The sequence below is a fragment of the Pinus tabuliformis genome, chromosome 3_2 (genome assembly GCF_031772625.1).
Source record: "Pinus tabuliformis cultivar Carrire ecotype Pingquan chromosome 3_2, CPIR1, whole genome shotgun sequence".
Classification (NCBI taxonomy): Eukaryota; Viridiplantae; Streptophyta; class Pinopsida; order Pinales; family Pinaceae; genus Pinus; species Pinus tabuliformis.
In genome coordinates, this window is record NC_142302.1 from 236,624,550 (window position 1) to 236,696,638 (window position 72,089).

Genomic DNA, 72,089 nt, shown 5'->3' on the forward strand with positions numbered 1-72,089 from the left:
CTTGCCCTCACTGCCACTAAACCATCACCATCCTAGCATTGTCATTTGGTTCAGTCTTCTAATCCACAGTCTTATGCTGAGGTTGCTGGGCATCCATCTTGGGAGTCCGCCATGGAGGAGGAGTATAACTCCCTCCTTGAGAACTAGACCTAGGATTTGGTCCCCCTTCCTTCAGGAAGGAAACTTGTCTGATGCAAATGGGTCTACAGGACCAAGAGTGCTGCAGATGGGCAAATCACCAGACAGAAAGCTAGGCTAGTAGCCAAAGGCTTCACCAGCAAGTGCATGGCATTGATTATGATGAGACCTTTGCTCCAGTAGCAAATATGGATTCCATACACCTTGCATTTGCCATTGCGGCTACCCAGGGGTGGGAAGTACATCAAATGGATGTGAAGAATGCTTTTCTTCATGGAGACCTATCTGAGGAGATCTACATGGAGTTGCCACATGGTTTCATTCAGCATTCATATTTGGTCTACAGACTGAAGAAATCTCTCTATGGCCTTAAGCAGGCGCCGAGAGCTTGGTATGCAAAGATCGATTCTTTTCTCTTATCACAAAACTTTGAAAGATGTAAGTTTGATCCTAATGTTTACATGCTTAGGACACATGATTCTCTTCTTATCTTAGTTTTGTATGTGGATGATCTCCTGATCACCAGCATCTCGGCTTCAGCCATTGCTGCAGTCAAGAGGGCCTTGCATGATAGGTTCTTGATGATGGACATGGGTCCATTACACTTCTTTATTGGTCTTGAGATCAGCTAGGATGCCACAGGCATCAAACTCTCTTAGGCTAAGTATGCACGGGATCTCCTCGAGAGATTTCACATGACTGACTGCAAGCAAGCACCGACTCCTTTTCTGTCTGGGGTCTGCCTTGAGGATGGAGGTGACACTCCATTAGTTGACAGCACTCTCTACCAACAACTAGTTGGGAGCTTATTGTACCTCACCCACTCCAGACCAGATCTCTCATATGCAGTAGGGGCAGTTTCCAGATACATGCAGGAGCCGCATGAGCTACACTGGAATGCTGACAAGCACATCCTCTGATATGTGCAGGGCACCATCACCTTCGGGATTCACTATGCAGCAGGCACTGCATTGAATCTCCTTGGCTTCACTGATTCTGATTGGGCAGGCGACAATATTGATTGCAAGTCCACCTCCAGATATTCACTCAGTCTAGGGTCTAGCCCTATCTGTTGTTCGAGCAAGAAGCAGGTTGCTATTGCTCTCTCTTCAGCCGAGGCCAAGTATAGAGGAGTAGTCAACATCACCATTCAAGCTCTGTGGCTACAACACTTCCTCACTGAGTTGGGAATCCAGTTCCACTAGCCCATTGTCATCTGGTTGACAACCAGAGCACTCTCAAATTTTGCAGGGATCCAGTACAGTGGCAACAAACGAAGCACATAGAGATCCATATGCACTACATCAAAGACTTAGTACATGATCGGGTCATTGATTTGCAATTCTGTCCTTCAACAGAACAAATTGTAGACATCTTCACCAAGACATTCATTGAGCAGAAGTTTCTCTCTCTGTGCGATCGTCTTGGAGTGAAGGACACAGTTGCTTAACAACTGTCTTTTCTTCCTCTTTTCTTTTGATTACATTATATTTTGAGGGGGGGTTTTTCCCATGAGGTTTTCCCTCTTTCCTCAATTTTAGTACAAGTTGCACTGTATTTTGAGTGACCTTTGGCCTTAGTTTCCAGGGCCCATTTTTTATTTTTCCCCATAGTGGTGTTCAGGGGGGGGGGTGTTAGAAGTACTACACACCTACATGCGGACACTTAGTTAGAGCATGGGACTACTTGCAAGATTCCTTCTACATGATTTACTCCCTGATTTTCTCCTTCTTTAACTCCACAACCTGTTAGTTCTTCTGCATGATTTACTCCCTGATTTGCTCCTTCTTTAACTCCACAATTGGTTAGTTCTTCTGCATGATTTACTCCCTGATTTTCTCCTTCTTTCACTCTGCAACTGGCTAGTTCTCTCCGGAACTTGTTGTAGGTGTTGAGTCTTCTCATTGATCACCACTATGGTGTATTACCTTGGGATCTTCACCCAGTAATGCTATATCATGAGCATTGTAACCTATTTTCTAATGAATCATTCTTTTGTTCTTTCGATTTTCTTTTAGTGTTTTTGCTCCGCAAAGCTGTGTGTTTAACCTTTACTAGCTAGATTCATTTGTGCAGGTTTTCTAACACATTTACACAAAACACACTGTGATCTTCCTTGCGATCGGTTTGATCTGCGTGGTGAAACAAATTTCGAGAAAACGGTTGCCCCCAGACCATCTCGATGGCCTATCCGCTACTTCGCCCAGTCATTTGCACCAAAGATTCTTTGGATTCGAGCTCTGCAACCAGGATGGCACAGGCAGGTTTTAGGTGGTTCTGGCAATAGACATTGTCGCTGAGGTGAGACTAAGTTTGAGGCCAATGCCAATCAACGCGAATGCATAAAATGATTTATGGTTTTTATATGTTCATGGTAATATCATATGTTATGCTCTCAACACATAATTTAAACTAGTTACTATACGTTACTTTCATTTTTCTCTTCATAGAATCTAGTGTAGCTACAAGGGTTTTGTTCGAATGCTACACATTGAAATTGGGACGTATATACCCTCTATCCGCTAATAATGGACCCATATACGTGGAATGTTACTCTAGTAAATTTATTTTTGACGCTACCATTGGTTCTCATGTAATTTTCGGATTGTCATTCACACAAATATTACAAACTTCGGTAGGTTACAGAATTTTTTTTGACAATTGCCCGTTCTTTAGACGAATTTGCTAGTGAGGGTTTTAACATTGGTCTTCCTGAGAACAAGGTAAACCACCTGACATTCCACAACCGAGCTCTTCTCAAACCTTAGAGTTTTATGAGGCTTCTCGAAAGAATTGTTGCTGAGCCTTTTTCTGTTCGCATGCAGTTGGAGCATAACGTACTGTTAAATGGTAAGATTGTCAAGCGAAGAACCGAGACCTATATCCTACCTAGCATGCCCAGGTGCCAAAGTTCGATTTGTGGTTCTTCTCTGTAGCTATAAATACAAACGCAACTTTTCTGTCTCTCGACTGGGGAGGAACAACTATCTAGTAAATTCAAGTTGCAATTTTAATTTTGATTTTATTTAGATATAGATTAATGATACAAAAGGCAACTATGATGACTTGCCATCATTAAATTTCCATCAGTACAACTGCTCTTTCCATACCTAGAAATATATATAATATTACAAGAGTAGTAAATGCGTTCAATGGTTATTTTGAGATCCTCTTTGCTGTTGCAAAATTTGATAGCTAGCAGAAAGCAAACAACCAGCTCGCTAGTCATCATATTGTTCATGAATTAATATTATTTTATTTAGCTTATTTGATGTCATCTCCTACTTGTATTGTTTCAAAATCTATCAAATATTTTCTATTGCAACTTGAAAGACCATCTTTAAAGATTAAACAATCTATGTTGAAAATGTTATAGAATCTGTAAATTTGACATAATGTAAGTATTTTCTCTTTATCTACTACGTTTGAAAAACATTTTGTTTACTAATTTTTGTCTTCAATAATATTTTATAAATCACATACATTGCTAGTTTAATATAAATGAAAGACAAGGCTACCGTATCCCCACCTCCACACTGCATGGAGACAATGCCATTGCTATATAACATACATATAATTTGAACAACGGCCCCCAACAAGCGCCACACCCACGGTCAAATAACCAATCCACGTCATCTTGCGGACCCCAGGAGATTAACAAGTCAACGGGGCCAACACCAAATTGACCCTTATACCTTCGACTTCATGGCTCCAATTGGCTAGTCGGGGGTCGAGGCTCTTAAATATGCTACACTGAACTATCTACATCCACGACCTGATTACACGGACTAAGGTCACGGCTGATTACCCAACTTCACTCCGCCAGTTTAGCTCGGGGTCGAATACTTGTCTTTCATTTTCATCAACTGAGCCCGACTATGCCGACTGAGATGGGGGCCGACTACCCACACATGCAAATACTCCACGACCTCCGTCGAAACAAATGAATCCCTGTGGACATGGTGACATGTTTCACCAATCATCTCGACGTAATGAAAAGGCGACCGGTGGAACAACCTGCCACGCCAAAATTGAAAAACACATTTTCCAAACGCCACATATAAAATATTTTAAATGCGATCCTTCCAACTTAATGTACTTTCGATCAATATTCGACCTTAAGCAAACATTTTATATCACCACGCCACTGACATACGACCAGGTGACACCTAATTAATGCACATATAAAACTCCGTCTCCGTATGAAACATGCATATACCAATCCTCAACGCCAACCTAGTATTATGCATCCGACGAGGGGAAATGTAAACATTGCATTATCAATAAAATTCAATATAACATTGGGTTTATGAACATTTAAAATTCAATGCGTAAACAACACAAACCCCCCTCGGTTCCGACTCGCTGAGGCAACGCTACTTCATTCATGCAATAAATAAATGTACGCTGATATGTCCATTGGCCGCGTAATGCCTTTCAAATGCGTCCTTCCGTAAACATATTAAGCTTTGTGCTTTGGAAAAGGTTCCATTGGTGCAGCCGTTCACTCGTCAACAATTTATAATCCACGCCCTTGTGGAGTGACATTCCAACCCTTGACCTTCGGACTTATATCATATCATAAAAACTTTTGTCAAACGCGTATAACATTGTATACACCCAACTTATGCATATATAACTTTTGAACATACCCATAATCTAAATTCTTCCAATATCTATAACATTTCGTAGGTTATTTCGACCCCAATTCAACCTCCATTTGGGCTTAACGCCTCCGGCCGGAAACACAAAATTGTATAATATATATATATATTAAACAAAAATAAATCTCTAAGTCTCTATTTTAATGGAGGCAATGCCTGCACTAAAAACTTTAGTCCTCCGATACTAAAACTAACTAATCTACACAAATTGACCTTACAAATAGTTCATATTAACCATCAGTGAGCCTTCTAGCACTTGAAAACCAATTTGTAGTGAATTTACACCTTTCACATAATTTGGAACTTTTATCAAATGGTTGATAAGCAACTTGTAATTCTTAAATATGTCCCTATTTTGGGTCATTCAAGCCCCAAAACCATCTAATTATGACGTGCCATTCTACATAACACTACTAGATATAGATTTTGGCAATTGTTCTCAAATTAATAGAGATTTCTTTTAATTCCACCTTTGACACTTTCGCTAAACACATGGTGGAACCTGTAACCTTGCAAAACTTTTCCATAACCTGCTCTAATTTTGGCCCAATTCAGACCCAATGTTGAAACTAGGCTCTGATACCAATATGCAGTGTCCTCGTTCCTCGCATGCGCAACACCACTACAGCCAATCTGCCAATATTATTTTAAAGTCATTAATCTACTGTGGAAGCATATGTATTGAACCTTGCCATAAATTTTAACCTGACAATTAAAATCACTATGAAATGTTATACTACTAGCAAAATCGAGCAATACTATAGCCCTATGTACCATGTTATAATGAATATTTTATTCACGCACTAAATCACGATTATATTCTTATCAATGAACATGTACAATAGAAACATCATATATAAAATCTCAAACCCCCAACTAGGGTTAACAGTAAGAAATCACATAATTTTAATGCATGACATGCCATCTTTGCAAATACTCATTTTTAGGTTCATTAACAACAACTCGTAAATGTGCATAAATCACACATAAGATATATCATTGCATAGAGAACACGTATCTAAACATATTTGCTAAAAAGAATCGATTCATTGCACTCTCCACATTCCTCCCAACCATAGACTGAGTGGTTCATAAGCTCAAACATAAGTCACCCCTAAGCTTGGACAACAACTCCATAGGCAACAATTGACCATTAGAAACTAAACCCTCGCTATAACACCAACCCCTAATAGCCTGAGTCTCCCACCACAAGTTAATGTTCCCTTAACCAACACCCAAATGGCATAGCACGAGTCCCTCAATGGTGCCCACCTTTTAGGGCAACTTATGGTTGGTTGGAACATTCTCAACTTGCAACATCAAGAGCTTGACTATTGTCTAGTGTCCAAGTGACAAAAGTTGAACCAAAATCCCCACAGTCGATACTAGTGCCCCAACTAGGACCCATTGAATATCTCCAAACCAGTGTTGCGGGGGGGCACCTCCCCCCTCGATCCCGCTTCCAATGAGCGCTTTGGGCGAGAGCGACTCGGGAGTGGGTTGGGAGCGCGCTCCCGAAATCGCTCCCTAAATTTTTTTTCGCTCCTTGCCTTTTCGGGAGCATTTTGCCTTTTTTGCAATTTTTTTTGTAGTAATGTTCGAAATGCAATTTTTTGAAAGAAACAAATAATTTTTGAGTGGGGCAGCTTAATGATCAAGTCTATGTCCCTAGTATTGATACGCTACTCATGGTAATATTAAATTCTTAAAGTAAAAGTGACATTCTCCTTAATCTTCATTTTCATCCTTTTACTTAAATTTTTAACATTACTATGAAATTACTTAGGATGTTTGAGAATGGTTTTGGCCTCATTCGATTTCATATGGAGAAATTAGAATTTTAGATTTCATTCAAAGTCCAGCAAACTTATTAGTTTTTCAGGATTTCAGGATTGGGGGATTGCAATGTTTCCATTGAATTTTGTCATGTATTAGGGTATGGAACTCGTATTTAATCAAGAGCACCAATCCCTCTATGTACCTTGATGTTAGTGACATTAGTTGTCAAACTCCTCTATCATGACCCTCCTAAAAATGTACGCATCACTCAAACAAAATCTTGACTTGACATGCTATGCTTTTTCTATCTTATGTTAATGCTTAGAGGGTGATATTAATGACAAAGATCCCTATACAGATACAGAGGTAATGACAAAGATACCTCTAGATATTAATTCTTAGAGAGTGATATTAATGACAAAGATCCTGATTTTCCAACAAGACTAAAAAATTAGACATTTCTCATGGTGGCAAGAGGCCCAAGCATAAGAAATAGATAATAGATTTACTTTTCTTTTTTAGTTTCTAATAGTTTTTATAACTATTGACTTTTTCATATTAATTATGATATATTTTTAAACAATATATGACAATTTAAGTTTGAGGTTGGCAATTATAACTCATTAGTAATGAATTATGAATATGATGCTTCATGAAAGTTGAAAGTTGTTTCATTTCATTTCATTTTATAACATTTCATTTCATGTTAGATATTATTTGTTGTAATGGTTACACTTAGCTTACAAGTACAACTTTGGTGATCAATGATGATAAATGTTATATATTGAATTTTGAAAGCTTGAAACTTTAAGATTGATGAATCATGAGACTCAATACGTTGTATGTTACTATGTTAGTAACTTCTGGATGTGGTTGATGAAGATTATAACTTCTAGATGATTGTTGTTATATGGTTCAATCTATGTTTTTTTTATGTCTTTTGTATCTAATTCATTATTCTACATGTTTTTGTTGACACATATGTATCAAAATAATATATATATATATATATATATATATAACGCTCCGCAATTCGCTCCCAAACCAGGAGCTTCTGAGAATGTCGCTCCCGCTCCCATTTTCGCTCCCACTCCCCGCTTTCGCTCCCACTCCCAAGTAACATTGCTCCAAACTGAGTTCCCCACCATAACTCTATGGCAACAACCCATACTCACGGCCAACAAACCCTTGGAGCCACTAGAGCTCACATAAAAATTTGATGCATCCATTTGGTATGGTTAACTTAATAACTGCACTTGGCCACTTCCAGAGTCAAACCCCACGACACATTGTCTATTAGTTGCCAGACTCCATTCCTTGAATTTGTTTATGAATGAATAATGAATTGATGAAAGCAAAACCACCATACTCTTCAAATGCATGACTCCAACTAGCCATGTGGCACTCACTGAAGCCACGTGGATATTAGGGTGCACTTTTCCACCAAACTGAATTGTTTCCCTTTTGTTGTTATCTCCCATATTCTTTACATGGAGTGGGCTCTACAACCAATCTTACTTTTTATTAATATCATAATATTTGTATAAAATAATTACAATCTGACTCTCTCGCCACTTAACCATTAGAGGCATATAAATTCGAGCACGCTGACCCCACAATGTAAACTCTAGCTCAACCTTGTAATAGTCCAAAGCATCCATCTCACCAATCTAAATATTATTGTACATTATTTTCATAAACGTTACGAACTTAAGATATTATACTCGACCCCAAAGTAACCATATAAATATACTTCCAAAAACACCTAGCCTCATGCATACATATACAACATAGAGTCAAACAAAAATATTGTACTTTCAAACAACTTTTCAACCCCAAACTCCATGGATTGCATTGTTTCTTGTTACGATACATATTATATATCCTCCATAGTTTCATATTGCAATACTATATGTATTGCCATCATCTTTTCTTCCTTATCACAACACTCTTGGGTTATTTGTTATGCTTTTATGTAAAATGTGCTCTCCAATGTGTGTTATATAAAACCTTTTCTAATTAGAATTTCATGAAAATGTGGAATGGGTATTTCCTATGTGAAAATCAGTGAATATTGTTAATCAAAGCAATACCAAAACAATTTTTTTTTTCATTTTAGCGAAAACCTAGAACCATGTTACTTTTCACTCCTAGAATCAAGGCTTTGGATGGAGTGCTCAATAAATAGTTATCTGGAATGACAAATTGTGTAACAAGCGTTGATAATATCCAGTCCAATTGCTCTGATGAGACGTGTTATTATTCTTGTTTCCCTCTCGCAAGGTATTCTTATCAGAAATGTTTTAGCCTCCACTTTGGTTATATCAAGCTACATGCCAAGAGAGCCAAATAGTTATATCAATTTCAAAAAATTTCGTGCCTGACAATACTCCCCACTGACATAGACATGGCGCTCCGTGGCTGGCTTTGTTTTCTCAAATTTTAATGACAAATTTGAATTGAATTTAATAGCATGAATTTTCGCTTATAATCATTCGATACTATGAATGGCATAAAGAATGCATAATAAAATTATCCACAAATTAACATGACATTTGCATTTGTGAACTACATGCTATCATTTGCATGTACTTCACTACTTGCAACACTCGAATATGTAGATCCCTTCATGAGATGATGAGTTGATTGTTTTGAGAATCCATTTTTAAGTATCTTGTTCGTAGAAATGCACACATTCAGTTTCAATGTCAGTATGTTTTTAACTTGCCAATATGTTATATAATCGATTAATTTGGTTGTTAATTGGATAGTCTTTTTAAGGCCATGAAATGGGTACGAAGGTTAACTTTGAACATTCCTGATCATAAATAGTACATCTTATTTTGTATTTTAATATTAGTGTTATATGGTTTAATTTTAAAAAAATGAAAATAATAATATAAAAAAAAAAAAAAATTAAAATAAATAAAATTAGTATTCCAATAAATTTACAAATTAGCATTTTAGCTCGGATCAAAATGAAAAACATAATGATTTTGATAATTTTGTAAATTATCAAAATGCCAAAGAAAGAGATAACTTTTTCTCTAAATTCCCTTTTGTTTGAAAAATAAATCTGTAAGCCAATTATGTTAACCCTGTGTTGTTTTATTCTCATGCATTGATTTGGAAAGGTATACTATCGTAAAATTTCCTTCAATAAGATTTTAAATTTAAAAGGATATATACAAAAATAAAAACTAAAAAAATGTATAGTTCAAATATGTTTAATTCATTTAAGAAAATGTTATCAACTTCATTTTATTGATATGTTAATTGAAGATGGTAAAAGAGTGAGATTTTATAGTTTTTATGATGAAAATTGTTTCTAACTCACTCATTTTTATTTTAGATGTTTATTGTTCACAAGGGATCAAACAAGTTGAGTATTTCAAGGGATGAAACAAAGGTTGAGTATTTTATGGTTGGAAAAAATGTAAGAGAAAAATCCCTTGAAACATTTAAATAATTCTCAATTCTAAATGTTGAAATGATTTAATATTATGCATTATATTAAATTTGCACTTTATTGCTTACATAACTTGTTCAATGGAAAAAGCATTGTGCAATCCACTTATTTCACCATTGTGTATGTCCACTTAGAAATTAAGATGAAATATTCTTGAGGACTGGGTCCTTATTACGAAGACCCAACCAACTAGTTATATAAAAACCATTGACATTTACTAACAATCCAAAACCATCTTGGAATTTTATGAATGGTAAAATAGATAAAAAAAAACCTCACTAACAAAGTCTATAAAAACATATTGAAAAATTTGAAATAAATTATTATATGAAAGCCATTAACATCTATTAGCAATTGAAAACCATCTTATATAAAGTTTTTGGAATTTTATGAATTGCAAAGTAGATAAAAAAACTCACTAACAAAATCTAAGAAAGCATATTGCAAAATTATATACATTATTGATCTGTCTGATAATAAAATGTTAAGTAGACAAAGACTAAGTTATTTTTCTAGCTTTATCTTAAAGTTTAAATACTTTGTATGAATAAAGACATTATTGCTATTCTATTATTTTTCTAGTGGTAAACCATTAAGAATAGTAAATTTCATATATATTTTTAATGGTAAAATAATATAATTATATATACATATATATAATTAAAAATATTAAAAATATATGTTAAATTTATATAAAGTTATTATATCATGTTTAAGTTAAATAACTTAATTAATTTTAAAAAGTCTATTTATAACTTGATGATTATGGTGGTGGTGGTGGTGATGATAATGATTAAGAATGTCTACAAAGATTTATATGGTCTAATGAACCCTGTGAAGGTAAATACTTTGAAACTTAAATAGAATGGGGGATAAAACAGACAAATTAAGAGAAAGTGTTTTTCATCTTCAACCTTCTAAGTATTGCAAAGGTGATAGACTCCTTCATCCCAAGGAATTTCGGGAATTGACCAACTTCTAATTTTACTATGAAACTCAAGAGAATTAGTTTTTATCTTAACAATGTTCATTTTCATTTTAACACTAGTCATGAACTCAAGAGAATTAGTTCTTATCTTAGCAATGCTAATTTTCATCTTAACAATAGTCAAGACATATAGATGTTTTTAGCAATTTTCATTTTCATTTTAACACTACTCATGAAATATAGATATTTTTAATTTTCGAGATTGGGGGTGTTTACCTCATAATTTTTTAGTTTCCTTTTTCTGCTACTTCTTTATAGCCCCACAATTTCTCTTCAAATTTAAAAGTAATAATAATTTTAACATTATCCTTATTCTCCAAGATAATTTCCCCTTTTATCCCCTAATAATTTAGCTAAAATTAAACATCCCTATACCATTTTCTTTTAAACCAAAAATAAATTAAAATAAATTAAAATTAAATTAAACATAATTTTTAAAAACCTCTCACTTTCCATATTGTATAACTTCTTCGTATATGAAATACTTAGTTATAACTTTAATTTTAATAACGAAAAGCTTGCTTCCATAAAGAAGATAGACTATTTTTTCTCTAATTTTAATATTTTAATTATAATAAAACGATTTAACATTGTACAAAATATTAAGAGGAAAAATCTGGTTTTGCAAGGTTATAAATGGGGTCAAAGTAAAATCTCATAATGTACATGGGTGGTTTTAATATATTTGTCATTGGATTTGTTTTCTGTAAATAATCCATCTAATCAATATCTTCAAAGGAGTCACCGAAGTAATAGGACAAATTTCTTTATCAAAGTACGTTGCAATAAGTCAAATAGCTTTATAATAATAATATAGACATTGATAGCATCCCTAAATTAAATGCACGCAACGGAAGTACTTGACGATATCTGTAATAGTAGTCGACAATACCTGTAATAATCATTCATAAGTTTTGTGAACCATGCTTCATTACCCCGTTCTGAGAGGGTTTCATCTAAGTTTAATATAGTGTCATTTCTTTAATGTTTTAGAATATATATATATATCTGTGTACGTAAAAGGAAAGGATATAAAAGAGCTCAAGATTCCTAGTCGTGTAGTTATTCACTGAGATAGTCCATGTTATAAGCTTCTTCCGGCTTGGCTGCATCACTGAAATTTATCTGCCATAACGGTTATAGTAAGATTGTTGGTGTTGTAGGTTGTCATAAAATAAAAATGAGAGGAGATGACATAATAGAATGTGGAAAAGGAAAAGTTGTTCGCGTACCAGAGTTGTAGAGCTGGGCGCTGCATTCCACTCTCCTGTAAATTTGGCTGAGTTGGCTGTAGACGAAACGGTTGCAACTGAAGAGGATTTCCGCGTGGTTCAGCAGTTTGACAGAATACTCCAAAGTCAATCATAGGCTCTGCCACTCCCTCCACTGCAGCTTGATGTTCAGCTAGCTGTGTCATTCACAATCATACTGTTATTATTGTTTAGAGATATTTAGGTTTATAAATTTTAAATATTTTTATTAGATGGATAGTATGTTTTAGAATATTTTGGAATTTGATAAATAAAGTCAATCTGATGAAAGTCTGTGTTCATCATTTTTTTTGAAATTCCATAAATCCGAGGGAAGTTAAAAACTACTCATGTCTAGGATTTGAAATAAAAATATCCCAAAATCTACCATCCATGGTTACAAAAACAAGCATGCATGTAAACTCTAAGAAAACATTCCTTCGTCTAAGTGCCATTGGCTTTACTAATAAATTGTAATATCTAGATGCATACTAGTCTGTAGAGATGCTCTACTAATAAATTGTAATATGTAGATACATACTAGTCTGCAGAGATGGTTGTTTTGCTCCTCGAGAAGACGCTCCTGATTATAGGTAGGTAGGTTAAGTGCTGATCCATATTTGTAATCTTAAATTTAAAGAGCTAATATAATATAAGAAGATACTACCTTTCTGCGTAGATTATCTAATTGTTGCATCACCAGATGGTTCTGTATACACAGAAAAACACACCATGTTGAATGATTCAGAATGACGAATTACTGAAGATGCATGGAATGGAATTTTTGTAATGAGAATTAATAATTACCTTTCGAGATCGAACACGATTTGCTGCGGCTTCCAATTGTTGTTCCAGGTGATGTAACTCCGCCATAGTCATGGAAGTTAGATCCTCACCCAGCATATGCCTGTAAAAGTCTCTGCACATTATTAGTAACTTACATACTCCAAATGTCAGAGTTCAACAGGCAAAAAACTTGATCATTTTTCCAATTATAACAGGAATTTGAAGGTTGTTATTTGTTCAATTACCTGATATTAGTCTGAAGCTTTTCATTTTCATTCTTCATTCTCGTTATCTCACAGTACAAATGCTGTTATGATTCACATAATAGTTTAATAGAAATCAATATTCCAGGTTTAACTTAACTTGCAAGTAATAATATTCATAAAATAACGAAAGTCCTGCAATGAGAGGAAAGCAAACCTGGTTGTCAATCTCGGACAGTCGGGCTCCAGAAACCTTTTGGTATCTCTCTATGATCTTTCTCATGCTGGAACCAACAAATGGAAAAGTCATTAATCTACATGGTACATTTTTTTCATGAATTGCGTCACACATTATCAATTGCATAGACACTGAGGTGGCATTGCATTGCTTTATAACTGAGGGAGATTTTGTGTTGAAGGCCTTTATGACTGCACAAGAAGAATTACCAACAACATAGCGTGTGTGCGAAGAATTTTGTACTGTACATGGCAATTCCATGTCGATGAAGCATCGCTATACAAAATTCGTTTTATAAATAAAATAATATATATATATATATATATGTTTGTTTTAGGAAAATTAATTAATTATATATGTATCAAAATTGAAAGATAATATTAAGATAGAGTATTTTTGAAGATTCAAAAATAATTTAATATCTCAATATTTATTAAAAAATAAATATATTATAAAATGAGATTTGAATATGAGAAAGGAAGCAAACAATTTTTTTTCTTAAACACTAAAGTTATATTTAATTGACAATTTTTTACTTCTGTTATTTCTATATATTCTGGATACATTTTACAATACTCAGAATCATAAAGAAAAACATTTGTCAATAAAATCTCCAGTTTCCAGACACTAACATGAGGCATCACAATGTATAAACAAAATCTGGCTACTGATAAACCTTAAATAACTTGGGTTTGCAAAGACAACTTCTTACAAAATGTTGTTAGATATTTATTAACAAATTTCGCCACACATATTACTATACCCTTATCCAAACCAATATTATTATACCCTTTAACCAAATGGAAATAATGTAATGATACTTTAAAAAAACAAAACAATTTATTGTTATACTCAGCCAACCAGAAGCACTTTAAAGTTATATTTTAAGATCAAAACATAAGTTGGAACCATATAAAAAAAAATCATTTTCTATTGTGATCATAGCTAAAATAACTAAAATAATAATTTTTGAAATTGTGTTTTGTTAATAGTATTTGAATTTAATTTTACTTTTATAATATAATTATATATTATCTTTAATTAAATTTTCTTTTAAACTTATTATTTATATATATTTTTCAAAAAGTCAATGAAATTTAGCTTGTGTTTGTCCTCATGTTGTAATAGATACCACTCTCATCATACAAAAATATGGTTAATGTGCTGAAAATCGTTTACCTTACTGTGTGCTCATGACATATTAACCTCTAAATCAACAATTTACATAAATCTGTATATTCTGGATTTTAAATCCGTATATTCTAGATTTTTATGTTTCCATTTAAATTTAAATTTATTTATATACATGTTAATTTGGAAATCGTACATTATCATGTTATTATTCATCTTTTAAATTTAAATTTATATATATGTTAATTTGGAAATTGTACATTATCATCTCACTATTCACGTAAAAGATGAATGACATAAATATAAAAAAGTTTTATTATTTTTTAATGGTGTCAAATCTAATACATCCAGCTTACGAATATATAATAAAATTTAGTTTTTATAAATTTAAATTTAGTAGGGAATAATAAATTTAATTCAGTAGTGGTATGAGATAGAAGGTGCTTGGTATTATTAGTGAGCATGTTTTTATGTGAATAGATTTAGAAGTGATAACTATAAATTTACACATTTTAAATTTAAATTTTAATAGAGTAACAAGTTTAATATTATAGTAGTAAATAGAAATGGCTTGTTACAAATAGTAGTAATGGTCTTCATGCCAATAGAAAGAAAGAATATTTTAAGAATTTGATAGTACCTAGTAAACAATGTCTATTTCAATGTAGCTGATGAGAAGACAAAATAAAGAATATAGAACAAGTTATATGAGATGTTTGAGAAATGAGACCGTTATTGTAGTTTCAGAAAGTGGAGCATCTCACTATGCAATTCAATGATTTTCTTTTATTGCACATGGGGCTATTGATTATGGTAGAGTACATTTGGAAACAATCACTTTTGAAATATAATTGGAATTAAAGATGTTTGAATCAAGATGAAGGATGGAAAGGATATCTTGCTGAAATGGGTTAGGCATATTCTATAACTATGTATGAGCTTGATATTTCTGGGACAATTAGATGATGAAGGTTGCTCCACAAGCTTTGGAAAATGTGGTTGAAGAATTAGTAAAGGGTCATTGGTTATGGCTAGAGGATTCAAGATATGAACATTTTACACATTGAGAGCAACAACAAAAATATTAGATATGGCTACTATTGCACAAAAATGAAACTCAACGGATTTATGGCATAAGTACTTAGTCACATGAGCAAAAAGGGCCTAAAAATCCTTGTTGGAAAAAATTACTTCGTTTAAAATCCAATGAACTTGAATTTTGTGAGCTTTGTATATATAGTAGGAAACAAACATTTTCATTTATGAGAGGTGTCCACGAAAGTAAAATAGATTTGTTAAAATTGATACAATTTGATGTGTTTGGGTCAATCAATGTTAAGTCTTAAGGAGGTTCCTCATATTTTATCACATTCGTAGACGATGCATCCAAGAAGGTTTGAGTCTAGCCCATGAAAAACAATCAAGTGTTTGAGGATAGATTGTGGTGAAGAGTATTACTCTAGTGCATTCAAGGATTATTATAATAGATTTGACATCAAACATGAAAAGACTATCCCTAGTACTACTCAACATAATGGTATTGTAGATATGATGAACAACACTATCACAAAGAAGGTGAGGAATATGTTGTCAAATTCTGAATTGGAAAAACACTTTTTGGCATAAGAAGTAAGTTTAGCTTGTTACCTCATCAATCGACCATGTACTACACCCTTGGATGGTGTCTCTGTTGAAGAACTTTGGATTAGTAAGAAGGTAAACTATTCTTACTTGTAAATTTCTAGATGTGAAGGATTTATGCATATTCCCAAACAACCAAAAACCAAGTTAAATGATAAGTCAATGAAATGTATTTTTCTGTGATATGTAGATAACGAGTTTGGTTATTGTATAGCGGATCTAGTTAAACACAAAAATTTTAGAAGCAAGGATATTGTATTTAATGAGTAAGAGATGCGTAAAATGTTTACAAGTGATATGAAGCTAAAAAAAATTGTTGATAGGTTTGTAAATCAATAGGAAAATATCTTAACATTGTGAGAAAGTGGGTAGTGAATTCAAGAACACGATGGAAAACAAGTGGAAAAATATAGAAAACATGACCTTTCAACAGTTTTTACAAGAGATCCAACTAGTCAACACACCACCACATTTGATTTGTAGGTATACTAGTACTTTTAAGCCCTCACAAAGGTATCCACTCTCAAATGACATTTTCTTAACCAATGAAGCTGAAACTCATTGTTTTCAGGAGGATTATAATGTGGAGAGTAGGAAAGAGTGGAAGAAAGCAATGGAGGAGGAATTGGACTCGTTGTTAGAAAACAAAAATTGGGAGTTAGTAAAGCTTCCAAAAGGAAGAAATTCTCTACAAAACAAATGGGTATATAGGATTAAAAAATGGGTATATAGGAAAGACACAAAGCAAGGTTGGTGGTGAAGGGATTTTCCTAAAGAGAAGGTATTGACTTTACTTAAATTTATTGATATGTTGTTAAGATGTTGGTCTTGTTGTTGCTTTATATTTAAGAATGTGAATAGTTAGATATAAAGACAACCTTTCTTCATGGATAATTAAAGGATGATATTTTTATGGAGCAACGAGAAGGATTCAAAGTAAAAGCTAAAAGGAATCTAATTTCTAGGTTGAAGAAGAGCCTTTATGGGCTTAAATAGGAACCCCACCAATGGTAAAAGAAATTTGATTGATTTGTTTTGGATCATGGTTTTACAATTGGCTAGAGGTTGATCATTGTGTCTAAATCAAGATGTATTACCAAGAAAAGTCTATCATCCTAGTGTTATATGTGGATGACCTGGAAATTGTTGGACATGATAAAAACATGATTAATAGGTTTAAAAGGATTTGGGAAGTCAATTTTCAATTAAGGATTTTGGTCCAACACAAAAAAAATTGGGAATGAAGATCACAATTGACGTAAAGAACAAAAAGTTGTGGTTGTCACAAGAAACATATCTTGAGAAGGTATTAAACAAGTTCAATATGAAGGATGGAAAACATTGGTACACCCCTAGCATCCCACTTCAAAACTCAATGCTATTTTATGCCCTTGCGATGACAAGAAGAAGGAGGAAATGTGTAAAATCCCATATGCTTTGGCCATTGACAATTTGATGCATGAATAAAATCCCATATGCTTTAGTAAGGGTACTAGTCATTATTGTATACATTTTGGTAGTAATAATAATGTTATGCTTGATGGTTATACAGATGCAAATATGGTTCTAGATGTGGACACTAGAAAGTCCACCACTAGTTATTTTCTCCAATCCCTAGCTGGGTAGGTTATGATCCCTCACCATATGAATAGTGAGTGACCCCTATGAAGAAGTAAGGGTACATAACAAAGCAATGTCGTGAATACAACTATTGTTAGGAGAGATGGGAAAAAAATGCCATGAATATAACTATTGTTAAGAGAGATGGGAATGTTGTGAATACAATGTTTCTTGGGAGAGATGAGGATAAAACAAGACAAATATGTTTTTCTTTATGATAGTGAGAGTGCCCTACATTTAGCAAAAAATTCAACATATTATTCTAAGACAAAGCACATTGATATGGGATATGATGGGATTTATAAGTGTTAGATGGTTGGTTGCTACAATTGAAAAAACACAAACCTTGTTTGGGCTGATGCAAATGTGATAAAAGACATCTTGGGAAATGATTAGTAACAAGGGGATAAAAAAATGGCAAAAATATTTACTCAAAGTTCTATTTAGTTCTATTTAGTCTCAAGAGGGAGATTGTTAAATGTAAAACTAAATCAAATTAAAATAAAATATATAATATCTAGACTTCATGCTTATGGTTGTTTAAGCACATGGTATTGATAATCCATGGGCCAAACAAGTCAAATGAACAAAGGTTGTTGGTCTTGATAATTTGTAAATGGTTGTTTGACTCAGTAGTATTTCTGAAATAAGTTAAGGTTGTTGGTCTTATAATTTGTAAATGGTGGTTTAACTTAAATTTTGGAAATATTTCAAAGAAAACAAAGCGATCAAACAATTAACCTCACTGCTCTCTTTAAAATTTCAAAATATATTCAGAATTTACCATCCAAATAAAAATGAGCCTGCTCGGTGAAATATCGGATGTGCTGGTCGGAGAGTCACCCCCTACGCACCAGGTGGTTGGTCTTTTGAAAGACATCCGACCAGACCCAGGTCAGATCTGATTTGTTTTTAGCGTATTGCATAATCTTTGACTTGGGCGCGGGGAGCTTTTGCCAACTTGAGATCCAACTACACACATATTGGTGTGTTTAAAGCATTGGCAGAATCGAGCTCAGCCTTTTTCAAGGTTCCGGAAGCTGCAATTAAATTAAATTAAACTCTATATACTATGTTCTTCTTATAAAAGGAATAATATTCAGCTCTTTAATACTAAAGATGGGTATATACTAGGTTCGTTCTTCTTATAAAAGGAATAATGTTAAGATCTCTAACAACCCAATGGTTGAAGAGAGCGATTTTCTTGCAACCTTTAATGATTTTATCATGATATACTATAAGTGCAGTTAGAAAATGCATATGCTCACGACCTTCAAAAATACAGTGGTAATGATGCTTATATTAGGTATGAACAGAAGGAGCATGTTGAGTTGGTGTCGTTAACAAGAGATATATATATGTTTATCTGCGAATGCTTTTGGATCGCTTCACCAATGTTACGTGAATGAAAGTTTGATCTTTTTATATACAAATCCTGAATGCACTTCCGGAGAAAGAGTATGGTCTTGACTCATAAGCTGTCGGGAAGAAATTAGACACGAGAAAAATGGCTTAGTATTCCTAATATATAAGAAGATTGGGTGTAGGGACTAAAAATAACATTTTTTTTTAATATTATACACAATTTTTTTTAAAAAAATCAAATTTTTTGAGATGTAAATTTTTTCTCATGCAAAATTATTAAATCTAATAATATTAATATCAGATTTAATTTATAATAAAACTATATAGATTAATATTTTTAAATATGTAATACAATTTAAACAATGAAAAATTACCAATATAGTTCTATCTTAATCACACATTTACCAATATAGTTATAAAATATTGGTAATTTTTCATTGTTTAAATTGTATTTTTGGATATTTTATCATTATTAATATTTTATAACAAAAATTGAATGAGTTACACATTTTCTTCTTATTAAAAAGTAATTACTTTATTTTACCTTTAATTACTTTTTCTTTTGCAGCTAAGGTTAAAATTAATACACACACACACATATATATATATAAACACACACACATATGTAGAGAAAGAGAAAGTTCATCCTGAAATATATTAGTTAATATGGATTTTCAAACAATTTATTTAAGTTCTATATTGAGGTATTTATAAGAGAAATAGATTTTTTTTAATTACTTTATCTTTATAAAGTTATATAAAATTATATTATTTAACATAGACATCAAAATATTTAATTTATTACTTGGAGAGTGAAAATGAAATATCAACAACTAAGTTAATTGTTGTGTTAATGAATTTTTAAATGTTTATTTATATGGTTATTTAATTTTTGTTTTTTTGTGTGGTTGATATTAGCTATTTTTTTTATTTTTTATTTTTTATTTTGAGAACATGACATACTTACACATGTCTCTTATATTAGATTGTAGAATAAGCAATAAAAGCATGTGATCCCCTTCCCTTTCTAATTTTTAAATTAGATTCTAATTAATGAGATTGATGTGTAATCAACCATACTTGATTTCTAATTGACAAAGTGAATAACGCCTTATAAGAAATATTTGTTTTACTAACAACCATAGTTGATTCCTAATTGGCCAAGTGAATAACGCCTTATAAGAAATAACTTTTTACTAGTCAGTTAAGGAGAGTCCAAAGCAAAGCAATCCTTCATGTATACTGAATTTCAGACTTTTCGTGTTGTGGGAGACATGAAAGAAGCCATCATTAGACGAATGCAGTTTAAAGAATAAGAGAACATCTAGTGAAACCTCCCGGACATAAATTAGAAGAAGAATATTTGTCGATGTAACAAATAAATAATACTAAAGCACGAAGATTGATTGAGAATCTTGTAGCATGTGAAGATAGAAATTGATACAACATTCGAGAAGAGTAGTAGATATTATTTGATTAAGTAGTTAAGCACTATAGTGGGTCATTAGAGCAAGGAAGTAATTCAAGAACGAGAAATCAAATGACACAAACAAACATAATTGATAAGATGAGCATGAAAAGACTAAACTGATTGAGCCCCTTAGTACGAGAGAATAGAACAATCTCTTGGGTTGTGATATAGAAAGATTAGTAGGTTGATTAATATTATAGTCTCTTAGTGATTCTATATAAAGAAACTTTGGAAGTGAAAAGTCAATGTTGGACTCATTTACATGTGGGAGGGACCAATTGGATTGGAGAGTGGATGCATCCACAATTCTTAAGTGGAGCGATAGTCTGTATAGGTAGTGGTAACTTGAGGTACTTGTGGACAGTAAAAAAGGATTGACAAGTTAGGATTACAATATGTAATCACTTAGAATCACAAGTCATTGTACACTCTGTATACATGTGTCTTCTTATCCAACTTGCATCTATTATTGTTGAGTTACATATGTATACCAATATGCATGGTTGATGCATAGTAATGATACTTCTACAAGAGTAGATACCTAAGATGTTGTTGCACACTTGCTGCATGAAAAAGGAATTTAGGTGGGGCGAGATGTTGAGAGTCCTCGTAGGTTTATCTAATAGTGATCGTACTTTAGCATAAGAGATCAAGTAAATCTATGTATAAGTGAATGTATAAAGTACTGCAAGTAATGATTAGTTGTATAGAGTGCAATTTATCCAACCATCTTTCCTATTTACAAATATTCTATTACATAGATACAATGTACCTACTTTCTCTCATTTTGTAATTGCCAAATATCCTCTAGTGACATTCCATGAATTTCTTGCTAACATAACCATACAGCCTTCACTTCCCAATTACCTTATTGAAATTATATTTCCTTTTAAATAATGAATTCACCTTACATATTTCAATAACCATTGGTTTCCATTATGTAATTTTATCCATAACTTACCCTTTCCAAAAATTTTACATGGTTCATCATCACCCAAATAAACCTATCCAAAATCACCTTGAACATAATATTAAAAATATTTCCTATGGGGCGTGGCATGAAATGAAGCCCTCGAGTCTATTACATAAGAAGAAACAATGTTATCCACTGAAATAATAAAAGAATCTTGTAACACACCACGTGCTACATTTTCTTCCTTATTATTCTCTTATTTTCCATCTCCATTTTATCTTTTAGAGACTAAAAGTCTTTCTTCTTATGTCCTTTCTCCCCACAATGCCAACATTTCAACCTTTCTTTGGATTTGGATCTACCCTTTTTATACTTTCCATGATTTAGTAGGATGTTTCTTCTCTCCCTTTCTCATCCCCTATTCTCCACAGTCAAAGCATTACCTGATACCTCCCCTATGTTTTCTATATCATTTCCTCACCAAGGATAATACCAACAACATAATTAAACTTTGAAGTGTTTGAAAAAGAGATAAAAAATACTTGTATCCATGACCAATCCATTTCAACATTTTGGTAATGAGTGAAAAATAAAAATATCCCTAACATCATCATTGAATTTTAATGCTGTAGAACTTAAGTGATTGGTGACCATGTTAAAATCACTTAAGTGATTAACAACATACCCACCTTCTAACATCTTCATATTAAAGAATCATTTCATAAGAAATATCTTGTTGGAAGCTCAAAGATTTTCATATAGTTGAACTAGTTCCTTAATCAAGCCCTCCATTGTATTTTCTTTCAAAATGTTGAAAGCCACTTATGTTATGATCCGAATCTTGGGGGGGGGCTTATAACCTAAGTTCAGATGCATAAGTCATAAACTCATTCTTTTATGTAAAAGGGAACTTAATCAATACATAACTGATGGGTTCAAAGCTAACCAAAGTTGAGCCCGTTAATAAGACATCTTATAAGAAGGGAATAGGAAGAGAGTGAAGGTTGGGAAGTAGAGGTCCCAAAATTGGCCTCATTGCATATAATGGTTCTTCTTAGTTGAATTCTTCTTCTTCTCCAATTATTGATCTCTCTCTTCATATGGTTATGATGTATTCATTTCTTGTGATTAGTTTCATGGTAGATACATATGTTTTCTCCCCTTCTCTCTCGCCATTCATGGCTCTAGGGTATTATCCCCCTAGATCTAGATCAATGGTATTAGAGTGGGTTACGACTCCATGGGAATGACGGTTTGAAGCATATTTTAGTTTCAAAATATTGTAGCAATATCCAACCTCCTTTTTGTACTTTTGGAGTCCATTTTTTTGGCCATACATTATAGGTATTATTGTTTTTCCATAAGCATTATAGAGTTTTCTAACCTCAAATATTCATTCACCATTACAGGAGCATACTTACATGGATTCACTACATCCATTGATATGCAAAAACGAAGGTTCCATGACATCTACAGCATCCCATGTTGTTCTACAAACCATTGACATCCTTTGTTGCCCTCTACACTTGGTATTATCTCATTCATTATTATTATAGATTTAAACAACCATGCCATAGCTTAGAAAAATTGTATGCAGTACACAAAAGCTTAGATGACCTCATTTCAACCATTTCTCAGTTTGTCGATGATGGTATGACCGCCATAGAAGCACAATAATGGATGAAAAACATGGCAACAATCGCCAACAAACTTCATGTATGTGTTGCGACTTCGATAGAGCATTTTAAGAGGTGAAACAAAATTCATTTGAAAGGATTTTCTATGAGCTCAACTTATTTTTTTATGGAATTTGATTTTGTTTCAACCACACATACATTGAGTTTTAGGAATTATTTTCTTAATCCAGATTTCATCATAGTGCAAGTATCTTATATAAATGGAAATATATCTTCAATAAGTCAAATGGGCCTTTGAAAAAATTTGATTTCATCACCTGTACCAAAAGTTATCAACAAAGTTGCAATAAGAGCTCCATTACTACAAAAATTCAAGAAAAACCATGGTTTTGGGTCATCCACAAACCCGAGGTTATGGGAAAACCACACAATACTCTTCCCTAATCTTGCCATTTCCAACTCGGTTATGGATCATCTACAAACCCATGGTTATGGGTGAATCATACGAAACCATATCTTCATTGGCACTTAGGACAATGTAATCATGATGGTTATGGGTCATTCACATACTAATGGTTATTAACCATAAAAAAACTTCCTCTTCATTAGCTCATGGTGTATTGTAATCATTATGGTACATTAAACATAATGGGGTCCCTCTTTTCTTATCATTTTTAATGATGGGGACTGTCATTCTCTAAGGGGGGGCGATTAATCCAAATCCTAGGGGGCTTATAACCTAAGTCAGATGTATATGTAATATAGCCATATTCTTATGTAAAATGGAACTTAATCTATATGTAACTGATGGGTTCAAACCTAACCAAATTTGAATCTGTCAAGAAGACATCTGATAAGAAGGAAATAGGAAGAGCGTGAAGTTCGAGAAGGAGAGGTCTCAAAATTGGCCTCATTGTATGTAATGGTTCTTCTTAATGGAATTATTCTTTTCTCCAATTATTGATCTCTCTCTTCATATTTTTGTGATGTATTCAATTCTTGCATATCAATGTTCTTATGATTAGTTTCATGGTAGATCTATATGTTTTCTCTCCTCCTCTCTCGACATTCATAGCTCTCGGGTCAAACTCCAAGACTTGGATCATGCTACTAGAAATATTAGTATTGTTCCCAGTGGGTTTTTGTAAATAATTTCCCATTCTTCATAGTTCATAATCATTGGATTTTTTATTATTCCATCCAAAGGTAGAAAAGGTTTTTACTAATATAGATAATATTCTATTTTCATCTTTAATAACTTGTAATTTTGGCCTTTAACCATATCAAACTTAAAACCTTCTTTTTCCATTGCTCCCACTTGAACAAGAAACCCTCCTTTCCAATTTTTTTTTAGCAAAATAAACATCCAACTCTAATACTAGTTGTTAGGAATAAAACCAAAATGAAATAAATCAAAATGAATGTGGAAATAAAACATATAATGCAATAATACAAAGGATACAAAAATGTATGTGGTTCACTTGATTTGGGATATCCATAGAAAAACATCCAATGCTTCCTTTTATTCCATCCAAGAAAATGAAGGGATACAACCTATAGCACATCTTAGCATAGTCATTTCCATGAAAGTACATCATGTACATGCATTCACCAAATGTATTTAACAATACCCTAAAGGATGTTGGGTTGTGTTATATTCTTTCCACGATTAGCTCCCCTAGTTAACCGGGGGGTTAGAGGGGGGCAGAGCCCCCCCTTTGTTGCGTCGATTGTGCAGCGGGGGGGTCATAGGGGGTTTGAGGGGGGTGGGTAGCCCCCCTCTACAAATTTTTTTTTTTGGACCCTAATATTAGGTTGGGCAGAACTACCTATGGTTTTTTGCATGGTTTTCACACATGTTTTTGGTCACAATGGTTTTCGGTCCATGGTATTGGATACTTCGACATGTATTAATATGTATTGTAACATTGAAAGGAACATAATGAAAAATCAATCTGGTAGTCCCGGTTTTGGGATCTAGGGGAAAATCTCTGTGTATATTTTTTTTATGTGTTATGCTCTCACATTTTTTATTTTCCGTGTTTTAGAATTTGTATGCAGGTAATTCTCGTATGGGGTTAAAACCTACAATTAGTATCAAAGTTGTTTTGGCTTCAAGGGGATGCCTTTGTTGCTAAGGGGTTTTTCTCGGGCCTATGGTAGACCCTGGTTAGTGGGATATATGCAGGATCAATTCTCGTTGTGAAACAAGATGGCGAGCAGTGGAAAGATAGAGATCGAGAAATTTAATGGTCAGAGTTTTGAGTTATGGAAACTCAAGATGGAGGATCTGTTGGTGGATAAAGATCATTGGTTCATGGTAGATCCAGGTACTAAACCAACGGGAGTGTTCGATGAAGTATGGAAGAAGTTGGATCAGAAAGCAAAGAGCACTATAAATTTTGTGTCTTAGATTTAGTATTGCTGAATGTATCAGGGGAAACTACGATGAAATCTTTGTGGGACAAGTTAGGGACTTTGTACCAATCTAAGTCTCCGGTGAATAAACTGTTCCTATGGAAAAAGTTGTATAACCTGAGGATGAAAGATAGAGACTCGGTGACAGAGCATCTGAACGCATTTAATACTGTGGTAAGTCAATTATAATCTGTTGATATTAAAATTTCAGATGATGATAAGTGCATTAGTTTTTTGTGTTCTCTAGCATATTCGTGGGATGGTCTCGTTATTGCAATAGGTAGCAATGCAACTGCCTTGTAGTTTGATGAAATAATCTCATCCTTGCTGATGAAGGATATGAGACGGAAAAATATGGAGAGTTAGAATTGTGATGCCTTGTCTATACGAGGATGGTCCCAGAACAAAAAAATAAGAAGTCATCATGTGGTAGATCTAAACCTAGAGAGAGATCTAAATCTCCAGGAAAACCTGTAAAGGTTGTTTTCTGGAAATGTGGAAAGGAAGGGAACTACAAAAGGGACTGTAAATCTAAAGCTCCTGACAAAGGAAAGGGATCTGATGATGCTCCTTGTGCAGAGGCAAAAACCACCTCAGACGAAGGTGGGGATGTGTACTTGGCTTCTTTAAGTACACATGTAGATCATGAGGCATGGTTGATTGACTCCGATTCATCCTTTCACTTCACTCCCCATAGAGAGTGGTTCTGCGAGTATGAGAAATATGATGGTGGGGATGTCTTCTTAGGGGATGATAAGAAGGCTAGAATCATTGGTCGTGGAAAAGTAAAGTTGAAGTTGTAAGGTGGAAGGGTTAGAACACTTCCGGGTGTCATGCTTATTCATGCATTAGCGAGAAATCTGATTTCTGTAAGCAAGTTGGATGTTGCAGGTGTAAAAATAATGTTCGAGAAAGATACCTGCAAGATGGTTTGGAGAGAACCGGTATTCATGCAGGGAGTTCGGATTGGAATTTTGTACAAGCTGCAAGGTAGCACTGTTATTGATGGGTGCAATAGTTTTATGGTTCTTGAAAGTGGATCAAAACATATAGTGGTCTCTAGAGAAAATACCATGCTATGGCATCAAAGGCTTGGACATATTGGAGAGAAGGGCCTTCAAATACTTCATGGTAAAGTTATGGTAGAAGGTATGACTAATAGCTCTCTGGATTTCGTTTTCTGTTAAAATTGTGTATATGGCAAGCAGAATCGGGTGAGTTTCCCCTCAGGTGGTAAGAGGGCAAAACATATATTAGAGCTTGTGCACAGTGATGTGTTTGGACCTATGAAGGTTCTGTCATTGGGTAGGTCTGTGTACTATGTATCATTTATAGATGACTTCTCAAGGAATACGTGGATGTATTTCCTCAAGAAGAAATATGAAGTCTTTGATAGGTTTAAAGAATTTAAGGCTCTAGTGGAAAACCAGATAGAGAAGAAGATAAAGGTGATGAGGACAGATAACAGTGGTGAATTTTGCAGTAAGGAATTTGAAGAATTCTGTAAGAAGTGTGGTATAGCATGGAAGAAGACTACTCCATATACACTTGAGAAAAATGGAGTTGCAGAAAGAATGAACAAGGCGTTGATGGAAAGGGCAAGAAGCATGCTTAGTGGTGTAGGGCTAGGACAAGAATTTAGGGCAGAGGCGGTGGAGACTACATGTTACTTGGTCAACACATCATCTTCATTGATGTTGGAGGATAAGACGCGACAAGAGGTATGGAATGGTAAGAAACCCTCTCTTTCACATCTAAGGGTATTTGGATGTGATGCATATGTACATGTTCCAAAGGAGAAAAGAACAAAATTGGATAGTAAATCTGAAAAGTGCATATTTATTGGGTATAAGGATGCTTTAAAGGGTTATAAGCCTTGGAACCCAGTAGCAAGGAAGGTTGTTTAAAGCTGAGATGTGGTGTTCAGAGAGGTTAAAGATTTTATTAAACATGAAGTCCAACCAAAGGAACCTGAGAAGATAGAGTTTGAGCTAAAGGAGGAAGAATCAGACTCTACAACATAAGAGGAATCAGAAGATGAAGAGCCACAAACTCCAGGTGTGAGAATATCAGTTCAAGAAAGAAGGCAACTAGAAAGGTATATTCCATCTGCTTTATGTTAAAAATTTTCTTTATTTATTACTGATGATGATCCCATAAATGTGAAGGAAGTAGTAGATTCAGAGGATGACAAACTCTAGAAAGAGGCCATGGTTGATGAAATGACATCTTTGCACAAAAATGAGGCATGGGATTTGGTGGAGTTGTCGGCTAGAAGAAAACCCATTGGTAGAAAATGGGTGTTCAATAAGAAGACAAATGTAGAAGGAAAGGTGGAGAAATACAAAGTTCGGTTGTTAGCAAAAGCTTATTCCCAGGTGTTGGGAATTGATTTTTGTGATATTTTTTCTCCTGTTGCCAAGGTAGCTTCTATTAGATTACTTTTATCTGTTGCTGCTACTTTTGATTTTTAGGTAGAACATATGGATGTGAAGACAACATTTCTTCACAGGGATCTGGAGGAAGAGATCTACATGAAGCAAACTGAAGGCATTGCGGTGAAGGGTAAGAAAGAACTGGTATGCAAGTTAAAGAAGTATTTGTATGGGTTAAAATAGTCACCAAGGATGTTGTATTAGAAATTTGATACATTTATACGGGGACTTGGCTTCACCAGAAGCAAAGAATATCACTGTGTGTATTTTAAATTAATTGGTGACCATGTTATTTATCTGGTCCTATATGTGGATGATATGTTGTTGGTTGGAAATGACAAAGAAATTATCCAGGACTTAAAGACCCAATTGTCCTCGAAATTCGACATGAACTATCTTGGTGCTGCAAACTATATTTTGGGCATGGAAATTAAAAGAGATCCGGCAAAGAGGAAGCTTTGGTTAAACCAAAGGAAGTATCCCAAGACAATACTGTAGAGGTTTAATATGAAGGATAGTAAACCGATGAAGGTTCCTATTCCTGTAGGTGTAAAGTTATCTACTGAATAGTTTCCCAAGGCACAAGAAGAGGAAGAGGACATGTCTCATGTTCCATATGCAAGTGCAGTCAGTAGTTTGATGTATACGATGGTCTGTACTAGACCAGAGATTGCACATGTAGTGGGAGTATTGAGAAAGTTTATGTCAAAACCAGGGAAGGAGTATTGGACAACAGTGAAGCTGGTTTTCAGGTATTTGTGTGGCACTAGTGATTATGGTTTGTGCTACCTAGGAAGACCTAGATTGGATAGGGTGTTGGATATTTGTGGCTTTGTTGATGCAGACTGGGCTGGAGATCTAGATCAGAGAATATCTACACGTGGGTATGTGTTCAACCTATTTGGAGGTGTAGTCAGTAAAATGAGTAAGACACAATCTGTAGTGGCGCTATCAACTATAGAGGTAGAATACACAGAAGGAACTCATGCAAGCAAGGAAGTAGTTTGGTTGTAGAGATTGTGTTCAAGTATGGGGTTAGTACAGGGAGCTATAAGGATAGACTGTGACAGCTAGAGTGCAATTTTCTTGGCAAAGAACCTTGCTTACCATTCAAAGACAAAGCACATTGATGTTCAGTATCACTTTGTGAGGGATATGATAGAAGACAAAAATGTGTTGCTGGTAAAGGTGGACACTTTGAAGAATACTGCAGATGCATTGACAAAATCTATGAGGTCTGAGAAGTTATCTTGGTGTAGAGAAACAATGGGCGTTGGATAAATGACTAAGCTCTCCTATGCCCCCCTGTGGAAAGGAAACAACAAGTGGGAGAATGTTGGGTTGTGTTATATTCTTTCCACAACTAGCTCCCCTAGTTAACTCAGGGGTTAGAGGGGCGGCAGAGCCCCCCCTTTGTTGCGTCGATTGTGCAGTGGGGGGGTCATAGGGGGTTTGAGGGGGCCAGGTAGCACCCCTCTACGGGGTCCAAGGCAACGGCCCAGGAAATTTTTTTTGGACCCTATATTAGGTTGGGCAGACTTACCTATGGTTTTGTGCATGGTTTTCGCACATGGTTTTGGACGTGCTGGTTTTCGATCCATGGTTTTGGATGCGATGGTTTTTGGTCCATGGTATTGGATGCTTTGGCATGTATAAATATGTATTGTAAAATTGAAAGGAACATAATGAAAAATCAATCTGGTAGTACCGGTTTTGGGATCTAGGGGAAAATCTTTGTGTATATGTGTTTTATGTGTTATGCTCTCGCATTGTTTATTTTATGTGTTTTAGAATTCGTATGCAGGGAATTTATTTACGGTGTTAAAACCTACAAAGGATACATAAAACTATGGCAACATGCTTGTGTGCAAGTTCACCATTTGCACACTTTATACATACACATGCATACCTATTTAGTTCATCCTTGCATTGATTTTAGAAAACCATCTTCTTGGTATGCAATCCACCATTTTTCATTGGAAGGTCTAACCATCACATTGACACATTAGTCACACACCTCCCTACTACATACTCAATTCTTTGGATGCCTTCCTTCTTTGGCCAAACACAACACCAAGGAGAAAAAACCTTTGGTGCTCTTTAGTGTTGGAAAAAGGTTGTGATCCAAAACATCAATTAAAAGTAGGGACACCATTAGATATTTGTCTACTATTATAGAATTTCCACATACATCCATACATGCCTTCACACATGACTAGCTTTATTGGAATTTATCGTTGGTTATAACTACTAATTTGTCTTGGTTATTGCACAAATCCAACATGCTCTACATGCCATCCATTTTAACATGAATACATATGAGTATTAACATATTGCATTTATATGTAAGTCCTTCTACATTTACCACACTATGTGGTATATCATCCCCATAAATATGTTCCATGCATTCAATATTATCATTTCATATATAGTAAATTTCAATTAAGGCTATTCTTACCTAAATTCCCTCTAACACACGTGAATTATATAAACATCAATTATACATACCTGGTTGATATTACTTATTTGGATGCTACCTGATATACTACCTCTTGTATAAGCTCATAAGTTTCATTAATCAAGCTTCTACTCAACGTTTGCAATGACCATATTTATTCATATAAATGGCTATCATATGCCATATCATCTTCACACTTTCAACCATGTAATATATTTTCTTTTTCCTAGGGGAAAAATCCATCATTAGTCACTCCCTATCATGATGGAAATTTCACTTCATGCATAAATATACTATCCCTTTTCTACAACATATTGTATGGATTCTCAATAATGTCACATGCTCTAATGCATGTCTAAATTCACCAAGAATTAACTCTTACATGCTCATGGGTGTGTATGCATTATTTTAGCTTGATCTCTTTATGATTTTCCGATGGCCATATCATAATTGTTGCTACAACAATTGCATTATTCTCTTTTAACATTTCCATATTTATTTTCTATCCTTGGTTCTCCTTCGACTCCCATGAATACATGTAGCCTTTGCAGCTTTCTCAATCCTTTGTGGCTAGTAATTTCCTTTGGCCAAACACTTTGCATCCAAGACCTACTTGGCCATTTGCATTTTCAGCCCATATGTCTCACTAATGTTTCTACCCTACAACAATTTCCTTTATGTAGACAACCTTATTCCACTTTTTGTTTTCATTGTACCTTTTGTACATGTAATCTACTCATTATCCATGACTTTTTTCTTTTTGGACATTCCTTAGCCAAGTCATTTTTGGTCATCATACATGTCTAGCCATATGTTATATTAATTCCAAATTTTCAATATCCCTTTCTTCTTTTATGAAAACATTTTCTAATACCATTCCTCTAGATTTACACCTTCATGCTATTGGTTTCTATACGATTTCATTTCTTCCTTAGTCCCTTGGTCCCCCAAACTTGAATTCCTTAGTTAATGTTTTATCATATTGCATTGCTGCATAAATGCCCTTTTTTCTTGACCTTTCACCTCATTTATGTTAAGAATTCCCTTTGCACCCTTAGAGGGTCTTCAACATTATCTACATGCTTTATGAACTCCCATTCCTTGCTATAATCATTCCTTGAGTGGCACAACAAACTCCAACTATCATTAGACATCGATTAACCTTGGAGTCCATGTCAACTTATTGAATACCTCTCCTTGATGGTTGATTGAATTGTTTTGAAACCATCCCATGCTTCCACTATGATATCTGATGAAATAAGTGGACCTCTTGTTTTACACTCTTTCAACATAACTTGTTAGTATATGACTTGTAACTCTTTCAAGTTCTCACATATTTTTCTATAGAGATGATGCATCTCTCTAGGAGAAATATATTCCTTCATTCATTGGAGAAACATTTGCAACCATCGTTGTTTCTTTTACCTCCTTTATGTTCAATATCAATGGAATTTCTTTAAATTTCCATGCATACTAATGGATTTTAGTCACCTATTGGCTTTATCCAAGCTTCTTGTCACTAGCATGGGCACTTGGTTACATTTAATAATTAGTTTCATTCTTCATGTTTCTCATTACGTTTCCATTTATGTAGGTATCTTATGTATTTTTCCAAATATTATCTATACATAGAATATTAAACCTATAATATAAGCCCATATGGGTCCTTAGACCTATCAACCCACCCTTCTTCATGTTGTAATTAGCTAGAATGACAAAGTAATTATATAACTCTTTTTACTTAATTTGAGTTGCACTTGCGAAGTAAAATATATGTTTTCATGCAGTATCTTACTTATATCCATCCACTAACTTCTTGGATCATTAAATATGGAATCAAATACAAAATTAAACTTGATAATTTTATCCATGGTATTTGAGTCCTTATGAGAAAACTCTTCCATAGCCCTTTTCTAGAGAGTCCTTGCTAATAATTAGTGTCACTTCACTAGTAGGTACTCAACCATCTTCTTGTCATGCTTTCTTTTCTTCACTTGTACATATTTCTCATTAACCTACTCTATTGTTCTTCTACCTTATTTCCTAATTTATTATTCCTATACATCAATTCTATAATGTGCATTCATCTGTAAGAGAATAATAAAAAATAGATTTAAATAGATCTTTGCATATTTTTTAAAATGTCATGGACATTATGTACCCCTGTAGGCCACCGAAGAAATTCTTTCTATTTCCTAAGAAATCATATTACTCAATCAAAATTATGGGTGGAAAATTATATTCTTCTTTTCATTATCTTTCCATTAACTACTCATTTACCCAATTTTGGATAATGGGGTTAAAGTTATGGTCCTTCGATGTTTTGCTAGTGTATCTATATTTTCCCCTAATTTGACTAGGCATTATTTGACTAATATCCTAATAATTGTAATGATTAGATTTTTATTCCATGGATGGAATCTACCATCTAAGAGTTTTCTATAGACTACTTCTATACCCCATTCTATGTTTTGAGCAAGGAGTTATGCCTCCTAGAAGATTGGTTCCTAAATTTTATTCTTCACTATTTTAGGTGCAGTTTCATCATACTTAATCTATTTTGCACTTGCAATATATCACTAAAAATATCATTCATTTAAAATAGAGAGACTATGTGCATCATTGTTACACATACTTCTCATGGGATTTCAACATCTAGAAATGTTGTTTAGGGCTTAAAAAATGTCCTAGATGTTGATGAGAAAGAAATTATACAAAAATTCATAGAAAAAGCCACTAATTTTGGTTATTTCTATGGCATTTGATGTAGTGAAATACCTCTTGAACCTTCAGGTGTGTTATTTGTTGAACCAGTTCACCCAAATCTCAACTTGTAAGTGAGTTTTACTCAACTAGTCGTATGGTTCAAGCTATAAACTAACACAACCAATTGACCAATGTAGTATTCTAATTGATTATGAAGAATTTCCAACCAAATAGTTTATTTGGTCAACCCTCAAGTTGTATCGATGAATATATTAGCTAGTTGAATGCAAGTATAAGTCAACCAAATGTTCCAATTATTCAGCTATTTGTTTTGTATGACTTATGCAATATGTGAGTTGATTGTTGGTCAGGTTGAACAAAGTGATATGCTAGTTGACCATTGATTGGATTGACTAAAATGACAATCCTAGTTGATTTCAGATTGGTTCAACTAAAGTAATATGCCTAGTTGATCATCAATTGGTTTAAACAATGTGAAATGTCAATCGATCACAAAGCCAATTCAATTAAGAAGTTGAATTGGTCTACCTTTAAGTCAAATAAACTAATGATTTTTTCCATTTTGGAGATACATGATCTATTTAAGTGTTCAAGTGAACCAAGAATCTAGTTGAATCAATCGATATAGTGTTAGTCGACTACATAGTCAAGCTAATTGAATGTCTAGTCGAATAAACCAATAGAATATGCTAGCCAACTATAAAGATGATTTGACTTGGTAGTAAAATTTGTTTATCATTGGTGAAATTGATAACTGTAGCACTATCCAACCACTACAATGCATAAATTGACTAAGTAGTCAATTTAATCGACCATATATTTCTAGAGTTCTTTTTTTCACTCTATATTTAGCCCATGTAGGCTCAATATTGAAAATTGCGCTCTAATACCACTTTGTAATAGACCTAACACCCTTTTCCCACTTTGAATATTATAGGGAACTTCATAAGTGCCATTTCCCATTTCTCGATAGGCTAATCCTAATATTTTCCTCTATAAAATTATTTCCAAAAATAAAATTGATTTAAAATTTGGTGGATCACATATTGGTCGACGATTATAATTGACCCATCGATCATCCATCCACCATCTATGTGGATATATTTCCTATCCACTATCCATCAACTATGCAACTAAGTCTACTATATGTTGACTACATAAATGACGAACTACCTTAAACTACATAGACATATCTACCATCTATTGACAATAATCGATTGCATGGATGGACCTACCATATGTCGACCACTTGTTGATTACATAACCAAAATTTATTGTGTAACTTCTCATAAATTTTTGATACCATAAATAACCAATCTCACTAGGATCCAACTCCTATCAACATCATTTTAATTGCTCTATAATATATTCAGGACACATTTCCAAACTAAATTCCTCCATTAAAATACCCTTGTAACATAATTTGGGTTTGTTATAAATATCTTATGCATACTACCATGTTATGCACCAATTAATATACTCAAAATGGCAATAAAAATATATGAAAACTCACAAAACATAAAACATCATATATATACACAAATAAACAAACCGTTAAGCATTTAAAAACTTGAAAGTAACACTTATCCTTTTTATTTATTTTTGCTAGCTATTGATCTTAGACATTCCACTTAGCTATAGACCTCACTTCTCTAAATCTCTCAACAATGGATGACCCTTGAGTTGGGGTGATGACTCCACTAGGGTAAAGGGTCACCTAAGCCCAAATATGGTCATATAGTCAGTAACAATAAGTACTAGGATATGTACCAACTATAGTAGCTTCATAACTACAATCCCACATCCTCTAATGTGCATGACCCAAGGTCATGCACCCCCTTCTTTTCTTTTTTTTTCCTTTAGGTTGTGTCACTACCCTTAAAGGGTTTTCAGTATAGGTGAGCCAAAAATATCATATTACTATAGATTTAGGAGTTATAACTACCCTTAGTAGTATTCTAGGCACCCCTTAGGACTCATAATAGGAAATATTACCCAAGCAATTCCCCTTCCAGGCTTCAATGTTAACTAAGATGAAAAATTAAAATTAACCACATAATCCCACAAAGGAACTCAAAATAATTTACCAAATCACAGAGCTTATCCCTAATGTTCGTAGCATGAACCAGTAAGGAACTAGGGAAGAATTAAAAAGGGATGATGGTCCAAATGATGAGTGAATCATCCGATATAATAAGCCACCACCATGGAAATCATGACTTAAGTGTGCATGTTGTATTTTCACCACGTGTCACCCAAGTAACTTACCCCCACCACTTGGGAAATTGAATAGAATATCCATCCATTTACTTTTGGACTTATGATAAAACGCCAATATATGACTTAGGATTATACATGCCCTTTTGACTTTGGGTTATACTCCATCAAGTTTCTTTAGGAGTATTATATTATCTATTTGAATTGGGAACCATGTCTTGGATTTGTCCCCTCACCTTTCTCTCTCATGGATTCCTAGCCCCTTGAGTCTCTTGTTTGACTTGATATGAAACACTAGTGTAATTTATTAACATGGCTATGATTACAGATTACGATTCTAGGCTTGCTAGACTTTTAACACATAGGCTCTCTAGTTATAATCACATAAGAAATGTAAACCAAAATATATAGACATAACCTTTTAGGTTCCAAAACAAATATATGCACATGTATACATGGCCATGCAGGCCCATCACAACTTGGCTCTTGCCAAACTAATAAAATATGTACAAAACATGCAAGGATTCATCTTGGGGGTGATGTAGTTTTAATGTATTGTGAGTTAGATCATATTATTTACGTTTAAAATGTTATTGATGGTATCATGATATTTGCAATATATTAACATTAATTTATCATTATTGGTGGTAGTGCCAACTTAATTTTGGGTTTGAAGAAACAATTAATAAACATATTTGAAATGACTAACCTTGGTTTGTTGCATTTCTTTCTAGGCATCAAAGTTTTATAAATGGAGAATGATATATTTATCTTTCAACCTAACTATGATTTTGATATATTATATAGGTCAATATGAAACACTATAATGAATATGCTAAACCATATCAATTTGGAGTGACGCTAACTAAGGAATATGACTCTTCAAAATTTGATGATAATATCTAAATGTAGCTTGTTGGTAGCTTCATTCATTTAAATCACAATTGACCTGATATATCCTTATTTTTTTTTTTTAAATCAAACATATAGGTATATTTGTATTAATAAAAGATTAGATTTTGGGCGAGTACCCTTACATCAAAACCCTTACATCTTGAGTCATAAATAAAAGGGATATCTTCAAAGGAGTAAACAAAGTGTTTACTATCTCCATGAATAACATTTCTCTTTAAACAAAAAATATGTTCTCCGTAAATCCTATAGAAAGAGCTCAATACAAAACAAAATTGGCAAGATAGCATAGCTAAAATTTACATAGAAAGACCAAATTGATATTAAAAAAAAATGATTTCATGACCAAGAGGGGCAAACACCATGGGCCACATTAAACTTATTCCATGCCTCGTGCACAACGAGTCCTCCTGCTCCCAACACAAAGCCCAATGATGCTACCCTCGTCAACATCTCTTCTATCACGTACATTTGTACTTTCCAAAACCACCACCCATGTGCTAAGTTGTCTAGCATCCTCTCTAAACATGTCCAGTGAGGGCTCCATATCTGCACGGTGTTCCAAAATCTTTTCATCCACAAAGGATTGGAACGAACATCACTATCACTGGATTAAATTCTCTAGCTTATTGAATGTGGAGACCAAGGACTACGTAGAATCCTAAATTTTGTCAATCATCTCTAAGGCATTGATAGCCTCTTGAGTTTCCTTTGATTTATCCAATCCTGCCATGAATCCTAGAGTGTGGAGAAAAAGGAATTTCCAACTTTCCCAAAGAGGACCGAGAGAAAATAAAACCAAAGACCCACAACTTGTAGAAATTAAATTCCAAATACCAGTAGTGAAGACCTGAGAAATCAAGTGATGACACCAATTATCTACATGAAACCATATATAATTGAGCTTGAAATTGGGACATGGTCTAGACTGAGGCCTTAGATTTCCCATTGTGGTGAATATCACCCCAGGACATAAGCGAAATGACTTGATACTCATTCCAAACATTGGAATTGAATCCACCCTCATACAAAATGAAGAGAACACTACAACCGAGATGGAGAGAAATAAATTAGGTCTAAGGAGAGTTAAGACATATGAAAATAGAGAGTGAGAAAAATCCATACATTGAGCCACATGTTCACTAGAATGTGCCAGTTCTGGAGATACCTATTAAAAGGATGGGCTTGGCAATGCAGGTGGGAACCTTCTATTGATAAAGAAAAAGGTAAAACCTTGGGAGTTGGGACCATAGATTGCCCCCCTACGATCCTTACAATATAATCATTGAAGTCCATTTATGGAATTGGAGAGGGTAATAGTTTTGCATTAAATTGTAGTATCCCTTGAGTCAAATTTGTACCTTGTTTTGCTAATTCATCAACATTTGAATTCATATTTCTATAAATGTGATAGAATTTTACTTGGTCAAATTTTGTCAATGATGCCTGGATCTTGCGTATCAGGGGGGGAGATAGTAATTTAATGGTCATCTTCACTTTAGAGAATTTTTGAATGACCAATAAGGAGTCCCTAAATATAGTGAGCTAATTAATTCCACGATCGAAGGCAAGCTCCAATCCTTTCCAAAGGGAAAGCAACTCAACATGATTGTTTATGGATTTCTTTAGTCCCCATGCATACTGCACTACCATTTGTTCATGAGGGCCAAATAAGATCCCTCCCCCTTATGTCTCCTCACTGATATATCCATATTGTTCTTTTTTTTCTAAGTTACTAATTCTATTAATGAAAAAAAAGATATCATACACTGAGGCCTTAGCCTGTACTTAACCATGCCAGAGGAATGGCAAAACCCAACAAAGTCTAGATCTGGACTACCCAGATTGTAAACCAGTCTGTAACAGAAAAGAGTTCAGAAAATCAGCTTGCTGCCCACGCAGGGGAAACTAGAAAAACATCTAGTTTGTTATCATTGTATCTAATGAGACAAAAAAACCAGCTAAAGAGCCGAAAACTCACAGTTTTTTTCACTGAAACCCAATTGAACCAAAAAATTAAAAGTCAGAGTCACAAAAAACCTGAGACACGTAGCATGCTGAGTGGCAGACTGTGTGGCAGATGCTTGGCACGCCGAGTGGCATCAAGGTGGTATACTATGAGGTGGACACATGGCAGCTGGGTGGCAGACTAGGAACAGGGTGGAGACGAAGGGCATTCCTCCATGATGAAGCACCTGTACTCCTCCATGTCGCCACCTGCCATAAGTGAGGTCTTCATGTTGCCAGCCTGCAATGCCGGGTGTTCTTCCTCAATGAGACAACAGTAAGGGTCCATTACCTCGTCTGCATGTTGAGCCTCGTTCACCTCCTTCCCTGCACGTCTCATCATCTGCTCCTTGTTCCACTCCCCTGCTCCTTGGATGCTCGTCTGAGCCAATTATGGTATGGCTTTGGTGTGGCTGCATCCTTCTATGGTGCGCCCACCACTTGCAATGTCCAGTACCCCAATTGCCTTGGTGCTGCCACCACCCGTCGTTCCCTACTCCTCAATTACATTGGTGCGTCCACCAACCTCTGTGGCCTGTTCCTCAGTGATATGCTCTACCTCGTGAAAGCAAATGGATATAGTGGCCGTGATGATGGGCTTGTTCAGAGTGGAGTGGAAGGTGAATTGGGCATTCTAGGATTGCGGTTGAGGAAGGGGTAGAGTGCATCTGGGAGATGAGGCAGAAATGGAAGGAAAGCTACTGTGAGGCGAAGTAGGGGCCACCGAGTGGAGGTGTCCTCTTCCACTACGTGTATTTGGGTAACGTCCGGGGACTTGCTCTACCAGGGAGGAAGTGGTATCCAAAGTAGGAGAGTGCTAGGGGAGACTTAGGCTCCCTCGGCTCCCACCCTTGTAGTTGCGCATATGGTGTCGCATTCTTGCCATACTGTCTGCAAGAGTATGCGAATTCCTTCCGGAACTAGGCACAATGTGGTGCAACGACACAATTGAGCTTGAAGACTTCTCAGCGGAGGGATGAGCAGTCAGGGTCAAAGAGAAGATAAAATGACAATCTAGGCTATGGGTGAGTGGATGCCCAGGCCAAAATCAATGCAGCAGAGGAGGTGGCAGCGTCTCCCAGTGGTTGTGCGGGAACTGGGTACAGTCGTGGTTTGAGGGCAGAGGCATTGCAGTGGCAGAGGTTGCAGAGGTTGATGGGCAGAAGCAAAGGTGAAATTCTCTCGAGGATTCATGTTTTCACAGAGCCGAGGTTGGTGATGGTTAACAGGTTGGAGGTAGCACTCGCATAAAGTGCATTTATGGCTGTTGTAAATGCCATTTTTGGACCACTGTGCCAACCTATGGGAGGCCATGTGCTCTCACCACATGCCAACCCAGTCGATTTCCACCTTACTGTCCTTGATTATCACCCGCATCCGGGAGATGGGCGTCCCTATGCACCAGGTCAGTGCAAGCTTGCAATTGACATTGGTCATGTAGAATTTTGATTGTGTCAGAATGTAGGACTTGATCATGTTGAACTATTATATGTTCTAAGAGATTGGATACCTTGTTGTTGTGCCTTTTCACGTGAATAAATGTGGTTACTCTTCTGTTTTTCATCCATTGCTCTATTAGTTCAAACCTGGCCACTAGTATCTAGCTTTTAGCAACTCTCGAAGCAGTGCTTCCTAGTTGTATTTGAGTGACCATATTTATTAGAATTTTGGAGTCCCCCTCTATTATGATGGGATGAAAATTATGTTGGTGTTCTAAGTTCAGACCTTGCCACAGTCCTTCCATTTCTACGGAATTATTCGCGTCCCAACCAATGGAGCCAAATTATATTAGCAAAGGTTGGCCTTCATGATCTCTGAAGATGCCACCATGTCTTGCTTTACCTGGGTTGCCTTTGGAGGCCCCATCAAAATTTAGCTTTATCACATTTTTTGGGGGGGATTCCAATGAGAGGGCTGCTTGGTGATAGTGCTTAATCTATTGGGATCAAGTTGTACCTGGTGGAGCTTGAAGTTCCAGTTTTCCCATATGATCTATTCCTATGCCTGGGTGGGAAAGTCCTCAACACTCCACTGTTGGAGAGCTAGAGTTTCCTGAATATTATGACATAAATTGGTCCAGATGATCTCTAAACTAGTTCTTTGGTTTTTGAAAATTCTTTTGTTTCTTTCCTTCTAAATTGTCCAGAAGATGAAGCCCGACAGAATTGTCGATAGCTTATTGAGAATTTTGCTATTATATGGCTCTGGAGTCCAATTCTGAATGGTGCCTTTTATATCTCCTAAGATTTTGTAGGGTCACTGACATCAGAAAGTAAGATTTTCCCATAATTGGTTAGCCATGTGGTAGGAATCCATGAGGTGCTGAATAGTTTCTTCATGATTTTGACAATTAGGACAGTAGGAGGGTCCATGGAATCCTCTCTTGATTAAGTTGTCCCAAGTGAGAATTCTTTGATGATATAGCAACCATGTGAAAGTAGAGATTTTTGGCCATATCCCTGTAGTCCATATGCAATTCCAAGCAGGATCAACTGGTTCCTGTGTTTGGAGCATCAGCTGGTAGGATTCTTTTGTTGTGTATATTCCTCTCGGTGTATATCCTTATCTTAGAACATCTTTTCCAGTATTACATCTGATTCTTCTACTGGTGAGTTCTTTGTGTAGCTCCGAGTTATAGGCTTCAGTTTCTTGTTATGTTATCCATGTAGTAGGTTTCCATTGCATGAAGCCCTGGTTGGTACTTTGAGTCTAGAATTGTGCTACATGGTCAGTCTGGTTGATGTTGTTTCCATTTTGATTTGTGCAAGGTAGAATTTCTGTAATTTTTGGTCTCTGTTGCCAAGAATCCATCCAGAAATGTGTAGTTATCCCATTGTGTATCTCCCAAAAGCTATGCTTTTTGGATGATCTCTCTGTGTTGTTTTGCCGCATTCCAGATTAGAGATCCTGTAGCCGTGGTAATGATTCTTATCAGCTCTTGCTACAGATGATTGTTTGCATATTTTGTAGTCCAAAGTTGTTCCCATGGCTTCTGTGGGCATGAAACCCATTGCCACCATATTCGTGCTCCCATTAATGTGTTTCTATGTTGTGGGTCACGAAATCCTAGACCTCCCTGCTTTTTTGGTGTGTAAACCCTGTCCCACTTTACTAATGCCCATTTTCTGTTTTTCCTTGTGGATCCCCACAAGAAGTTGGGTTGCAGAGTTTTGATTTTTTTTAGCACCCATTTTAGAGTAGCAAGAACCAAGAAGAGATAGAGAGGCATGGATTGTAAGACTGCCTTTATTAGGATGAGCCTGCTTGCCATGTTGAGAGTTCTGTATGTCCATGACGATAGGCGGCTTTCAATTTTCTCAATGAGTTGTTTCCAGGATGTATGCTTTAAGGCTGAGTCTATCAGTGAAGTGCCCAAATAATGAGATGGGAGTTTGGCTTGAGAGAATCCAATGATTTTGCCTATGATTCTTTGAGTGGCTACAGGAGTGTGGAAAAAGAATATTTGAGATTTGGCAGTATTTATAGTGGTTCTATAGGCTTTTGAAAAAGCTTCTAGAAGAGCTTTGTAGGTGCGGGCTTCACTTATAGAAGGGTGTCCAAAAAGCATATTGTCATCAAAAAATTGTTGATGCGTGATCATAGAGGTTCCATGGACAGATATGCCTCTAAGGTCATGAGATTGAACAACCTGCTTTATAAGACAACCCAGACCTTTTGCCATAATAATAAAGAGGAATGGGGATAATGGGTCACCTTGACAGATTCCTCTGGAAGGGGAGTAGGGTTTGGAGGGGATTCCATTAACTAGAATGGAGTAGAAGGGGGAGGTTATGAGATTCATAAGCCATCTAACCCAGGTTGGACTAAATCCGAAGGCAGTCAACATATGTTTAATATAGGACCAGCTAAGTTTGTCAAAGGCTTTAGAGAGATCGATTTTTAGAAGCATACCTGCCTGTTTGATTCTCTTTAAGGAATGGATGATTTCATGAGTCAAAATGATGCTGTCCAAGATTTGACGTCCTTCAACATATCTAGATTGTTTCGGTGAAATGAGAAGAGGAAGGAGCAGTTTGAGGCCATTGGAAATGACTTTTGAGATGATTTTGTATATGATGTTGCATAATGAAATGTGCCTGAACTTCTCCGGAGTGCTTGGCTGAGCTTCTTTGGGGATGAGAGCGATGGATGTCGCATTGAGTGATGGAAGTAGCCAATGCATAGCTCAGGATTCTTCTACCACATTCTAGACTTCTACTTTGATTAAATACCAGAAGTGATGGTAAAGGTTAGAGGTGAAACCATCAGGTCCTGGAGCTTTTCCAGCTTTCAATTGATTTGAAGCCTCTTCTACTTTTGTCAGAGCGACTGGTCTTAGCAAAAGATGATTATGCTCCTCTGTTATAATTCTGGGAATATGCTGAAGTATTTCGTTTATTGCAGGCTATCTATCTGTAGGCAGCTCTTGATGTACTATTTTGAAGTGATTAGTGAGCTCTTTCTCGATATCTTCCTGTTTCTCCATTCTGTCTCCTTGTGGATTTTGAATATGTGAGATGGTATTATTCATTCTTCTTTGGATAGTTGTGCGATGAAAGAATTTGGTATTTCTTTCACCTTCTTTTAGCCATCTGATTCTTGACTTTTGTTTCCAGAGAAGTTCCTCTTGTTTCCTTCTTTCTTCCAATTGTGTGAGTAGAACTTGTTCTTGACATGCTAGTTCCTTTGTTCTGCCTCCTCTGATGATATTCTATTGTAGCTCTCTCATTTTTTTCTCGAGGACTTTTTTCTCTTGAAATATATTGCGAATGCAGTGTAATTCCAGGTTTTGATTTGCATTTTGATATGCTTCAGTCTCTGCTGGAATCTATACATAGTTGAGCCGCCATTGGGAATGAAGCTCTCCCACGCTGATTTGACCATATTTTTGAACTCAGGGTGAGTGAGCCAAAAGGATTCAAATTTAAATGGTTTCCTATTTGAATTTCTAGGATTCTTCCATTGCAAGGAAATAGGCCAATGATCCGAGCTGACAATGGGGAGTATTGAGGCGCATATATCACCACCTAAATGTACAGAGTTGTCTAAGATTAGATATCTATCCAACCTGGATGAGATTTTCTGAGAGCTCGTCCATTTATTGTTCCATGTGTAAGACCATTATCAAATGGTAAGTCAATTAGCCAATTGTTTTGAATGTATTCTTTGAAGCTATTGCTTTCATTGTCTAGCTTCCTTCTGCCTCCTAGTTTTTCCTCCAGTCGAGTGATCATGTTGAAGTCATCGCCTCTGATCCAGAGTGGATGAGTTCTTGTAGAAGTTAGAATTTCCAACGTCTTTAGCAATGTATTCTTTTGCATTTTATCTTGAGGGAAGTATACATTAGTCAAGTGGCCATGTATGTTGGTTCCAATGAGGTGGAAAGTTGCTTGTATAAAATGGTGTGAAGCATGGAAATCTGTGAGGGAGACATGATGCGTATTCCAAGCTATAGAAAGCCCTCCCGAAGTGCCTGTTTCATATACTATAATAGTCTGACATCCCACCCAGGCTTTGGATAAGATGGAAGCTAAAGTACTAGTATTACATTTTGTTTCCTGCATAAATACAATATGTGGTTGTTCTTGCTAAATCATGTTCTTTATCATCCTATATTTCCCAGGACCGTTAAGTCGTTTGACATTCCATGAGATGAGCTTCATGGTTGACCTGTAGGTAAGGAACGGTAGTATTTAGTCAACTTGGAGCACCTTTTAGACTCCACTAGCATTTCCCCAATGAGGATGGTGCGCTATAGATCTATCTTTCTCCCTCTCTTCTTCCCATATTTGGTGACATGTTTCCCATCCCATTTACCTCCTTTTTGTATGCCAAATGTGTTGTGCTAATGCATTCTTGATAGTACTACTTCCAGGTTTTCAAGTTGCCTCTCCGGTATTGTGTCGAACTCTTTCCTCTTGCATGCTTTTTCTAGACTGAAAATGCCTATATCCCCTCGATCAAAGCTTTCACGTTCTTCTTCCATTAAACTTTGTTGACTGTTGTCCTCCATGTGGGGTATTGACTTAAGAGCATCTGTCAACAGATTATCAATGTCCATTACTTTAGCGAACCAGAGGGCTTTGTGGTGATCATGGTTGGGAATGGGTTGCATGGTTGTTGTTTGTGGATCATAGGTGTTATCTATCGATGGTTGACTGGCTTCATTATGGATAGTTTCAGTAAAAAGTTTGGTGGATGGTGCAGAGGTTGTCTTTGCTATTGTGGAGGGATCTAATTTAGACATATCTAGGTTTGACAAAATGTTAAAGCTCTTGCTTGAGGATGGCACATCGGAGGTTGGTGTAACATTTTTAGGTGTTGTGGGGGGTTTTTTAGTATGCTTCTTTCTACTGGAAACTTTGGTAAACCCTTCCGAATCAGACTTTCCCCCATTGTTTGTAGATTTAGGAGGACCATTTAAAGGATAGTCATAGAATAGATGTCCATGGGCATGGAATATTCTGCATCTGAAAGGTACATGTTCATAGTCTATGGGTTGAATCCATTCAAAGTCATCGTGAAGGAGACTTACCAAGTCCATGAGTGCCTTGCCCAATTTCATGTAAACGTAGATACGAGCATATGAGGTGTACCGACGAAGCTTTGTTTCCTCTCCTTTCTTTATGAATTCTCCTAACCCATTACCAATGGATTTAAGTGATTCTTCATCCCAGTATTCCAACGGTAAGGAGTACATGCAGATCCAAACTGGCACCCAGCTAAAGTCTTCCTTGTCTGGATTAAATCTTTCTATCCAGTCTCCCTGCTGCATTAAAGAAATAGGGTCCTCCATCTAGGACGTGATTTCTGTCTTCAATGCAGTTAAATATGGCTGTGAAGAAGCCTTTGGGGCCGAGCTGTAGGGTAACATGTCCTTTGGGCTTCCACTTTGAGGTTATCCATCCTTGCAGAGATTTTTTGGTGGGCCAATAGCTTATAAATTTACCTTTCAGTGCATGGTCTTTCATGTATTGTATTTGTGCATTGATTATGTGACTGGGTAACTCAATCTTGGGTCGTTCTGTTGCAATGTGTTTGCAGGTGGACAACGATGCATTCTTTAGTTGCTCAGATGTTGCAGGGTTATTTCCTATTTATTTTTCCAGATCAACCTGGTCGTTCTTCTCCTGTTGCTGCTCGGGCCGTACCACTAGCTACTCTGCATTCTCATTTGAAGTCTTCTCATTTCCACCTTCAAGTGGCCAGTCTCCATTTTTGCAGTCTATGGGGGGAGGCACTGATGCCTCCCCCGTCAGAATTTTCATCGGTTTTGGCTACCAGATGTGCCAAACCTACACTGGCAGCAGTACTGCTTGGTCCTGAGAGACTGCTTGCTTTGTCTCTGCACTGTGTAAGAGTTTGTCAGAAACCCTAGTCCGCCATTTTCCTTCACCTTTTGCTCAGCGTGTTAACCAAATTCATCGATATATCCATATTGTTAACATGAGCTCCAAAATCATTTAAGATCCAAAGGAAAACCACTTAAAGGTTGAAGAAATATTTTTTGTTATATAAATGGTATATATCAACTTTGCATAAATATTATAGTAAGAATGTGAACTAGTTGATTGGTTATACAACTTAAATTGGGTTGGAGAAATAGATGAAAAGAATTCAACCTCAAGTTATTTTTTTTCATATTGGATTTACCCAAAGGTTGGTTTTGTAATAAATAGCAGATTTCTTTCTGTTGACCACAAAAGTGGAATATAGAGGTGTAATTAACACTAGAAGAAAGGAAGTGCAGATTTTCAACCTAGTGGGTGCGTTTGTATTTCCTTTTCAAGTGTAAAATGTAGTGTAATATGACAATAAAAGTGTAATACAAGTAGCTTAATATCACATTTCTCATAGTAAATTAACCATATGAAGGTTTGTTTCCATAATTTGAGATAGTTGGTACAAGATAAAGTTATGTCTCTTGTTCATTGCAAGATAAATGATTAAATTGTTACATCTTTATGAAGACATTGATAAAAGATAAGTATGAAAAATTTCTGTTTATTCATGAGTTTTATGAAGATGAAATTACAAAGGGGTGTGAAGAGAGAATTCCACCTCCCAAATCCCTATGTCCATGTTCACTCAAACCATTCCGAGTATTACTACTTACTAGGTCACTTGAGTCAATTCCCTAAAATCCTCTTGACACCTTGGTGCTAACCATATTGTGATTTTTGTTTTTTGTAAGTTTAGCAACAGTGAGGCTACATCATGGTCATGTCCAAGAATAATGCTAGAATAGGGCATGGAATTGAACTGGTGACTTAACATCTAGGAGTGCCTTAACAATGCACCCAATCAACATCTATCCAAGACCCCTTGGACAACCATATTGTGAATTCATTTTGGTACCACGATTATTAATTGACAAGTCACACAACAAAGGTTCATTTGGGACTAAACACTTTTGTTACCATTCAAATCAAAACCATGATATAGAACCCAAAAGTATGGTGTCATGGTTAACCTATGTACAATTAGGGTATTACTCTAACCTCCCTACTTTAGGCTACATAGGAGTTAGTTAATTGTTGTATGCATCAATTCTCTTTGAATAAGGCCCATTGGATAGTAGTTGATAGTTATCCAAGTTAAAAAGGCTATAGCTTATAATCCACATTAAGTACTATGTACCCATTAATGATATGACCATAAGTAGTTAGGTTTTTTATTTCCTATGTAAAACCTATTTAACAAGATAAGAGGCTATGTAATATTTTGTCTTGTGTTGTACAGTTGGATATCTACTCATTGGAATGTTTCCTCACCTTAAGAGGAAAGAAAACATTGTATTCATCTTCACATTATCAAGATATAGGGTTATACTTTTATAGATTTTATCTTATTGTCTCTTGTTTCCCCACCTTAAGAGGAAAGTGAACATTCTATTATTCCTTACATTATCAAGGTAAAATGTTATATTTTATAGTTTTGATTTTTTTTCCTTTTTCTATTTGATCCACAATTTTAATCTCTATATACTTGCTTATGTTTGAATTTTCAAGGGTTAGGGAACACCACAAGTGGTATTAGAGCTCTCTCCCGAGCAAAAATACTTGTGAATTTAGTATAATTTTTTAAGGCTAGAGACATGTTCAAGTGTATTTAAGTAGCATAGTGAGCTATTGTTTAGTGGGTAAAATTATGTTTGGGGAAGAATACACATGAGAAATAAATGTGGAATCATGTTGCCAGAAATGCTTGTAACCCCTATTGGTACCCCTTCAAGTAGCATCACATCAAACAATACCTATATATAGAACATAAATTCCATGTACCTTCATGTATATTGATAGTTCAGTTGGTATACCAAAATCTAAGATTAGATCAAGTGATTGACTATCATGTTGCTATAGTAAACCGATAACAACGCTAAGGAAGTATTGAGCCTCAAACCTACATCTTCCTATACACCCTCTCAGCCTTCTTTTTCCCACTTACCTCATCCATCAAGCTGTTAAATCATTGCATTATAGTCTAAAAAGAGCTTCTGACATGGTTTTCTAACTATGCTTATGACTATTGTTTGGTTTAAATTTTTGTTCAGGCATCTGCGGAAACTTGTCAGTTTCCGCAGCCAGCATAGGTTTTTGCAGCCAGCACAGGATTCCGCAGCTATTTTGTTAAAAGCTATGCTATAGGTGTCCTATGAACAAACAAGCCACATGGGCAAGCTACAGGTGATAGGTACATGGAACGTGTCCCTTCAAATCTGCCAAATCATCCATAGAAGGTCATGGTCAACGAGGGTCAAAGGCAAATCCAACCAAGGTATTTAGCGGTGGCATGTCTCTGTTCGGAGCACGTGAGAGTTTACGTGGCCCAGTCCTCAGCCCACGGAGACATCGGCACACCTGGAGATCATCCCCGTAACTTGAATCCAACAGCTACCACTCCGAAGATTTAATAGGCATGATGACAGTTATGCTAGATCTCGGCTGAGGAGATCTACGTGTCTTTGGCAACGCAGTTAATAGCATAGGATTCAGTTAGTCAGTTCAGCACTTTTTCATTATAAATAACGCGTTGATGAACGCTGTAAAGAAGCTTTTTGGAATGTAATTTTTGAACTATTTTCTATTGTCACCCCACTGTACTCTGTTTTATATGTTGTTGCTGTTTTAATACATGAGAAGACTACTTTCTTGAGCTCGTTCTCGTGACTGTTCGTTGACTGGCTGAGGTGGCAGAGGGCCCCTGCACACTAAAGCCCTGTAGAGTTGTCATTTGATTTTATTATGTTTCTGTTTTTATAATTACTAGCTTGTATATAACATGTTGTTTTGATGTTTTTAATTCACTGTTGTTTATATTTTCACTTTTGTCTTCTTATAGCTGTCAGCTGATCAACGTTTTTCTGCAGGTTTTCTTAGGCAGCCCGAGCAAATTTTCATCTTTTTGATAACTATTTACATATGAGATCATCTTGTCCTTCCTGCTAATTTCCATTTTTTGAAGTTTAATTCCAACACTCTTTTTTTTCAAGTTGTGATTTGCTTATTTCTTTTTCTGCTACTTAGACATCATACTACTCATTTGTTTATGGTTTCTTTCTATAGTCAAGTGACTCTATTAGTAAGGAATCAGAATATTACTTATTGTAGTGTGATTTAGTTATCATATTGCTTAAACTTGTTCATGATTGCTTCCCACAAGGTAGATTGAGCTGAAGGGTAAAGGATCTGAAGAGTTGAAGTAGTGTGATTAGTTTCCTTTATGCAGTTTAATTTCTTGCCACTTAGTTATCATATTGCTTAGACTTATTCATGATTGCTTCCCATAAGGTAGATTGAGCTGAAGGGTAAAGGATCTGAAGAGTTGAAGTAGTGTGATTAGTTTCTTTTATGCAATTTAATTTCTTTCCATTTAGATATCATATTACTTGACTTGTTCATGATTGCTTCCCACAAGGTAGATTGAGCTGAAAGGTAAAGGATCTGAAGAGTTGAAGTAGTGTGAATTAACTGCTTTGCTTTTAATTTGAGTTGCTTTAAGTTCAATTTTTACTTTCTTTTCATTCAGCAACAAGGATACTGGGCCATTGTCATTAGTTCACTGTTTGATACATTTACTTCCTCTTAAGAATTGATTTCATTACAGTTGTTTTAAAGATTTATCTTTGATCACTTTTAAGTTTGGGGAAATCACCATCACCATCCACAATTAACTTTCATTTTTGCCATCACACATTAGGAAAAGATAAATCCAAAAACAAACTAGAAAACTCAAAAACGACAAAAGACTAAGGAAATGGTTATCTAGTACATATAGTACACTTCACTTCGTCAGTTTACGAATCCCGGATTGACATTTTAAATAGAAATTTAGAATACACTAAATTGACCAAACATTTTGGTGCCGTTGCCGGGGAAGTGAAATTAGGTAGCCAATTTCTTAAAAAAAAAAACAAGAAAATATCAAGGAAGGAAAATTGATAACCTCGCAAAGTATGCTCTCCTCTTGCACTTAGTGTGATCTGGAGGATCAGAAAAGAGAAAGTTATTGGTTTAATAGTTTCTTGAGTATGCTCTCTTCTTGCACCTAGAGTGACCTGGAAGATCAGAAAGAGAATTATTAGCCCGACTTGAAGAAAAATAAAAATGACATGCATAGAGCAAGAGATTCTAGGGGAAGGTTTTTAGCTAGAGCCAAGAGTTCGATTTTTACAACTCCTTCTACCTCAAGGAATAGACAAGAGACACCTCCATCATCTCCAACCTACACTCCTAGCCCTAGGATTCCTGGAATTCAAGAGACAGTAGTTGAGTTAGGAGACTCTTCCTCACCATCCATTGAATCTAAATTAGGAAAAAATTCTTTCTTTTCTTCTACAGGGAGACACATTGTAATTGAAGAAGTAGAATCACCTAAGGAAGAAGAGGGAGAAATTCCTCCTCGTTCACCATTAGTAGAAGAACCAGAGGACTCTGAAATCTCTGAGAAAACTACCATGACAGAGGAGGGAGTTAACGGATTTAGTAGAGGTAGAGGTAGAGGAGGAGGGGGAGGAAATAATGGAGGAGGTAGAGGTAACAATGGGGGAAATAGAGATGGAGATAACTCATTTGGATTCCCTATAGTCGATGAGGATTCTCGAGCAACAATGAAAAATATTTCACCATCTGTCCTCCCAAACTTTCATGGGTTAAGAAATGAAGATCCTGAAACATTTCTATTTGAGTTTGAGGTCATGTGTCGAACCTATGATTATCTGGAAGACTCTCAAAAACTCAAATTGTTTCCTTCAACATTGAAAGGAGCTGCTTTGAAATGGTTCATGGGATTACTCACTCAATCCGTTAGGACTTGGAATGATATGAAACAAACATTCTTGGATAGATACATGGATTATTGTATGCCTACCAACCACAAGGATGAAGTATTTAAAATGGTACAAAAGGAAGATGAAAACTTGGAGGATTTACTTGAAAGATTCCAATATAATCTGAAAAGAGAAAAGATGAGTAATTTAGATGAGGAAACCTTGAAAGCCCTTCTATTAAAAGCCATTAGAGATGAATGGATAGATATTTTGAACATGATGGGAAAAGGAGACATATCTCAACTTCCACTTCATGACATAGCATAACTATGTGTCCATCTCTCAAGAGGAAAATCTAAAACTGGAAAAGGGCCTAGAGATCCTTCTCTCATCAGAGCAAACAAATTTGCAACTGGATCAATAAGTAGGGCTGAGATTGGCAATATGCTTGATGAATTCAAAAATGATATCTCAGGGAGTCTTAGTGAGCAACTAGACACTCTTAAGATCCACAATAAGCAGAAAGCAGAAGATGAAGCTTTATCCATATTTTGCCCAAAATGTAGAAAAAAACATGCTCTCAGGGAATGTCCCTTGGATGCAAAAGTTGTAGAAACATGTGTGATCTGTTTAGAGAATCATAAGACCAAGGATTGTCCTTCAATTCCTGGGCTCAAAGCTGTCTTTCAAGAAGATCCAAATACAATTGAGTCTCTCTGTTTTGTTGCAATGATACCTTGGCAGGGGCAACAAAATCAAGGGTTTAACAACTCTATGAACTTTCAACCCTCACCAAATTGGAATCCTTGGCAACAACCTTGGTCCCAACCTCAAAATCCTTTTCAATCATGGGTACAAGGTATGAAAAATCCTTATGGGAGATTTGCTCAATTTTATCAATATCCTCCATCTTTTCAAAATCAACAGGCTCCACAACTTCCAAATCAAAACCCACAACTATCATTGCCATTTCAACAACAACAACTTTCTCAACAAAATCCAATTTCTCAACTCTTGCTTCCATTCCAACAGAAGTCAAATCAACTTCCTTCTCAGCCATTTCCAAACCCCAATAATAAAAACCCTCAAAATGCTTACATGATAGAAGGTCAACAATTTCCTACCTATATGATTGTTCCTCTCAATGATGTACAACTCAGATCTGGTAGAGTTCTAGATAAACCTTCTATAGATGCCCAAAATCAAAGCATTTCTGAGGAAGAATCTCTTGAAGCCAATAAGGGTTCTGAAGCATCTCTTCAAAACCCAAACACTCAGAAAGAAAAAGAAGAACTAACCCCTACAACTCCTATAGTTGAGCAACCTGTATCTTCATCCACACCTCCTTTTCCTGAAAGATTACAAATTGACAAAGGGGTGGAAAAACAAATCTTGTTGCCTGACTATGATTTTCTAGATGAATTGAAGAATGTTTGTATCAAGATTCCCTTGTTACAAGCCATTAAAGAGATTCCTATTCTAGCAAAAACAATAAAGGAGTTGAGTCTTAAAAGACCAGGAAGGAAACCTAGAGACACAAGAAGAATCCACCTGGTAGGGAAAATTGCAGACATCATGATGGGAAAAATTACTATGCAGAAGTATGTAGATCCCAGTAGTCCAATTGTCAAAACACATATCAATGGGGTTGAAATTCCAAACACTTTGATTGATTTAGGGGCTGCTATCAACATTATGAGTAGACAGACTATGGAACAGCTGAAACTTCCTAATCTTCTCTTTACACCTACCTTACTGCAACTTGCAGATCGATCAATTATTAAACCAGATGGTGTATTAGAAGATATTTCAGTCTCCTTAGACTCTTGGGAATATCCAGTGGATTTCATGATTTTAACTCCCAAGAGTAATTTAGGAGGACATCCTCTCATTTTAGGAAGACCTTGGCTAGCCACAGCCGATGCTTTCATCAGTTGTAGGTCTAGGGATATGTATATTTCTGATAGTAATTCGACAAAGAAATTCAATCTGTATCCTCCAGCAAAAGCAATCATAGAAATAGGAGATAATGAATGGATTGATGATGAAGATACTATACAACCGGTCTTTACCATCTCTGAAGTTAGTGAAGATAGTCAAATTCTGAACACATTAGAAAATTTTGAAACATCTTTAGAATATGACCACACACAATTTCAGTTAGATTCTAACATTGAGTATCTATCATCTAGACAAATGTCTCTTTTCTCTATGGAAGAATTTGGTAGTTCTGCCATTGAGATCTTTCTAGGAAAAACATTGAATATCAACAAAAATTTGGAAAGATCACAACAGGAAGAACTAACCAAAATCTTGCAAAAACATTCTACTGCATTTGCATGGGAGTATACCGATATGAAAGGTATTGACCCTAAGACTTGCATTCATCACATCTATATTGAGGAAAACAGTAGACCAATCAGACAACCTCAGAGAAGGATGAATCCAAACCTTAGGGAGATAGTGAAAGAAGAGCTCCAAAAGTTACTTAATGTGAACTTCATTTATCCAATTTCAGATAGTCGATGGGTTTCTCCTTTGGTTATAGTACCTAAAAAGAATGGTAAATGGAGAGTATGCATTGATTACAGGGAATTGAACAAAGCAACTTTGAAGGATCACTTTCCTTTACCCTTTATCGATCAGGTATTAGATACTTTAGCAGGCAAAAAGTATTTTTCATTTTTGGATGGTTTTGGTGGTTACAATCAGATTCAGGTAGCACCTGAAGATCAGGACAAGACCACATTTACCTGTCCATGGGTAACTTTTGCTTATCGAGTACTTCCTTTTGGATTATGCAATGCACCCGCAACATTTCAAAGGGCAGTACTAGGAATATTTTCTGATCTAATCCATGATTGTGTAGAGGTGTATATGGATGATTTTACAGTTTATGGTAATTCATTTGAAGAGGCATTAGAGAATTTGAAAAAAGTCCTTATAAGATGTAAAGAAACAAACCTATCATTAAGTCATGAAAAATGCTTTAAGATGTTTACTGAAGGGATTGTCTTAGGACATCATATTTCAGGAGATGGGATTAAAGTTGATAGATCAAAAGTTGAAGTCATTTTCAAGTTTCCTATTCCAAATTGTCAAAAAGATGTTAGAAGTTTTCTTGGATTTACTGGATAATATAGAAGATTTATTGAAAACTCACCAAAATAGCATCTCCACTCTTCAAATTACTTACAAAAGACTATGAATTCAAATGGGATCCTAATTGTCAATCTGCATTTGAAACTTTGAAAACAAGAATATCTGAAGCACCCATTTTGAGAGGTCCAAATTGGAAACTTCCTTTCCATATTTCCACAGATGCTTCAGATACAGCTCTAGGAGCTGTTTTAGGACAAAAGGATTTAGTTCCTTATGCCATTTACTACACCAGTAAAAATTTGACTCCCACTGAGTTAAACTATACTGTGACAGAGAAAGAGTTCTTAGTTGTTGTTCATGCAATCAATAAGTTTAGACACTATATAACCAGCTATGAAACTTTTGCCCATACTGATCATTCTGCAATTATATATCTTATGAATAAACCTGTTACTAATGGAAGAGTTACAAGATGGCTCTTACTTTTACAAGAATTCAATATTACTGTGTTGGATAGACCAGGGAAACAAAATACAGTAGCTGATTTCTTGTCTAGAATCCAAAATACTAACGAAGATTCTCCTGTAGAGGATAAGTATCCAGATGAATATTTGTTTGCAGTAACTACTAAGACACCTTGGTATGCAGATATTGCTAACTACTTGGTTACAGGGAAGCTACCTCCACATCTATTTCCTGCTGAAAAAAGAAAAATTATTCAGGAGAGCTCAAGTTATTCATGGATTTCTAATGAATTGTTTAAAACAAGGCTAGATTGTGTGATCAGAAGATGTGTTCGGGAAGATGAAATGCCTGACATCCTCAAGGCATGTCATGATGAACCATGCGGTGGACACTTTGCTGAAAAAAGGACAGCCTATAAAATCCTTTCTTTAGGATATTATTGGCCTTCCCTTTTCAAAGATGCAAAACAATATGTCAGAAGGTGTGATAGCTGCCAAAGAGTTGGGAGACCGACTCTTTCAAATGAAATGCCATTACAACCACAGGTACTCATCGAACCCTTTGAAAAATGGGCTTTAGATTTCATTGGACCCATTAATCCACCATCTAAACAAAAGAAGTATATATTGGTATGCATTGATTATGTCACTAAATGGGTAGAAGCCAAAGCATTTCCTTCTGCCACTGAAAATTCAGTTGTTCAATTTCTTTTTGAGGATATTTTTACTCGTTTTGGTGTCCCAATAGAAATTGTGACAGATCAGGGAAGTCAATTTACATCTAACTTGATGGAGAAGCTGATGGAAGAATATAAAATCAAGCATAGAAAATCTACTCCTTACCATCCGCAAGCAAATGGCCAAGTGGAATCTACAAACAAAGTTCTTGAAAGCATCATCACCAAAATTGTTCATCTACACAGAAAAGATTGGGCAGAAAGGCTTCCTGAAGCCTTATGGGCCTACAGAACTACATGGAGGAATACAACAGGACATTCTCCCTATGAACTTTTTTATGGGAAGGAGGTCCTGCTCCCCATTGAGTTTCAAATCAAGACTTTCAAGATGGAAGTCCAGTTGGGGATGAATCTATCAGAAGCCCAAAAGCACAGAATGGAGCAGCTGAATGAGCTAGATGAGATCAGACAAGATGCAATTTTAAGGACTGATCTAGTTCAACATCAAAGAGCTAAGTGGCATGACAGATACATCAAAGAGAGAAAGTTTTAGGAAGGAGATTGGGCGTTACTGTTTGATTCCAAGTTTAAAGACTTCAAAGGAAAATTTCAGACTCATTGGCTTGGGCCATATGAGATTGAAAAAGTCTTTAACAATGGAGCAGTAAGAATCAAGACTATTGATGAATTTCAAACTCCTCTCATTGTGAATGGCCACTGATTGAAAATTTATCATAAGCCACTCTCAAAAGAGGAATTTGTCAAAATGTTCCAGGAGAATTCTGCAATAAGGCTGGTGGAGAAGAATCCTTCTCCCCCATCAGCCTAGTCTTTGTTTCTTTCAGTAAAAAAAAAAAAGAAGAGAAAAAATAAGTTGTATAACCCTGAAAACCAATCATAGATTGGCAGTCTTATACAGAAAATGTAGAGTGAAAATCAGGGACACCTGACACTCTATATTTTCCAAAAAAATCTCCTCTCCTTCTCTTTCCATCTTCACTCCATTTCATTTTCCATCTCACTTCACCTCCATCTCACTCTCATTACCATTTCATTTCACTCCACTTCATTTTCATTTCATTTCACATTCCATTTCACTTCATCAATAAAATTTCAAGACTATTTTCATTCAGTTAGTTCTTCTCTAACTATCTTTATGCAGTTAAGGGGGTGGTGTCTCAGTTTCCGCAGCTGGACACCGTTTCCGCAGCCAGAAGCAGTTTCCGCAGCCAGAAATGATTTCCGCAGCCAGCATCACTCTGTTTTCAAATTTACAGTCAACTGTTAGTGCCATAATCATGAAATGCAGGTGTACTTGAGCTAAAGACATGGGGCATCTCCAAGACATCAAGGAAGAGCAATTGGTTAGAAGCCTTGAGGAAAAATTGACAAAGTTTCCAAAGGTATGATCAAAAATCTTTATCAAATAACAATTCAAGTCATAACTACGCATAGTTATCAAACCATAACAAGTTCTACTATGTGCAATGATTTGATACGATAGCTCCACTACCACTCCTATTCCACGATATCACTCCACACACCTTACATTCATTTCTCCAACGGTCTCATGATTATTCCGAGTTTAAACTCAAGACTGACTGCACATCTATTTATTACCCGTACTCTTGAGACGTCACCTATTGTGTTACGGTTCTTCTTAGCCGTAATTTCCGTAGTCGTCTATTGAAACATGTAAAAATTTCATACACAGTCATCAATCCGATTCCATTCGTTTACCACTCCACTAATACCATACCTCTCGCATGCATCCACATTTTATTTTGAACTTGTTCACTGCTGCTCACCCTCTGTTCCTCCGGTAATTCGGGTACTGCCACTACAATTTGTTCTCCATTTCCGACAGCAGTCACTACAGTTTGTTCTCCATTTCCGACTGCAGTCACTACAGTCATCCTAAAACCCCGACTGCAGTCACTACAGTCTATCCTAAACCCTGTAACAGAGCCAATTTTTTTCTGAACCCTCACATGCAGAAGAACTCTCAGTTGGAATTTAAAATAGCAGATGAGAAAATTACTAAGAGCCAAGCCAGAAGGACCGAAATACTTGGAGGGTTATCCTCAAACTAAGGAATTGTTGAAGAAAGCCAGATGGCTACGATTTATCCAAAAGTTTAAAGGGCATAACAAGGAGATGAACAAAGCTTTTGCGCGGTCTTTTGATGGACAAACAGTGGAGATTGGAGACTTAAAGTTTACATTGACTAAGGCCACAGTAGCAGCTGCCACAGGCCTACCTCAAGAAGGTGAAAGGTGGTTTAAAAATAGAAGTGTGGATGATCAAATATGCAGAATCATGCTATAAAACCAAGTTATGGATACCACCGTATTTACAAGAGGCATCCCTGTTCATGCACTAAAAGAGGAATGGTCTAGTCTACTATTAGTCATCCAGAAATTCATCACATTTGAAGGTCGTTTTGGTTCTATGTATATGTATCATGCTAGACTTATGATGAATTTATTAGAGGGTCACACTCTTAATTTGCCTCATTTTCTGTTATTGAGTTTGAAAAAGATGAGTTTTACAGTTCAAAAACACATAGGCAACATTGAATCTCATCTCTACCATCATGGATTCATAAAAATTCTTATTGAGGACCAGTTAAAGAAAACTAAGGATACTTGGGAGCAATTTTTGACAAGAAATTACTTCCAAGAGCCGTCTGAGGCCTCTGGAAGCAGTCCACCAAAGATTCCAAGGAAAAGTAGGAGGAAAGAAAAGAACATTACAGCCCAAGACTCCCCTACAATAGAAATTCAAGAAATTGTCCAAAAAGAAGAAGAAGATAGAGCTAAAAATAAGAAACAGAAGAAAGAAAAAGGGAAAAGAACCATTCAAGAAGTCTATCCATCTCCTGAGCAATCCATAGAGGAGGATTATCAACCTCTGTCAGAAAGATTAGTACATCTTCAAGCTGCTGCTATAGCAAAGAAAAAGGAAAAAGGAAAACATAGTGCACAAGAGAAGAGTACTAGTCCATACTTAAGGAGGAGCACTAGGCTAAAAGGAAAAGTGAATAAAACCCAAGAAAAACAGTCTCACTTTATTGATTTAGGTGAAGAGACAATTGAGAAATCTCCAACCCAGCCAAGCATTGAATCAAGTCCTCCACATGATGAAAGCCCTTTTCGGCCGGAAAGAGAGAACAATCCTCCTCCTCCACCAGATTTTGAGCCTAGTCCGAGAAAGACACCTGAGGTAGATCCTAATCAGCAAGAGGCATATAACTACCCGGAGTCCTTAGAATAATCAGCTGCAGGACCAAGTACCACTCTGCCACTAGATGCACAAGTTCAGTCTTTGAAAGAGGAAGTATTTGAACTAGAAGTCCTAAATAGGCATATCAAATAGGAAAATGAAGCACTCAAAGAGCAGAGTAAAGTAGACAAGATTGTCCATGATAACACTATGCTCCATTTAGGACTGTGGAAAAATAAAAACAGGAAACTGAAGAAGAAGTGCAAAAAGTTAAGCAGAGCATTGATTAATCTCAAGTTAAAATGTCTAGTCAGGAAACCAAGGATGATGTTAGCATCAAAGAAGAAGAAAAGAGGGCTAGATGTCCTAGCACAAGCCTCAGAGCATATGGATTAGAGGGAAATAACTAAATTTTGGTTGCATGAGGACATCCAACACCTTCACAGTGGGGGTATGTTGAGCCTCAAACCTGCATCTTCCTATACACCCTCTCAGCCTTCTTTTTCCCACTTACTTCATCCATCAAGCTGTTAAATCATTGCATTATAGTCTAAAAAGAGCTTCTGACATGGTTTTCTAACTATGCTTATGACTGTTGTTTGGTTTAGATTTTTGTTCAGGCAGCTGCGGAAACTTGTCAGTTTCCGCAGCCAGCACAGGATTCCGCAGCTATTTTGTTAAAAGCTATGCTACAGGTGTCCTATGAAGAAACGAGCCACATGGGCAAGCTACAGGTGACGGGTACATGGAACGTGTCCCTTCAAATCTGCCAAATCATCCATAGAAGGTCACGGTCAACGAGGGTCAAAGGCAAATCCAACCAAGGTATTTAGCGGTGGCACGTCTCTGTTTGGAGCACGTAAGAGTTTACGTGGCCCAGTCCTCAGCCCATGGAGACATCGGCACACCTAGAGATCATCCCCCTAACCTGAATCCAACAGCTACCACTCCGAAGATTTAATAGGCATGATGACAGTTACGCTAGATCTCGGCTGAGGAGATCTACGTGTCTTTGGAAACATAGTTAATAGCATAGGATTCAGTTAGTCAGTTCAGCACTTTTTCATTATAAATAACGCGTTGATGAACGCTGTAAAGAAGCTTTTTGGAATGTAATTTTTGAACTGTTTTCTATTGTCACCCCACTGTACTCTGTTTTATATTTTGCTGCTGTTTTAATACATGAGAAGACTACTTTCTTGAGCTCGTTCTCGTGACTGTTCATTGAATGACTGAGGTGGCAGAGGGCCCCTGCACACTAAAGCCCTGTAGAGTTGTCATTTGATTTTATTATGTTTCTGTTTTTATAATTACTAGCTTGTATATAACATGTTGTTTTGATGTTTTTAATTCATTGCTGTTTATATTTTCACTTTTGTTTTCTTATAGCTGTCAGCTGATCAACGTTTTTCTGCAGGTTTTCTTAGGCAGACCGGACAAATTTTCATCTTTTTGATAACTATTGACATATGAGATCATCTTGTCCTTCCTGCTAATTTCCATTTTCTGAAGTTTAATTCCAGCACTGTCCTTTTTCAAGTTGTGATTTGCTTATTTCTTTTTCTGCTACTTAGACATCATACTACTCATTTGTTTATGGTTTCTTTCTATAGTCAAGTGACTCTATTAGTAAGGAATCAGAATATTACTTATTGTAGTGTGATTTAGTTATCATATTGCTTAAACTTGTTCATGATTGCTTCCCACAAGGTACATTGAGCTGAAGGGTAAAGGATCTGAAGAGTTGAAGTAGTGTGATTAGTTTCCTTTATGCAGTTTAATTTGTTGCCACTTAGTTATCATATTGCTTAGACTTATTCATGATTGCTTCCCATAAGGTAGATTGAGCTGAAGGGTAAAGGATTTGAAGAGTTGAAGTAGTGTGATTAGTTTCTTTTATGCAATTTAATTTCTTGCCATTTAGATATCATATTACTTGACTTGTTCATGATTGCTTCCCATAAGATAGATTGAGCTGAAGGGTAAAGGATCTGAAGAGTTGAAGTAGTGTGAATTAGCTGCTTTGCTTTTAATTTGAGTTGCTTTAAGTTCAGTTTTTACTTTCTTTTCATTCAGCAGCAAGGATACTGGGCCATTGTCATTAGTTCACTGTTTGATACATTTACTTACTCTTAAGAATTGATTCATTACAGTTGTTTTAAAGCTTTCTCTTTGATCACTTTTAAGTTTGGGGAAATCACTATAGAAATCACCATCACCATCCACAATTAACTTTCATTTTTGCCATCACACATTAGGAAAAGATAAATCCAAAAAAAAACTAGAAAACTCAAAAATGACAAAAGACTAAGGAAATGGTTATCTAGTACATATAGTACACTTCACTTCGTCAGTTTACGAATCCTGGATTGACATTTTAAATAGCAATTTAGAATACACTAAATTGACCAAACAGGAAGATCACTCTCTAATGCCCATGTACTTGGGTCATGTGGCTAAGAGCATGGTTGAGACTCCATAGTTGCTACCTTGAGATATCAAAATAAGTACTATTGTTGGAACCCAAGTATATATTAGAGAGTTATATAACCTAATACTCCTCTATCCCTCAAACCCTACAAAACCTACCTTATGTAGCTAGCAAAAAAAATTCTTATATATTTACAATTAGAATAAATTTTAATATTTTGTCATCATAGAAATGATGAGCTAAGAATAGTACTACCATTTAAAAAAAGGAGTGTACAATGGTCCAATCTAGAACCATTGTAGGAGAACTATGTGAAAATATTCCTTCAATTGTGTTGATTAAGAGGGTATATCTCTTAAACAAATTTTTTTGGTGGACCCAACAATATAGTGTTTTGGGTTATATTTGAAAATAATCCTTTCAGGCTATTTAATTATCATAGTGATATATGTGGAGAATATCACTTTCAAAAAATATTTGGTGCTTTAATGTTAAACTCACAACATGGCCAACTAGACCAATAATGAGACCCTTTGGATAAGATCCAACAACAATCCTAACCTAATCATAACATATAATACAAGGTGAATGACATTGAGTAATCCTTCAAGATGATGGAGGAAGATATGAAATAAAAAAGTAGCCTATTGAAAATAGTAGGGGATTTATTGGGTATCCATGTACGCAATTCACACATTGATCCTACGAAAGGGGAAATTATTTTATTTGAAGTATAGGTTGCAACCATGTTTTAAGATGGTCATTGCTCACACATTTAGTATCATATTTCATGATTCCATTTTCCAAAGGTTGACATGACAAAATTTGATGGGTTACATCCCTCAGGGTGGGTTACCTAAATAAAAAAATTAATTTTCTCTACATGGCATTACTAATGATATACATAAACTATATGTGGGGGTTTTATATTTGGATGCTAAACATTAATGGTGGTGGTAATGGTTTAGGAATGCTCATAATAGATATATTTCTTGGACCTATTTTGTAAAAATTCGTTCGTTCATTTCTAGCATAACACTCACCTTTTGGGATTGCTAACAAATATACATAAAATAGGCACAATTAAAAATTATATCACCTCCTATGACTAATTAACATTCCAAACAGAGGGATAATTTGATTTATCTTTAAGAGAATGATTCTTTAGTTGTCTCAAGGAAGTAATTTTTTCACATGTCATGACGCAGTGCCCACAAACATGGTCAAAATATTGTGATAGAGATAAACAATATGAGAGAGTGAACAATGCACAAACTAATAGACCTTTGCTCACTGTGACTCACCCTAACCTCTCAATGGAAATTAACCCTAAATCTTCCAACTCACATGGAGTTTTCATCCACAACTTATATCTTGAAGATATGGTAAAAAATTATGGCTATATCTTTTCTATAATTGGGTTGAGAAATATTTCAAAGGGCATAATGTAGAGAACATAAATTATTTCAAATGGATGTATCTTGGCATGAATACTTATAGGAAATTCCTATTAAATATACCCTTGAAATAGCTTTGGAAGACACCACACCCTCCATGAAAGATGAATCTCCCTTGCAAGCGCCTTTTGAAGAACCCACAAATTCTCTTCATGCCCTGATTGGTTTCTTGACAATAGAAACCTTGAAATCAATTGGCTACATCAAACAATGCATGTGATTATGTTGATTGATAGTGGAAACATAAAAAAAATTATCCATAAGAAAGTGGAACAATGCAACCATTATTACGCATATCCCATATATAATTTTTAAGTTATATTTTCCATTGGTGGCATGATGAAATGTGGGGGATATGTGAAAATGTGAAACCACAAACATATGAATATCATCTCAAAAACCACATGTTTTCCATTAAAATGGGAGGTTGTGATATAGTTCTCGGGGTAGAATGATTATGCACTTGGGGGCTAATCACGATGCATATCAAGGACTTGTACATGATATTCATGTAGGAAGGATAGAAACATGCCCTTATGGGGCTTATGATAGGTTCCCTTGAATTATATCCTCTATCATATGTATAAATTATTGAAAACATTCCACTCAAGTATTATTGTGCAATTCAATATCATATAGATATTTGAATCCACACCATTGAAGATCCACCTTGATTTGAAATCAGTTCTCTCTAAACCTCAGTAGGTATTTGAGAGGGAAAAAGTTTTACTAATATAACATAGAGAGGATGACCATTGTATTCCCTCATTCTAGGAATTCAATTACCTAATGTGTGATTTTATAGAGACCCTTTTGCATATAAAAGAGAAATTTAAAATATCATTGAGGAGTCGTTGGAGTGGGAGTTATACATGATAGTACTATCCATTACTCATCATTAATGGTTATGGTATAAATAAGGTAGGTACTTGGTGTACGTGTCCTAATTTTTGGGCTCTTAATAAGTTAATAACCAAGGAAAAATTTCCTATCCTAGTTATCGATGAACTCTTGGTTGAAATTCATGAAGCCAAGTTTTCACTAAACTTGAACTTTGTCTAGGCTTCCACCAAATTAGGATAAAATAATAAGACATCCCTAAGATCAGTTTATGTACACATGAAGGTCATTATGGGTCTTTAATGATGCATTTTGGCCTTTGTAATGCTCCATAAACCTTCTAGAGCTTTATGAATAAGATTTGTTGGCAATTCCTTTGTAATTTTGTGATAGTAACATTTAATGATATTTTGATATACAACAAGATGTGGGAATGACAAATTGAGCATGTTGATAGACCCTTGTGACTCTTATAGATAAAGTAGCTATTTGTAAAATTCTCCAAATGTATTTTTGGGGCTTTACAGGTTGAATGTTTAGGTCATACTGTCAACCAAGAGGAAGTATAAGTTGATTTGAATAAAGTTACAACTATACAAGATTGATCTCATTCTAAAATCTTGTAGATCCGACATGGATACTGAGGACATAAATAGAACTATAACAAGTTTGTGAAAAATATCGAAAAATTGTGGATTGTTTAATATCACTACTAAAAAAGAATGCCTTTATTTGGAATGATGCCACTAAATAGGCCTGCTCAACTTTAGAAGATGCCATGTGTAGAACTAAAGTATTAGTTATGCTAAATTTTACTATAAATTTTATCTTTAAAGGTGATGCATTGGGAAAAGGTATTGGAGTAATACTGAAACAACCCTTGTCAAAAATCCATGTAAATATAAAAATATAATACCACAGTCATGGGACACATATTCCAAGTTGAATGGTGGAAAAAACATCCTAGTGGTTGTTCACTTCAGGTTATTATGGCTAAGAAAATTGGCAAATGCAATGGCAAAGGATTTGGAAAGGCAAAGTAGCATTTTGGCACATTTATTTATGAAAATAATGGAGATTAGGAGAAAATGGAGGTGAAAGGTCACAAGTTGCATGTGAGGAGGAAAATGAAGGAAAATAATGGAAAGTGAAGAAAATAGAGGCCTCGTTAATAAAAAGGATTTTGAGGATCAGTTCACAGTCTTTTGTCAGTTCAGTTTTGGAGCTCTATCTCTACTCTCTCTCTCTGTCTCTCATAATCTTGGACACAAATTTTTCTTGGAGCACTCTTTGAGGAGTATGGCATACCTAGAGTCTTGGAGTAATAAGGCAAGGGAATAGCATGAAAGCATAAGAGGACATCAGGATTAGTAGCTACAATGAGTTTTCCTTGCAGGTACTGAGTTGCATGTATGTTTTCCTCACTAGTTTTTGCATGCATGGCATATGCATGTGGTTTATTGGTCATGATCGGTCATTGGCATGGAGGACTTCTTCAATTGACAGTGGATTTGACTTGAGTTTCCATTTCTTGGAAATCCATGGTGTTGTGGGTTAATTTCTTTGTTTTTATGGTTTGTTATCATGTAACTTGAGTTGAGTTACTAGTTCATGGAATCCTTTTGTTGGACAAATTCTCTGGAAGCCTTGTAACATCTTGTGTTGAGTTACTAGTCCTGGAAGCATTGGTTGGAAGAACGATTTGGAATCATTTGGTGGGTTGAGTTACTAGTCCTGGATGCCTTGGTTAGACAAATGCTCTAGAATCCTGGAGGAAGTTGTGGGTTGAGTTACCAGTCCTGGAAGTCTTGGTTCGAACAAACACTCTTGAGCCTTGGAAGGCTTGGGTGGAGACCAATATGGTGATGGTTTTGTGATGGATGACTGTGGGGGGGAATCACTATTCGTTGGGTTGAGGTGGTTTGGCCTTTGGAAGCCTTGGATGGTTTGATTGATGTGTTTTATGAGATCCCGCATTCATGCTTGGAATATGGCACGAGGGTGCATGGATGAAGAGAGTTTTGGCTCAACCATGTCTATGGTCGAGTAGTTCATGGATGTATCGATTCTAGTAAGCCTTTGCATCATTAATATGAGGCTACTTCTCTATGTTAATTCATGAGTATTATACTGGTTTGTATGTGTATTATATGGATGTTGTTTCCTTGGTATTTGTGTTGTTATTAAGTTGGTTATGAGCATGTATTATGGCAGTGGCTATGTATGTCTCTCATCATGTTTTTACTTGTAAATGAATGAATAATGTATCTATGGCCTAATAGATGAAATTGAATCTAATGTGTTGAGGCATCAACGCTTCTTAGCGATTCTCAGATAAGTATGAGACCCCTATGCTCAATTATGTTGTTAAGACCTATAGATTTTATGTTTGCGACATGTTTGAGGAAATATCTGTCATGGTTAGTAGGGGTCCAATCAAGTCCTTGTTTAAGTAATTGCATTTTAATCATTATTCTATTGTTATATTTCAGTTCTCAAAGTTTCATTGAGTTCTAGGTAGTGACATGGGCTTTGGGCCTGAAAAACTCGCACAAATCTTGGAGTCGCAGGCATAGGTCTGAGTAGAAAAGTCCCTAGATGCATGCATACCCATGTTATGGGAGCATTTGGAGCCTCCTAAACACATGCTTTTCCGTATCAAGGGAGTGTTTGGGGGATTAATGGTCTAAAATCTTAGTGGGACCTAGGGGCTAGTTACCTGAGTGGTTTGGGATGGCTCCTGGGACTTCTGTTGTTGATTGGAAGGTCTGTATGGTTTGTTTCCATCGGTTCCACTTCCTTAACTAACACATAGGGAGTCAAATCATATCACATTAACTTCTCGTCACATGTTTACCCTGGTTGGCCGGTTAGTTGGGTAGATGTGGGAGGAGGTTGTTATAGAGTGGTATCAGAGCGAGTTTCATTCTTCTTTGTGTGGTGTCCAGTTTCCGTTCATTTGGGTGATATCTGATACCATAAAGTGGTATCAAAGCATGGTTCACCCCTCGCATTGGAGTGATGGGGTGTTGGTCATTCATTCATGTCAGTTTCATAGGTGTTCCTTATGCTTGTAGTCCATGTCCTTGTTGCATTTGCATGATGTTGATCATGGTTGTAGTGATGTCACTATGTGAAGGTTGACGATATTGTTGTGGAATGTGTTTGTCATGCATGCTTGTAGCCTGTATATGTGCTTGCTATGCACACATGGTAGTGGTCATTGTTACAATTGTTTTTCCATGTAGGATTTGATGATGTTGTTGTTGGGATGCGTTTGTCATGAATGTATGTTGGTTGTAAACACATTTGTTATACATGTTAGTGTCTATATGTTGTTATGCATGCATTTCCATGGTTATGGTTATGCATATATGGTAGGTTAGACATGAATTGTGCCAGTGATTGTTGTGGTCTTGTGTCATCATGATGATATTGGTTGTTATGATGCTAGTGTGTTGGCTGAGATAGAGCATGAGATGGATATTATTAGAGTGAGGTTGCAACACTAGAATTTGGGGGTAGGAGCAGATCGTCATACATGTATTGTATGTTTTCCATGCAAGTATGTTAGGTAATGGATTGTTATATGCATTAGGGTTATATAAATGTTTGTCATTTTATTATTGTTGTGGTTACATGCATGGTAGATGTCAGTGAATTAGTGTGGTCATATGTACATGTGTCAAATTTTCATCAACGATAGTAACTTATTATTATATGCATTGTTGTTTTTGTTATATGGTAGTTAACTTGATGATTATGTTATATGTTGTTGATAAGTATGTTATATGTTAACTTGTTGATTGATATATGATAGTTAACTTGATGATTATGTTATATGTTGTTGATGAGTATGTTATATGTAAGCTTCTTGTTATTATACATTAGTTAACTTGACGATTAGGGTTATTGTAGTTGAGACCTTGATGTTATATGTATCATGCTAATTTGGATTGGCCTATGCAGATGGGTAGGGTTATGACATTCAGGTATCAGTCAACCTAATTATGATAATGTGTTGTACTAATATAGACTGATTATGCATATGTGATTATTATGCATGAATGCCAATTGTTTATGACTTTATGATGTGAACATGCTAGCTAGTTACTGTTATGGATATCATGAGCTTATTTATGTTTGATTTGATGTGATTGAAGTTATATCTTGCTAATCTAGATTGATTGTGAAGACAAGATAGACTCCCTTGAGATAAATTAAGGAATGAGTTGATTATGTCATATATTTAGCACTTGAATGTTCGATTATGTCATCTATTTTGTGTTTGAGTGTTGGTGTCTATTATGTCATCTATCTGTTGTTTGAATGTTTGATTTTTCATGATATGAGTATCTGTCTATAAGATTGCATGAACATATGATCTTGTTTTAAGATGGTTTTACTAACACATGTGTGTTAAGACAACTAATATGTAATTGAGTTTAAGTGGGTGATAATTGTAGCATTATGTATTATGATTGACGAACATGAGTTGTTTGTTGAGTATGACATGGTTGTTAGACATGGTAAAGGTTTATTTAAAATTGATAGACATTATGCCTTGATTTATGGAACATGTGATTGACATGTGTGAACAGTTGCAAGGACATGTGCTTGCTATTAGCATGAAAAGGTAATAGTTGATGTGTTTATATAACTAATAGTTGGGTGATATGACAGTGCATAGTAAGACTCAATTGTAGCAAGGAAAAGGTCAAAGAAAGGAATTGGGTGAAAATTCCTTTGGCTATGTTTGGAAACCAGAATTCTAAACAAATGAGTGCTTTTCATATAGGATGTCTTATTAACCTTTAATTTGTCTGACATTATGAGGATATATGTTATATTCCTTAACATGTATTTGAAAAGTATAAAAGTTGGATTCGAGTTATAGTTGGATTCGTCAAGGAATTAGAGTTCTTTGGGAAGTGTATGTGTTTAGTTACAAGGCAACGTGCTTGGCACAACAAGCTAAGGTAACCCGTGTGTTGTTATGTTTATTTATGCACTGACAATTATGTGTTTATGGAAATATTATGCAGGGGATTGCATGGCAAAGAGGCTGCCATGAAATTTTGAAGAAGGATTCGGTTGAGCTTTCCTTTGGAAGCATTGGGAACCATGGGGATTAAATCATGGTATCTGTTGAGAGTCTTGTGATTTCAATTCTTTGTGCTTTGTTTGCGCTTGATTTGCAACTTTTTTTATGTCTAGTGTATGGCCATACCACTTTGTTTGTGAGGTCATATTTCTATTGGTTTTCATAGTCTTTTCTTGTTTGCTTCTTATTATTTCCTTTTATGTTTTGATTCTAGGGAATTGGTCAGGAAAGAGGAAAGTTAATGGAGCTCAGGGAGAGCTGAAAGAAACCTATTAGGTAATGTAAACCAGAATGAAGCTTGGTGCATGAGTAAGGGAAGTTGAAGGTAATAATATGACAATTGGTTGGATTGGTTTGGTCCACTGGTGTAAATGGTTAGTGGCAGTACAACCATGAAAATGGTAACATAAAAGGTGAAGTAAATGGATCTAAGGTGTCAAATTCCTTGGATATGGTGGGAACGATTGTTCTCAATGTTGTGCATGGTGTTCATAGATAAAGGGAGTTATCTTAACCTTGACCTTATGTTATCTAGTAATTATGTTATGATCATGATTGTGCTGATGTTTATATACGTATGTATGTGTGTATGTATGTCATTGTTTGATAGGATCATGATTGTTTTATGCTAATGTTTATGTATATGTATCTATGTCACTGTTTGATAGGGTTGTCAGGGATCATTCTTGTGCATGAATGATTTCTTATGCAGGTGAGTGGCATGCCGAGGCTCCTAGTCTTATAGGGAATCAAGTGGGAAGAGTAGTCACAACAAATATATAAGGTCAATATCATGTGGATATGAATTGATATTGTAGGCTTGTATTATGCCTATGTTTATGTTATGACCTGTAACTCTGATGGATACATCAACTGAATGAAAGTAGTAAGATCTATGGCATGGTAGGATAAGCATGGATGGCAGAGAGACACTAGAAGCAAGGTTGCATGGTAGAGACAATGTGGTTTTGGATGTGTAGTACTACTGTTGTGTATATTTTGTCATATTGTATATTCCGTGATTGTGCATATAGTGTTGTGTGTGTTGTATGTGTGGTGCTATGTACATATGGTGTTGTGTACATATAGTATATGCAGTTCTATGTACATATGGTGCTATGTACATGTTGCATATGTAGTATTGTGTACATATGAAATTGTGTGCCTATTTTATGTATGGTGTTGCATGTATATTGCACATGCAATGCTAGATATAGATAGTGCTATGTAAATTTTGGATATGTGGTGTTGTGTAGATATCGTACTATGCACATGATGGATATGTGGAATTGTGTGCATATGGTGCTATGCGCATGCTGGATATGCAGTGTTATGTACATATGATGTTATGTACATGTTGTATATGCAGTGCTATATACATATGGTGTTGTGTGCATGTTGTACAAGTGGTACTATGTACATATGGTGTTGTGTGCATGTGGTGTTGTGTACATGTTGTACATGTGGTGTTGTGTGCAAGTGGTGTTGTGTACATGTCGTGCATGTGATGATGTGTACATGTGGTATCGTGTACATGTCATGCATGTGGTACTGTGTACATGTGGTATTTTGTACATGTCATACAGGTGGTGTGGTGTACATGTGGCATTGTGTACATGTTTTTTGGGTGGTGTCGTGTACATGTGATGTTGTGCACATGTTGTGTACGTGGTGATGTGTACAAGTGGTATTGTGTACATGTTGTACATATGGTACTAGTGTACATGTTGTGTTGCGGGCATGTAGTACTATGTATGTTCATTTTGTAGTCGTGGTATCGTGATATATGTATTCATTATGTTGTACACTATGTGCATATTTGTGTTGTGTTGTACTCTATTTGAATTGGAGCAGATTGGTAATGTTGTGCTAATTCCCCATTCAGAAATAAAACCAAGATTCTTATCATTTTCTTTTTCAAGTGCTTAAGGAATCAAAACTTTTGCATAATTAACAACTTCCCATGAGAGTTTCTTTATGTAAATATTATAAACAGTTTAACATAAAAACATATGCTGAATAACAACAATATAACAACAATGAACATCAAAATATAACACACAACAAGCACATGATAAAGGATTTCACCCCTCCTGGGCTACGTCTCCTTGGTCCAACTTCCAATGGCTTGGGCCTCACTATTATGCTCAAATTACATCAAAAGTGTGCTTATAGGGCTCAGATGCCTCAGAATCCTATCTCAATGAGTTCAGAATACCCAAAACTACTAGGATTGACTATTTTTGCATCAAATTTGGATAAGAACTGAAGTAGTTATGACTTCTCCCAGTTCTCCCACTATTATTTCCACAAAATGCTCAAAATCCAGTAGAAAGCTACAAATTAGCTCGAAAATCTGCTAACTAGGCATGAAATTTGCCGCACCGCGGGCCATATCCTGTCAGTTTTATCAATGAAATGTCTTGTTTACCCGATGGAATGCTGTGATTATGATATCACGGACCCACTGCTATATTAAACTGTGATTCACAAACACCTCACATCCAGGGTCTTATCACATTTTGCAATTCGGCGGAGAACTGGTGGTAGTTTTAAAGTGGGACTTGGTCTTCCTGTGATTTACGATTGTGATCTGTGATTTATCGCATCACAACCTAGTACTTGCTGGGGGCCGATTCTGATCCGTTCTCCCCTTCGCCGATTGTGATTGCGATTTGCGATTGCCTTATCGCATTGTAATCTTGAACTTGTCAGGGGTCAATTTGAAACACCTTTTTCACCTATCGCTGTGATATGCGATTTACAAGGGCCAATGGTTGACTACCACTTGGCGCCTCCTTATTTGCTGAAGACTTGCCACATCATCCCAATCCCGCCATGTAAGCAAGTCAAACTTGAACTTTGACTTGCTCTAACTTATGCATATGAACTCGGATTTGAGTGTCATTCATACCCTTGGATTTAGAATGATGAGATGTTCAATCTGAACCTGAGTTTGAAAAGATTCTACCACTTTGATTTTTTGAGCATAATTCTGAGCACCTGATCACTCCTCTGCACTGGAAGCCTTTTGGACCCCAAAAGGATCACCTTCAGTTATTGAACAGATGAGGGTACTGTTACCTCACCTTCATGACTTCAATCCATTTGGCGTTTGATGGATGTGTATCTTTGAGACCCACCCAAAGATAATCAATACTTCCCCTTTTTGTTGTCCTTGTCCTTCTATGAAGTATAGTGTCTTGTTGAAGCACATCAAGGAATTTTGGAGAAAAGTCTTCAATAGATGGAATTTGAACATTCTCTCCTTGATCTTGAATCAAAGGAGGTTCACATAATCTCAAATTTCAACATTAACAATGGAATAGATTTGCATATATGAAGGAAAATCAAGCTTGAAAGAATTATTACCAATCTTTTCGAAAATTTTAAATGGACCATAATGAATTGATTTCAGATTTTTACCTTCACCTTGAAGCCTTTCCTTGCTAATGTATAGCCAAACTTCATCACCTACTTGAAACTGATGATCCACACGATGCTTATCATGCCTTGCCTTATACTTGCCTTGACTCTTTTCTAGTTGTTCTTGAACTGTTTGGTGAATCAACTGAATTTGCTCAATGAATTTATTTGCTTTGTTTATGCCACTATGTCCATATACAACTACATCTTTCTCAAAGATGAAATCCAAAGGAAATTTAGGCAAATAACCAAGACATGCCTCAAAAGGCGAAGTTAGAGTAGAAGAGTGTTTTGCTTGGTTGTAAGCATGTTGAATATAATGCAACTGTTCATCCCACAACTTAGGATGTTTGTTGCAATATCCTTTCAGAAAATTAATGTCTGTCCTATTAACCACTTTAGTTTGACCATTTGTTTGCAGATGAAAGGTTGTACTTTTCTTCAACTTGGTGTCCATCAAAATCTATAAGCTTGACCAAAAATTCCCAACAAATCGAGAATGATGATCACTTACAATAGAAGTAGGCAATCCAAAATGAACCCATACATTTTGAAAGAAATGTTGAGCTATTTTTTCAGCTGTAATTTTCTTTATACAAGGCATTAACATGCACATCTTGATGAACCT

General features: G+C 35.7%; 1 protein-coding gene across 1 annotated transcript; it reads right to left on the reverse strand.

Moving 5' to 3' along the window:
- Window positions 1–12,100: 12,100 nt before the first annotated feature.
- On the reverse strand, window positions 12,101–38,756 carry LOC149180574 (MADS-box protein GGM13-like). Its single transcript, XM_089413914.1, has 8 exons — window positions 38,656–38,756; window positions 13,495–13,561; window positions 13,320–13,381; window positions 13,096–13,195; window positions 12,956–12,997; window positions 12,830–12,871; window positions 12,271–12,446; window positions 12,101–12,152 (listed from the first exon to the last, which is right to left on the reverse strand). The coding sequence occupies exons 1-8, from the start codon at window positions 38,754–38,756 to the stop codon at window positions 12,101–12,103; spliced, it is 642 nt and encodes a 213-aa protein (XP_089270040.1).
- Window positions 38,757–72,089: the final 33,333 nt, after the last annotated feature.

Coding starts and splice junctions, on each gene's coding strand:
- LOC149180574 (XM_089413914.1), bottom strand. CDS start 38,756: ATGGACCCTTACTGTTGTCTCATTGAGGAAGAACACCCGGCATTGCAG. Junction 13,562..38,655: donor GGCGACATGGAGGAGTACAG/GTGCTTCATCAT, acceptor TGTTGGTTCCAG/CATGAGAAAGATCATAGAGA. Junction 13,382..13,494: donor TGTCCGAGATTGACAACCAG/GTTTGCTTTCCT, acceptor GAATCATAACAG/CATTTGTACTGTGAGATAAC.